Source organism: Talpa occidentalis, unplaced genomic scaffold (assembly GCF_014898055.3).
Source record: "Talpa occidentalis isolate TD23 unplaced genomic scaffold, MPIMG_talOcc4v2.1 talOcc4.13, whole genome shotgun sequence".
Classification (NCBI taxonomy): domain Eukaryota; kingdom Metazoa; phylum Chordata; class Mammalia; order Eulipotyphla; family Talpidae; genus Talpa; species Talpa occidentalis.
This window is the reverse complement of record NW_023601322.1, coordinates 57,965,230-58,037,318: the sequence shown is the minus strand read 5'-3', so window position 1 is coordinate 58,037,318 and position 72,089 is coordinate 57,965,230. Positions and strand designations below refer to the sequence as shown.

The 72,089-nt window shown below is 41.3% G+C and overlaps 1 protein-coding gene and 1 long non-coding RNA gene across 5 annotated transcripts in view; both read left to right on the top strand.

Moving 5' to 3' along the window:
* Positions 1-8,958, top strand: part of LOC119243253 (piggyBac transposable element-derived protein 2) — a 38,554-nt gene extending 29,596 nt beyond the window's left edge. Inside the window, exons 2-4 of one of the 3 annotated variants that reach the window (XM_037508913.2) lie at positions 2,521-2,712; positions 3,259-3,322; positions 6,283-8,958. In XM_037508913.2, coding sequence (XP_037364810.1) covers positions 3,306-3,322; positions 6,283-8,041 — 1,776 coding nt within the window. In that variant the 5' untranslated portion in view covers positions 2,521-2,712; positions 3,259-3,305 and the 3' untranslated portion in view covers positions 8,042-8,958. Of the gene's footprint in view, positions 1-2,520; positions 2,713-2,892; positions 2,905-3,258; positions 3,323-6,235 lie in introns of those variants that run through there. The other 2 variants (XM_037508911.2, XM_037508912.2) reach the window with 2 other exon arrangements.
* Positions 8,959-50,781: 41,823 nt separating this feature from the next.
* LOC119242696 (uncharacterized) lies at positions 50,782-66,244 on the top strand. Of its 2 annotated transcripts, XR_008551410.1 has the most exons (6): positions 50,782-50,851; positions 55,979-56,024; positions 56,711-56,876; positions 60,393-60,520; positions 63,306-63,365; positions 65,444-66,244. It is a non-coding gene; the product is annotated as an uncharacterized LOC119242696 (long non-coding RNA). The 2 variants fall into 2 exon arrangements; XR_005124543.2 differs by lacking the exons at positions 60,393-60,520; positions 63,306-63,365; positions 65,444-66,244 and adding an exon at positions 59,501-59,915.
* Positions 66,245-72,089: the final 5,845 nt, after the last annotated feature.

The window sequence follows — 72,089 nt, the reverse complement described above, 5'->3', positions numbered from 1 at the left end:
GAGCTGTAAGATTAGGTTGTTTCTTTGAGTTCTTTCTTGTTTCTTGATGTGAGCCTGTATTGCTATATATTTTCCTGTTATTGCTGTTTTTGCTGCGTCCCATACATTTAGGAAATTGGTGTCCTCCTTGTCGTTCAGCTCAAAGTATTTTTTAATTTCTTCTTTGATTGCCTATTAATCCAGTGGTCTTCCAGTAGTGTGGGTTTCAATCTCCATGAGGTAGGAAAGTCCCTTGCCTTCTTTTTATGGTTTATTCTAGTTTGATGCCTTCATGGTCAGAGAAGATGGTTGGTATGATTTCAGTCTTGGTGTATCTGTTGATATTTGTCTTGTGTCCTAGTATGTGATTGATCCTGGAAAATAATTCGTGTGTGCTTGAGAAAAATGTGTACTCATATTTTTTTCAGTTTAGTGTTCTACAGGTGTCTGTTAAGCCCATGAGCTCTAGATCCTTATTTAGAGCTTTAGTGTCTTTACTTATTTTTTGTCTCATTGCTCTATCCATTGTTGATAGTGGTGTGTTGAATTCTCTTACTACATATGTGTTTTCTCTAATGTCTGTTTTCAGAGATGATAATAGTTGTCTGATATATTTTGGTGCTCCTTCACTTGGTGAGTATATGTTAATGAGTATTATTTCTTCTTGAAGTATTGTCCCCTTGATCATAATATAGTGACTGCGACCGTTGGGGTCTCTTTTTTTTTTTTTTAAGATCTATTTTTATTTTTATTTTTATTTATTTATTTGTTTATTTATTTATTTATACAAGCACTGGGTATGGTCTGAAGCGCGGGAGGGTGAGAGAATTCACCAGAGCCAGAGCTGGGAGTAGAGCAGGCAGAAGGACCGAAGTACACTGCTGAGGGGAGCAGCGGGTGGCAGGAGAGGTCTGCGTGCCATGTGGGACCCTCCTCTGGTGGCCGGGGAGCTGCCGGGGATTGAACCGGCGCTGCAGAGGCTGCGGGCAGCTTCGCAACCCAGCGCTCAACCGCTGCGCCACCGGGGAGGCCCTGGGGTCTCTTTTTACCTTTTTGAGTTTGAATCTGTTTTATCTGATATAAGTATAGTTGTTCCTGCCTTCTTTTTTGGTCCATTTGCTTGTAGGATTGTTTCCATTCTTTTACTTTCAGTCTGTTTTTTCTTTTGTAGTTAAGTGAGTTTCCTGGAGACCCAAAAGTTTGGGTTTTGCTTTTTAATCCAGCCTGAGACTCTGTGTCTTTTATTGAAGAGTTTTTTTCCATTTACATTTAGGGTTAATATTGATATGTTAGCGTATGCATTTGCCATTGTGTTTGTCTTTTCTCTGGTTTTATTTATTTTTTTAGTTTTTTTTTTTTTTTTTTTGGTCTTGTTTCATTCTTATTTATCCCTCTGTTGGTTCTGGCTTTAGGTCTCCTTGTAGTATTTTTTGGAGTGGGGGTTTAGTCATAATGAAATTCCAGAGTTTCTGTTTGTCTGGAAAGGTCCTTATTTTTATTCTTTGAGGAAGGAAAGCTTTTTGGGCTAGAGTATTCTTGGTTGGCATTTGTTGTCTTGGAGTTTGTTGACTATGTCCCTCCACTCTCTCCTTGCCCTTAGTGTTTCTTCAGAAAAGCCTGATGTCAGCCTGATTGGTTTTCCTTTGTATGTTATCTGTTTCTTCCCTCTTGCCATCTTCATTATTTTTTCCTTGTCTTGGATTCTTGGGAGCTTTACTATTATATGTCTTGCTGTATTTTTTCTTTCATCATGGAAGTTTGGTGTTCTTGCTTCTTTTATGTCTATTTTCAGTGACTTCTTCATGTTTGGGAAGTTTTTCAATTATTTCCTTTAATATTTCTCTGTTCCTATGTCTCTTTCCTCTCCTTCTGAGATTCCTATAACTTATATTTCCTTTCCTCATGGAGTCAGATAGTTCCCGAAGTCTTTCTTCATTCTTTTTCATTCATACTTCTCTTTCCTTTTCTGTTTTGGTTCTTTTTATTTCTGTGTCTTTGAAAGTACTTACTCGTTCTTCCATTTCATCTATTCTGCTATCATTGATTTTCTCAGAGTTCTTTAGCTCTTCTATTTATCCTTTGGTCTCCTTCATTTCTTTCACTTCCCTCTTTAGAAACTCAATTTCATTCTTCTGATCGTTGATTATTTTTCCCTTATCATTGTTTTCCTTAATGACTTCTGTCAGTTTTTTAATCACGGCAATTTTAAATTCTCAGAAGTTCTTCTAAGTCACTGTTGTTGCAATCTGGTGGGTGATTTTCTTTTTGTGGTGTGTCTTTTCCCTGAGGACTTGCTTGGTTGCTTGTAGTTTTTCTTCTCCCTACTGCTTGTTTTCTAATTTGTCCAATGCATTCGGACACTGTGTTGTTGGTACTGGCTGGCATCTCTTCGGTGTGCTCTTTCTGAGATATCGGAATCTGGTAGTCCAATCGAGTCAAATACTGTTATGCCAGAAGTCCAGTAGGGCAGTGATACTATGAATATGTTAATGTTCACTTTCACAGAATATCTTCTCCTTTTGTATTTGTTTAATTCCAAAGGTGTGTCTTGAAGTCCCACAGACTGCCCTGGAGGTGGGGTGGCTGGATTGCTCCCTGGGCTCCAAATCGCTGGATCCCCCTCTGCACTCCAACTCCCTGCCTGGTGGGACCTGGCTTGTAGGGGCCTTCAGCTCACCTCTGGCTGTGGTGGCAGCCCTCTCCCAGTTCCAAGCAGCCTTGGTTGAAGCAAAGGTACCTATTCTGAAATGGCGAGTAGGAAGCGCACTTCCCTGCGCCCACAGTCTGCCCCAGTTTTGGCTGCAGAATCCCTTCTGGGCTCCAACTGCTGGTCAGACAGGGCCTGGTGTGAGGGTGCTTCACAGCTTACCTCTGGCTGCAGAGGCAACCCTCTTCCAGTTTCAAGCAGTCTTTGTTGAAGCAAAGGTCCCTATTCTAACATGACAAATTGGAAGCGCACTTTCCTGCGCTCACAGGCTGCTGGAGCCCCGACTGCTGGCCAGAGGGGGCCTGGTGTGAGAGGGCTTCCCAGCTCATCTCTGGCTGCGGGAGGCGGGGGCAGGAGTGAGGGGTGGGAGTTCAAGCAGTCTATGTTGAAGTGAAGGTCCCTATTCTAAAATGGCTCATCAGAAGCACTTTCCTGCACCCACAGTCTGCCCTGGCTGCGGTGGCTGCCCCAAACCTTTTCCTTTAAATTGCAAAGTAGAGAGGTATAAAAAATCCTATTGCCTTGTTTATTAAGATACAATATTTTAAATATGGACTTCTTTTGTTTTTCAGATTCTTAAGCTCTGTGAGTAAAAATAATCTTGTGTTTCCAGTTCACCATGGCTTCTGCCTCAAGGTAGGAGTGCTGTTTGATGAAAGACATCATGAAACCTGCATGGATAGGGCAAAAGGGCATTAAGTCAGGAAGCCTATTGGAAGGATGGAATGGCTACTCATCTGCCCAGACTCTGAGACCAGAGAGCCACCAAAAAGCCCAAAAGGCCAAAAACCAAAAAAAAGGGCCATAGCCTAACAAAAGACAGTGCCAGATAAAAGCACAGGTCACTGTCTGTGGTTTCTCACCTGCACACACAATTGCAGGAAACCTCAGGCTCCAGGAACAACAACCATGGGGTTTCTTTTACAGACAGGGGAAACAAAGAGCTTACTATACCCACAATTGGCTAGCACTCTCAACCACTCAGTGATGGTTGCCACCAGTGACCAGGAATGCTGGACAACACTAGCCAGTGGTGATGGCCACTACTGATCCCACAGAGGTGGTGTCAGAGACACCAAGTGTTAATAGCTCTTTGTGAGTTGTGGGGTTATACCAACGACAAACAGCTCTTTCAGACACCAGGCCCAGGGCCTTTGGTGCTCCTGTCAGGCAATGTTAGGGACAGGAGTGAAGGCCCAGTCTCTGACAGAGTCCTTCGCCTTCTCTTCCCTTCTCGAAGGTCAGCTCCTGGATCCTTCTTTTCTTCTTTCTTTGGAGGTCAGGAAAGGAGTCTTCCTCTTCTTTCTTCTTCCTTAGGAGGCTGGCGTTGTCTCTCCCCTCAGCTCCCTCCAACCCTGGCTTATATCCTGTTTCAGGGTGTCCTACCCACAAGTCTTATTGGACCAATTTTCAATCCTGTGGCTTATTGGGCCCTTTATCAATCAGCTCATAGCACCTGATCGGTCCATTTCATGATCCAGGAAGTATACTGTTAAAAGGTCTCTGAGGAGTAACTGCCACAGCAGACTTGTGGTAGAGCAGCAAGGTGAAAGAATACCACTGCTCCTGCAAGCTCCTGCTGCTGAGGAGGCTGGGTCCTGGTAACAAAAGTCTGATTGGACCATTTTTCAATCCTGTGGCTGATGGGACTAAGAACCAATTTAGAACCAATCAGCTCATAATTGCATTTGATTGGCCCATTCCATGATCCAGGAAGTATACTGTTACTTAAAAGGTCTCTGAGGAGTAAATGCCACAACTGACTTGTGTTGGAGCAGCAGGGTGAAAGAACAGCACTGCTCCTGCCGACTCCCAGCACTGAGGCAGCCGGGTTCTAGTAACAATTACATAAGCTTTTATTCTTCTAATTTTAAATGGCCAAGTCTATGACAATTTAGGCCTTTATTCCTCCTGGCTTCATTAACCACTTGATGTTTAAGAAGCAAAAATGAGAAGAAGTTAAGAGATAGGGACAAGATTACAGAAAAGATACCAGAATGTGTGTGGTAGTGGTCTGATGATATTGTACCAGTATCTATCTACACTTGATCTCAAAATATCATTTACATTGCTCATCTTTTAAGACTTAAAGACAGCTGGCCTCAGGGCTGCTACAGTCCCTGCAGGATTTCTTTCCTACACCAGGTTTTGAATGCCATGTGCAGAAGATGGTTAGGACCTGGGAGCCAACTGCAGCTCTGGTGGTGAGACTGTGTAGAAACCCCAGCTGGCCATGTCTGGATCTGCTGCTAGTAACCTGGTGAGGTCAGGGAAAGAGAGGTATGAAGATGGTTGCTGAGAACTTCGCTCAGTTTGACTACCATGGCTGATCTCTTTTTCTGGTCTACTAAGAGCTTGTTGAATTCCTCACTTCTTCAGAGGTCAGACCTGTACCTCATCCTCCAGCATGGAAGCTAGTGTAGTCAGTGCCTGGGAAGTGAGGTTAAAGTGAACCTTTAATGCATCTAAACTCCAAAGTCTTCAGAGAGGTAACATCTGTATCCCCCCTCCCCCAAGAGTGGGGCTGTTTTCACATAGAGGTCAAAGCCTGAAAAGGGCACAGGCCAGCAGCAGTACCCATCTTGGCAGACCATTCCATTCTCATAGACAGAGTGATGTTTCCAATTCCTCACTGCTCTGTTCCATCCCCTGTGATGGCTGTATATAGTCAGGCATTCTGACCAGAGTCTCTTAGCCACTAAATATGTTCTGGCCACCTGTTTTGCTCTCTTCTCCTCACCTCACTCTCTCTACCTGGAACACCCTGTTTCTATCTGTAGAACCCACTCCCTCATCTTTCCTAGACCATCGGCCCTGTGAACCTCACCATTTTCTGTCTACAATAGTACCCCTAGTCCTACTCCTTTACTGCCCTCTCCATCCCTTATCCAGAATAAAGGATGGCCTTCGTCCCCACCTAATAGCATCCTGCATAGCTGTTTGTTGTTGACTTGTGGTCTGTGTACACTTAGAGTAAGTGCTGTGCAAGTGTGGAATAGAGAAACCCCATGTCAATGCCTGGGAAGTGCCTGCTCATGGTCAGCACTCATTAAAAACAAGAACCTCTTACCACCCTTTTGGTTCCCATGGCCACCAATGATAGTTTGAGTAGCAGAAAGATGTCATATATCAAGAAAACCACCTGAACATCCATATAGGCCCTGAATTTGAAAAATGAGAGTTCAGATAGGGAGATTTCGAAACTTTGGGATGTGAGGAAATTTATATTGCCAAATGAATAAGAGAAAGAGAAGGAATGGGTAAAACAGAAGTATGAAGGCAGAGATGCTGGGGCCATTGAATGAGGGCCACTGAATGACTGTTGCCCTTAGATTCACTCTCTATCCTAAATACTTTATTTTAGAAGGACAAGAAATACCCAGTTTCTCTTTAGCATGCCTTCCCTCAAATATAAACTTCTGGAAAACTCACTTATCTGGCACTGTGCCTGATGGTGTCAGGTCTGAGATACCATTCAAGGTTAGATGCTATGCAGTGTTCTCCTCTGGAGTGATGCTTTAACCTTTTTTTTTTTTTTTTTTGCTGAAGCACTGGCTCTCCTGAATGGCTCCCTCTTCTGTTTCCTGTTGTTGCAGTGGACTTACTTCTGGGAGTGGTACCGGTTTAAAGTTGAAATCCAAGAAGCTGCTTGAGATTCTGAATGCTCTGGAGGAGGAATGTGGCTACAGCAAAGAGGAGATCTTCATTGCCCCACCTGATAATGCTTCAGGGGACTTCACTGACGAGGATTCAGGTGATGAAGATGGCTGGCAAGATGCCCACCTGCCTGGCAGTATGCTGCATGCCTCGGTTGTGCCTGAGGATCCCAGCCCTGGGAAAGATGAGGTTGACCTGCAGCTACAGCCAGCCACAAAGAGACTGAAGGCAATAGTTGAACCTCAGCGTGTCTGGACCAAAAGAGATATCCAGCCAGACTTCAGCAGTTGGACAGCATCAGATCCTCACATGGAGGATCTCAAAAGTCAGGAGCTGAGTCCTGTAGGCCTCTTTGAATTGTTTTTTGATGAAGGAACAATTAATTTCATCGTTAATGAAACCAATAGATATGCTTGGCAGAAAAATGTCAACCTGGGTCTCACCATCCAGGAACTGAAGTGTGTCTTGGGTATTTTGATTTTAAGTGGGTATATCTCTTATCCAAGAAGAAGGATGTTTTGGGAAACATCTCCTGATTCACATCATCATCTTGTGGCTGATGCAATTAGAAGGGACAGATTTGAACTGATCTTCTCATACCTGCATTTCGCAGATAACAATGAGCTGGATGAAAGTGATAGGTTTGCCAAGGTCAGGCCTCTCATTGTCCGAATGAACTGCAATTTCCAGAAGCACGCTCCCTTAGAAGAGTTCTACAGCTTTGGTGAGTCCATGTGTGAATACTTTGGCCATCGGGGTTCCAAGCAACTGCGTATGGGGAAGCCCATGTGCCTCGGCTACAAGATCTGGTGTGGGACCACCAGCACTGGCTATTTAGTGTGGTTTGAGCCTTCACAAGGCACATTGTTCACCAAACCAGACAAGGGCTTGGATCTAGGAGGCAGTATGGTGGTGAAGTTTGTTGATGCGCTTCAGGAGCGTGGCTGTCTGCCATACCACATATTTTTTGACAAGGTTTTTACAAGTTTCAAACTGATGTCCATTTTGAGGAAAAAGGGGATAAAGGCCACAGGAACTGTTCGTGAGTATAGGACTGAGCATTGCCCCCTTAAAGATCCCAAAGAACTGAAGAAAATGAAGAAGGGAACATTTGATTACAAAGTTGATGAGTGTGATGAGATTATTGTGTGTCGCTGGCATGATAGCAGTGTGGTCAACATCTGCTCTAATGCTGTGGGCATAGAGCCTGTGGGGCTGACCAGCCATCACTCAGGAGCAGCCAAAACACGGACCCAGGTCCATCAGCCATCTCTGGTGAGGTTGTACCAGGAGAAGGTAGGAGGTGTTGGTCGGATGGACCAGAATATCGCCAAGTACAAGGTGAAGATCCGGGGCATGAAGTGGTACTCAAGCTTCATTGGCTATGTCATTGATGCCGCCCTCAACAATGCATGGCAGCTGCATCGGATCTGTTCCCATGATGCCCAGGTGGACCTGCTGGCCTTCCGGAGATATGTCGCCTGTGTGTACCTGGAGAGCAATGCGGACACATCATCCCAAGGGAGGCGAAGCAGGCGCCTGGAAACTGAGAGCCGTTTTGATATGATTGGACACTGGATCATCCACCAGGAAAAGAGGACCCGGTGTGCCCTCTGCCACTCACAGACCAATACCCGCTGTGAGAAGTGCCAGAAGGGAGTCCATGCCAAATGCTTTAGAGAGTATCACATCAGGTGATGCCTGAATGTGCCTGTGGATGTTTGTTTTATGAATTGTAATACTTGTGTTATTTTTGTGTAGGGAAAAACACACCTGGGTACCTGATGATTTGGTTTTATATTTTCTCCCCACCTTCATTACCATTATATTTTCATTGTCCTTAATTATACTTCCTTGTCATTTAAATTAATATTTATTTTTAATATGTTAAATCTGTATTTTATACTTTATTTTAATTTATGGGCCCCTTTTTATTCAAATAGACAAACAGATATAACCAAAAACTTTAGAGAAACTTATGTGAACAATAAAAGACTTTTAAGCTTGTATGCTATTGATTACAATCTAAGATATAGGTAACAGTTTATTAATATTGTATAAATATGATGAAAGATAATCTGCATCATATTTACTTCTTTGTGTGTGTGTGTTAAAGTTTTCAACATTCTTGTTCATTTTTTCACATTATAGCTTTTTCCCTCCAGGTGTGGTCACCATAGATTTCCCACCACCAAAATGCCCACAATCCTGTACCACCCTGTACCAAGCTTTCTCTACTTTCTCCTTTTCCACCCCTACCCCTCCTGAGTGTCTCAGATCTGTATTCTCTTTTCGAGGATCAGTCTTACAACTTGTCTTTGTCTGATCTTTTGTTTGGCTTCTCTAGATTCCACATATAAGTGAGCCATCCAATATTACTTAGAATAATCCCTTCCAGCTCCATCCATGTTGTCACAAATGGCATGAGTTTATAATTTTTGATCACTGAGTAGTATTCCATTGTGTACATGTACCACATCTTCTAGACCTACTTATCTGTTCTGGGCATTTAGGTTGTTTTCATATCTTGGCTTTATAAATAGTGCTGCAATAAACATAAGCATGTAGGTTTCTTTGTGAATGAGTATTTTTGTGTCTTTGGGTAGATACCTAGGAGTGGAATTGCTGGGTCATATGATAAATCTATTTTTAGTACTTTGAGGAATTGCCACACTTCTTTCTAGAAGGGATGGACCTGTCTACATTCCCACTAATAATGCGAGAGGGTTCCTTTTTTGTCGCACCCTTGCCAGCACTTGTTTGCAGTTTTGTTGATATGGGCCATTCTCATAGGTGTGACATGATATCTTGTTTTGATATGCATTTCCATAACAGTAAGTGGTGATGAACATATTTTTTTCCATATGTATGTTGGTCAACTACAAGTCTTCATTGTAGAAATGCCTATTTAGCTTTTCTGCCCATTTTTTTTAATGGGTTTTCTTTTTGTTGAGTTGTGTAAGTGCTTTGTAGATCTTCAATAGCAATCCCTTATCAGATGTATGATGTGGAAATATTTTCTCCCATTCAGTAGTGTGTCTTTTAGTTTTGGTCACTGTCTTGCTGTACAGAAATTTTTTAGTTTGATATAGCCCTGTTTGCTTATTTGCCCCTTTATTTTCCCTGCTGCTGGAGATGAGTGTTTTGCCTATGTTTTCTTCTATGTATTTTATGGTCTCAGGTTTCACATCAAAGTTTTTTGCCCATTGACTTAATTTTTGTGTGTGATGTGAGTTAGTCACCTACCTCACATTCGTTTGCATGTGGCAGTCCAATTTCCCCAGCACCATTTATTGAAGAGACTTTCCTTGTTTCAGTGTGTATACTTTGCACCTCATATATTAGTTTTCCATAATGTGTGGATTTATTTCTGGGTTTTAAATTCTAGTCCACAGGTCTGTATGTCTGTTTTTGTTACAGTCCCATGCTATTTTGATTATTATAGCTTTATAGTATAGTTTGAATTCCAGAAATGTGAAACCTCCATTTTTCACTATTTTAATCAGGAGAGCTTTGCCTATTAGGATGTGTGTGTGTGTGTGTGTGTGTGTGTGTGTGTGTGTGTGTGTGAAGAAATGGTTGGGATTTTTGTGATTACATTGAATCTGTACATTGTTTTGGAAAAAATGGAATTGACAATGTTGATTCTTCCCATCCATGAGGAAGGTATCTTTCCATTTCTTTCTGTCTTATTTATTTTAACAGTGTTTCATTGTAATAGTCCTTCATGTCATTTGTTAGGTTTATGCCCAGGTATTTAATTTATTTTTGGTGAGATAGTAAATGTGATGGCTTTCTTAATTTCCTCTGCTAGTTTGTTATTTACACATAGGATGGCAACTGATTTTTGCTTGTTGATTTTGTATCCTGCCACTATGATGAACTGGTTTATTATTTCAAATAGTTTTTCCATTGGGTCTCTGAGTGTTATCTTTGTATATTGTATCACCTGCAAATAATGATAGCTTTACTTATTTTCCAATTTGTATTCCTTTTATTGCTCCTCTTGCCTAATTTTTCTAGCTAGTACTCTTAATACTATGTTGAATAGTATTAGTGAGAGTGGACATCCTTGTTTTGTACCCGATCTTAGTGAAAAGGCTTCCAGTTTTTCACTATTGAGATTGATACTAGCTCTGGATTTGTTATGTTAAGATATTCCATTTACCCCTAGTTTTTCAAGGGTTTTCATTATAGATAATGAATCTTATCAAATGCTTTCTCAGCATCTAATGATATGATCATGTGATTTTTTTCTTTTTGTTGATATGGTGTAATATATTGATTGATTTTCAGATATTGAACTATCCTTGTGTTCCTGGTATAAGTACCACTTAGTTATAATGTGTAATCTTTTTAATGCATTGTTGTATTCAGTTTGCTAAGGTTTTATTGAGTATTTTTGTGTATTCATTAGGGAGATCGGGCTGTAGTTTTCTTTCTTTGTGTTGTCTCTGTTTGGTTTTGGTATTAGTGTAATGTTGGCCTCATAAAATGTATTTGGAGGAATTGCTTCTCTCTTGATTTCTAGACTTTGAACAGGATAGATATTAGTTTGTCTTTGAAGGTTTGGTAGAACTCACTTGTGAAGTCTTCTGCTCCTGGACTTTTGGGGGCAGAGAGTTTTGATTACTGTTTCAGTTTCCTTGCTTGTGATTAGTTTGTTCAAGGTGGACACATGTGTAATTCTAAGAATCTGTCCATTTTGTTGTTGAATTTTTCTGCATATAAATGTTTAAAGTAATCCTTTGTTACTCTCTGAATGTCCAATGTCTGTTTTAATTTCTCCTCTTTCATTCTAGAGCGTATTTGAGTTTTCTCCCCCCTTAGTGAGCCTAGCTAAATGGTTATCTATTTTGTTTATTTTTCAAAGAACCAGTTTTTGGTTTCATTGATCTTTTGGACTATCTTTTTGATTTCTGTTTCATTTATTTCTGTTCTAATTTTATTATTTCCTTCCTTTTTTTTTTTTTTTAAAGAGGCATGTTTTATTTATTTATTTGTTTGTTTGTTTGTTTATACATGCACTGGGTACAGTCAGAAGTGCGGGAGGGTGAGAGAATTCACCAGAGCCAGAGCGGGGAGCAGAGCAGGCAGAAAGACCAAAGTACACTGCTGAGGGGAGCAGCGGGCGGCAGGAGAGGTCTGCGCGCCATGTGGGACCCTCCTCTGGTGGCCGGGGAGCAGCCGGGGATTGAACTGGCGCCGCGGAGGCTGCAGGCAGCTTCGCAACCCAGCGCTCAACTGCTGCGCCACTGAGGAGGCCCTATTTCCTTCCTTCTACTGGCCATTTTTTTTTCTTTTTTTTTTTTCCTCATTCCTTAAGATGAGAGACAAGGTTGTTTATTTAAGCTCCTTCTCGTTTCTTATTGGCATGTATTGCTTTTGCTGTGTGCCATACATTCTGAAAGGTTGTGTCCATATTTCCATTTGCCTCAAGGTATTTTTTTATTTCTTTTTTGATTTCCTTACTAACCCTTCCTTAATAGTGTATTGTGGTCTCTATGTATTAAAGTTTTTCCTTATTTTCTTTTTGTAGTTGATTACCTTTATGGTCAGAGAAGATACTTGGTATGATTTCTATATTCCTGAATTTGTGAATGTTTGTCTTGTGACCCAGTATTGGTCAATCATGGAGAATGACCCATGTACAATTCAAAAAATGTGTATTTTGCTTTTGGTGGGGGGCGGGGAGGAGTTTAGTGCCCTTTAAATCCCTTTAAATATCTGTTAAATCCATGTGTAGTTCTTTGTTTAGGGCAACTTTGTCTAATTTGCTTTCTCATTTATCTATTTGTGAGCATGGGCTATTGAAGTCTCCAACAGCATATTTGTTTTCAATGACTGTTTTCAAATTTGATAGTTTCCTGATGTATTTTGGTGCTCGCTCCTTTGTTTGGTGGGCATATACTGATGAGTGTTTTGTCTTCTGTGTATTGTTCTCTTGATCATTATGCAGTGCCCATCCCTGTCTCTTGTTTCTTTTTTAAACTAGAGTCTATTTTGTCTGAATAAGTATGACTGTTCCTATCTTCCTTTGGGTGACATTTGGCTATAGAATTGTTATCCATCCATGTACTTTCAGTCTGTTTTTATCCTTTGTACTTAGATGTGTTTCCGAGGCAGCAGAAGGTTGGATTCTGCTTCCTCATCCAATCATATGCTCTGTGTCTTTTTATTGGTGAGTTCAGGCCATTAACATTTAAAATGATTATTGACATGTAAATGTTATCACTGCCATTTTGTTCCTAGCTTTGTGGTTCTATTTAATTCCTTATTCATTTTTTTTTTGTCTGTTCCACTCTCAGCTTTAGAGCCTAAGACTGAATATTTCTTGGGGGAAGGGGGAGGGTTATTAGATGCTAACCCCCTAAGATTTTCTTTGTCTGAGAAGGTCCTTATCTTTTTATCACACATGAAAGAAAACCATGAAGGATAGCGTACTCTTGACTGGCTTCTTTTTTCTTGTATTATTTTGAATATGTTATTCCATTCCATATTTGCCCTTAGATTTTCTTTAGAGACGTTTAAATGTTAGTCTAATTGTGTTCCTTTATAGGTTATCTGTTTCTTCCCCCTTACCAGCTTCATTTTTTCTTTGTCTTGGACTCTTGGGAGTTTTATTATGTATCTTACTGTAGTTTTCCTTTCATCTAGGTAGCTTGGTGTTCTTTTTGTGTGTGTGTTTGTATTTTTATGTTTATTTCTTCAAGTTGGGAAGTTCTCCACTATTTCCCTAAATATATCCTCAATTTTCTTCTCTCTGTCGTCTTCTGGGATCCCTATGATTCTTATGTTTTCTTTCCTCATGGTGTCAGATAATTCTCAATATGTTTATTCATCCTTTTCCCTTTGTTTCTTTCTTTCCTATCTTACCTCTTTTTCATCTTTGAGATCATGGGTTTGTTCTTCCATTCGATTTATTCTACTTGTATGGCTTTCTCCTGATTTTTTTTCCCACCTGTGATCCTGTTATTCTCTTGTTTAAAGTTCAATCTTCTGTTTGTTGATTGTGTTTCTCATAGTATTCATTCCTTTCTCTGAGGTTTCTTTGTTGTTCCCATTCTTAAGATTTTTTTAACCATGGTCATCTTGAATTATATATCTGTTAGGTAAAGAAGCTCTTCCATGTCTTTGTGGTTTGGTTCTGAGATTTTGTTTCCTTTCTGTGGTGTTTTTTCCCCCTGAGAGTTCCTGGACCTTGTTCTTGTGGCTGGGATAGTTGGGGAGGAGCGCTGGATCATGAGGCTGAGTCACTGGGACCTCACCTTGCATGACTGGGGACCTGTGGTAAAAAGCTGGACCCTACAAAGTGCTGAAGGTGTTATAGGACAGGGAGAGGGGCAGCCCAAACCCCGCAAACCTGCCTATTCTAAATGGGTTCTGCCATCCGCCGCATCAACACAAAACATATGACACTTTAATGGGAAGGATCTTTAATAAAAACTAGGAAACAATACAGGTGAGGCAAAGAGTCTAGTTTCTAAATGAAGCACCCAAAGTTACCCATTCCCTCGTGGGTAAAACTCCATCCATATGGGGTCGGCCCAGAGCAATGCCCCAAAGCCTGCCACAAGTCTAAAACATCTTCCAGTGGGGACCCACAGAAAAGGGTCACAAACAACCGGACAAGCCCAGAAGGAAAAGAGCAAAATCAACATCAAGATAAAAGCTGCCATTGTCACCTCCCCACGGGTTTCACCCACATTTGTGTCACCCAGTCCAGGACCAAAAGACAAGCGCAGTTTCTTCACGTGTCTCTAGGCTCCATGCGCCTCTTCCAGGTCTCCTTTTGGCTCCATCCTGCTTCCTTTCTCAGTCTCTTCTTCTGCTTCTCCTCTTCCTGCTCCGCTCCACCCTTCCTTGGGTGGGGCAGGGAAGCTGGAACCTCCCCCTTTCCTGGGGACCACCCTGTTACAAAGGGTTTATGTCTGTCCCCAAAGAGCTGGTGGCTGGGCCTGGAGTCAAGAGTGTTTACTGGGAGGTTTCTAAGCAACCATGTTGTAATGTAGGGCCTTGTGAGGTCCAGGTTGGGGCACAGGTCTGCTGGAAGGCATAGCCACTTGGCAATAGTAGAATGTACTTCCTGGGTGCAACTGGGGGCCTATGGTGAAAAATAACGCTCTACAAGGCCACACTGGGGTTTGTGTCTGTGTTCTCATTTAATTTAATCCAGTCCCAGCAAACTGTCTATTGACTGATTATCTGCAGTATATTATGCAGAAAGCTATAATTGTGGAGTTTGTATTTTCTTGATAAGAATATTTTTCTAATTCATGTATATCTTAACCCCACCCTCAGGTCCCAGCCACCTTCCCTTTGGTGGTGATGGGATTTGGAGTTTCCCAGTGTCTTTGGCTTTGGCCTGGGGTGGGGGTGGAGTCCACAAAGCCTGTATGGAATTAGCTTTAGGCCATCCTTTTCCCCCCTAACAGAATCACTCTTTATAAATAGTGTGTGAAAGGTACTGTGCGGTAAAGAATAGCCAGGCCAAGCTTCCTCGGGGGAAGGGAAAGTTTATTGCTCCCGGGTGGACCTCACAGACCCAAGGCGGGGGTCTGTGGAGTCACTCACAAGATGTGGGGCAGGTAGAGGTTCTTTGTCTGAGAAGAGACTCCTAGGGGGAGGGGGAAGGCTCATTGAATCCTCCAGGCAGGTATCCGCATTCCTGCCCCCCAGGTGGGCTTCCTGGTTGGCTTTTGCATTCTGGCCTCCTGCATGGACCTTTCAGTGTGAAGTGGATCTGTTACTTTCCCCAAATGGGTGGTCAGCATCATTTAAAAAAAATTATATGTATGTATTTCCCCACTGATTTAATTCTACCTTTATAAATTCCTTAACTCTGGTGTGCCGTGATCCAGCCACAGCAGCTCAGGGGTGTCAGGGGTTCCTGAAGGATGGGACAGCATCAAAGCAATTGTAGAAAATGAGGGGGAGGGGGAGTGCGGAGATGCAGACACCTGATCAGGGTGCAGACATCATCCTGCTGAGGGTCTCAGCAGCCCTTTATTTATACATTTCAAGCAAACTGTGAGCTGCTCCATAACAAGAGTGCATAAACATATGTATTAAGGTAGGAGGATAGCAATCATCACATCTTCAAGAACAGCCAAGGGTCTATTTGCCCTCCTGCAGAGGTCCTGACATTTATTATTCTTTATTTTAAAGAAGGCACAGTTGCTAAACAAGTGTTCTTAGACTAGTCTTTTACCTTAAACAGTCACTTTATTACTAGCAAAAAACTTAATGTGACTGAAACTAACATTTCTGTTTGCCATAGTGAATGATTAACTAAGGGCTAGGGGAAACAAAGGACAGGAAGTTACCTGGGGGAAGGAAGATTCATTGACTTTTCCCTAGCCCCAAGCTTTCAATTAAGGGAGGAATTTTCCTAATCTACAAAAAGAGTTTTTTACCTATTACTCCTCTAATTATCTAGTCAGCCTAGTTTCTGTATCTAACTTTAAGATCATGGGAAAATTCCTTTTTCTGTAGGATTGCTGATTGTTGTTTTAAGGAACTACAAATATTTCATCAGAGGCAGGGCCAGAGATGGTTATAGCTTTTGGTTCCCGGAATGGTTAATACGTAACATACCGTTGTAATATTGACTATTTCCAAGTGCATTATTTGTGCTGCCATGGTTATTAACTCAAGCGGTCACAAAATTGTTGACTTATTCTTGAATGCATACTCTAACAGCTACCATACCAATTGTCACATCCAGGGGAATCAGCCCTAAACAAACAGGAAGAATTTTGCAGGAGCCAGCTATGGCGCCTCCTGGCTTATGTCTGCTACCCAACTGCTATCTTTAACTTTAAAGTAAAAGAATTTCCTTCTCCAATTAGTCCTTGCCTCAAAAGACCACATATCCATATTAAAGACTTGGCCAAGGGATGTTTACAGCCTTTTGTTTCCAGTAGTTTTTTCACTGGTTAATGTAAGGCCTATTGAATTAGTGCCTTTTGGCAGAGAATTACTAATTTTATAAAAAATGTAATATTTGTATCACGCAGTGCCATTTGCCATCAAATTGGTTATTCAGTAATTGATCAAAAAGCATTCACAGTTTTACTTTTAAATGCATACTTTAACAATGGTAGAAACTAGCCATAAACAAATGAGAATCTATCAGGAGTCAGCTAACGAGATTCCTGACTTTTCAGGGATCTGCCCCATGCCCAGACCTTTCTCAGACAGCATGATGAGCATGGCTCCCAGCACTGGTGGAAAGTATTGAAGCAACTACTGAGATCCTTTTTTATTTTTTTAAAATCAAATGTACTTGTTATTTGTAGATACTGTTGACTGTTGGGATGGATGTTGAAAGGTGGCCAATTCATCCAATACCTGAGGGAATGTAAATATGTACAAAGTTTCTGAAGGCAACTTGATAAGGGTTTTCCAAAATTTTACAAATAGTTGATACCCATTGAATAAAGCAAATGTTTTCTCCATATTAATCTAAATAAATAAAAGGGGAAAAAGGGACAGGTCCTCCCATTGTTACAGGGCAGGGAGAGGGGCAGCCCAAACCCCGTAAACCTGCCTTGTCTAAATGGGTTTGATACCGGACTTGTCAGGCCTAGTCTCCCAGCCAGGAACAGATCCCAGGCTGCAGGGCAGCACTGAGCCCCAGCAGCTAGACCCCCCATGGGTTGGTGTCTCACGAAGCCAAAGCAGGAACTTCGCAGACGCTCAGGCAAGCAAGCGAGAAGAGGCAGTTTGTTTAGAATAAGAAAAAGTTTATTGAGGAGAAAAAGAACAGAAATAAAGTGGGACTCCCAGGCCAGGGAACCAGGCCTGGGAGAGGCAAGGAAGCCAAAGTAGAGTCGTGTCTTAGGGAATATATACCTTTTTTCCCTCATTATTCTAAAGCTGCCCCAGTCTCTTGGTGATTGGTTAGTTCTCGACTGTCTCACTTAATTTGCTACTGAGTGGGGATCTTCACATTCCTTATCTAACAGCTTTCTCTTTTCTCACTTGTTGCATCTTTAAATTTATGGCCCAGTCTTCTGGATGGGCATCCCTGCATCGAAGTTAAACAGCTGCCCTTCTAATGTGACCATAAATTAAACCACTCTCCATTTCTCCAATCTCCGCCTCCCTTTACCACCTGAAGGAAACCAGGACCAGCATTAACAATGTTGTCCTTGGTCCTGGCATGTTTGTTTTTCCTAATGGAATTGGTTATATTTCTTTGGTTGTCCTTATCTCTGAAGCCTCCCTAAATTCTTCAGAGGTCCCCTCCTGCACTGTCCCTAAAACTGCCTAATAACCCTAGCTTGCCCTGTCTCAGGTTCTGCCATCTGCCGCATCAACACAAAACATATGAGGCTTTAATGGGAAAGAACTTTAATACAATTAGGAAACAATACAGAAAAGGCAAAGAATATAGTTTCTAAATCAAGCACCCAATGTTACCCGTTCCCTCGTGAGTAAAATCCACCTGTTAGGGGGAAAAGGATGTCCTAAAGCTAATTCCATACAGGCTTTGTGGACTCCGCCCCCACTCCAGACCAAAGCCAAAAGACTGGGAACTACAAATCCCATCACCCCCAAAGGGAAGGTTGCTGGAATCTGGGGTGGGGTTAAGCAGCGAGGTTTGGTCTAAAACCAGACACGTGGGCTTTGGGAGATTCCCCATTTTGGCCCCCTGCCAGCTCGAGTGCCTTTGGGTTTCCAGGTCGGCAGATCGAGTAGGACGCATTAAAGACTTTATTTCCCTATTTTCTCCCTGAGTTGTACATTTCCTCAATTCCTTTTCCCTTGTAAATAAACCTTTTATTAACCTTTTGTGTGTGCCTGTAGTGGAGTATTAATAAGTCCCTTTTTAAGCGTGCGGGTGAGGACCCACAGCCAGGCAACCCATTTTATATCGGTCTGCTCCATAACAATTTGGCGCCCAACGTGGTTTCCAAGCTACACCTGTGGTTGACCAGCCCAAAGTAACTTTCCTTGCATTGGTCACCATAAAGCGCACTAGGTCTGCAGCACTCACAGTGAAAATCTTTGTTTCACGTCTTGAAAAGTCTGGGTTTTTTTTCCCCGTGCATAAGGCTCTTGTGGGTGTGGTTTTGACCCACACGTGGCCTCAACCATGAGCTTAAGCGGTTTTATCCCTAACTTGAGTTCTTTCAGTTTTTTTCCAGCCTTGAATTTAAATAGCCTTTTTCCGTTAAATATTACCACCAGTTTTATAAGTGTAAATAATTGGATTAAACCTAGTGTATGGCACATAATTTTACTTCTGTATACGTATGTGGGTGGTTTACAAGCTGTCCCTTTACAGTCTGTACTTCTGGGTGTTTTTCTGGTAATGTGCATACGCGCCATTTGCTACATTCTTATTTCTAAGAGAGGTAGATGTTCTACTTCACATACTGAGAATGTGCTGCAACAAATTCAAGCTCTTAGCTATGCAACAACAAAATCAGGCTTTTGATTTAACTACTAAGAGTATGAGGGATGAAAACCACAATGTTTTTGAGTCAGCTTTTAAAAGTATGCAGGACCAGATACAGGCCACCCTCCATAAAATGGATATGGCAGAGGCTTGGCTGATGGCAGAGAGAAGAGAAACCTTTTCCTTCCCATGAGGACTGTAGGAGGGCGAGGTTAGAAGAGGAGGAGTATCATTTGCTAAATACCTTAAACACTTCAGGACAAAGGCCTTCACCACGTGATGAGGCCCCTCTGGAGGCCCCTCCCGAGGAGACTCCTGAGGCTTCACAGCCTCCATTGCCCTCCTGGGAGGAAACTAAAATGGCGTCTCCTCCCCACACTAGAAGTGGCACCCATTTTGGCAGGAAGGATCACCCTGAGGCAGGACAGTTTCCTCTTTGCCAGTTGCTGATGGGTGGCTTGAATGAACAGAGGCGACCTGCTGGGTACTTTTGGTCGCATCATCCTTTTTGCACTGGGGACCTCCTAAATTGGAGGAGCTCTGTTCCCCTGTACCGGCAGGCTCCTAAGAGGATGGTGAACTTGTTTGCCTCCATCTTCATCTCCCACCGCCCTAACTGGGCATATATACAGTCAATGTTACATACTTTACTAGGTCTAGATGAGCGGAGGATGGTTGTCAGGAAAGCCAGGGAGGAGGCTGACCATCTCTGCCACAGGATAGCCAATCCCCAGAGCCAGAGATTGCTGTCCCAGAGGTAGATCCTGGATGGGACCCCAACAGTGGAGGAATGGCGATGTTGGACCTGTATAAAAAATTTTTATTGGTAGGACTGGAGCAGGGAATCCCCAAACAAAAAAAATCTTAACAAAATGTTAGAACTTGCACAAGGGGCTAATGAGGATCCATCAGAGTTCCTTGAGAGGATTATTCAGACGTATACAAACCACATGGATATAAATCCAGATGCCCCAGAATATGCTCATTTGATCACTATGGCGTTCATCACATATAGTGCTCCAGACATAAGGAAAAAGTTAACAAAGGTAGATGGCGTCACAGACATGAGTCCCTCCCAGGTAGTGGACTTAGCATTTAAGGTTTATAATAATAGAGAGGACAGGAGAGAGGACAGGAGACCGAAACCTGTGACTGTTTTCGTACAAAGAGAGCACAAGACAGGGTTTCAGGGAAATAGTAATGGACAGAGACGTGAACCCCTAGGAAGAAATCAGTGTGCTTTCTGTAGGGAAGAGGGACATTGGAAGTACAGTTGTTCCAGGTTACAGGGAAGTGGCAGACGCATTAATTACAGAAGGTAGGATAGAAGACTGAGGAACCATGGCAGTATGATTCTTGCAGGGGTTACAGGAAGGAACATAGAAGGAGTACACAGAACCAGGAACCAAGGAGAGAGGAAGGAAGACAAATGTTAGCACAGAGTAGAGGCTCAGATGATGATAGAAAATACGGACAGAGAAGGAATTGAGAGCCCAGCACAGAGGACAGGAGACAAGTGATAGCACAGAGTAGAGCCTCAGGTGAAGATAGGAGGGAATATAGACAGAGAAGAAGGAATCTGGAGCCAAGTGCGGAGGAAAGGAGACAAATGATAGTTCATAGAGAAGGTTTAGATGAAGAATAGGGGTGCCTGGGGGCTCCACTAGCTCTTAAGCTCATTAAAATAACCCCCTCAGAGCCCTGGGTAACCCTCGCTGTGGGGGATCGTCTGATTGATTTCTTGGTGGACACTGGAGCGACATACTCAGTTTTGAATTCGAAATTAACTAAAATGAGCAAAAAGACTGCAGCAGTCATAGGGGTTACAGGGAAGTCACAACAGACACCCTTCCTGCAACCTTTGGAGTGCCGGCTAGGCACCACACAGCTCCAGCACAGCTTCCTGTACATGGAAGAGTGTCCAATCCCTCTACTTGGTCATGACCTTTTAAGTAAGCTCAATGCACAAATTATATTCTCACCCAAAAATCAGAGGCTTCACCTACAGGTTCCTCCAGAGCATGCTCTGCGGTTCCAGATGTTGCTTACTCAAGATGCTCCACCAAAAAGTGAAATTTTACCTCCAGAAATTGTTGAAAGAGTAAGTAAAGGGGTATGGGCTGATGGTACCCCCAGGACTTGCGAAAAATGCAGAGCCTGTAAAGATAGAAGTGATAGAGGGGAGCAAAACTCTGAGGAGGAAACAATACCCCTGAAAGGAGGAGGCCTTGAGGGGAATTGAGCCAGTATTGAAAAGGTTCCTTCAGTCTGGACTCATTCGGCCCTGCCGCTCACCGTACAACACTCCGATTCTGCCAGTGAAGAAACCCCATACAGGCGAGTACTGTTTTGTCCAAGATTTAAGGGCTATTAATGACATTGTTCAGGATTTATATCCCACTGTGCCTAATCTGTACACCCTATTAACTGCCATACCTGGTGACTTTGGGTGTTTTTCGGTATTAGACCTGAAGGATGCCTTTTTCTGTATCCCAATAAATGTCCAGAATCAACTGCTTTTTGCCTTTGAGTGGCAGGACTCTAAGTCCAAGAGCAATCTCCAGTAGTGCTGGACTGTGCTTCCACAGGGATTTAAGAACTCCCCAAATATTTTTGGGGAAATACTGGCCAGGGATCTCAGGAAGGTTCAATTAAACTGGGGTGTCTTATTGCAATATGTAGATGATTTATTGATTGCAAGTCCAGACTACGAATCTTGTCTGGAAAATACCATAGTGTTACTGAACCACCTGGCAGAATGTGGCTACAAGATGTCACCTCAAAAGGCAAGATCTGTAAACAAAGTGACGTATTTGGGGTTTGAAATTAAGAAAGGCAGATGGAGCCTTATGACGGGAAAGAAAACAGGGAATTTCAGCCCTTAGAGTCCCCAGCAACCAGCGACAGTTGCGCAGATTTTTGGGTATGGCTGGGTTTTGTAGGATTTGGATTCCTAATTTTGGACTAATAGCAAAACCCTTATATGATGCTCTCAAAAGCCTGGACTCTAAACCTTTGTCTTGGACTCCAGAATGTCAAAAGGCCTTTGATGAAATAAAAATAAAGTTGATCTCAGCACCAGCATTAGGGCTTCCAGATCTTCGGAAGCCATTCAGACTTTATGTACATGAGAGAAAATATGAAACAACCCAAGTTTAGGGATATTCTGCAAATCTTTGATATTGTCAAGAGTTAAAAGAATGAAGAATTATTCAAGATTAATTGAGACCAAGGAAGTATGATAATTTGGAATTAATGATCTCATTGTGTTAATTTAAAAAAAAACTTGGGAAGTGTTTGACTATCATTTTTTTTAAATATTCTTTCTGCCATCTTCTAGGACTCCCAATATGCATATGTCAGTACATTAGATGGTGTCTCACAGGTCTCTTCTTGTCTCTTTTTCTCTCATCTGAGTCTATAATCCATTGAACTTGTTTTCAAGTTTTCTTGCTCTTTTCCCTCACCAACTGCTATTAAATCACTGTAGTAAATTTTTCATTTATTATTTTCATGTTACTTATTTAGAATTTTTTAATTTTTTTATATAATTCTGTTTCTACTGATAACTTCTCATTGACCATACTGTTATGTATTTTCTAGACATGATTTCCATTAGCTTGAACATAATTTGAATAATAGCTTATTTAAATCCTTTATATAGTAAGTCCAATGTCTGGGGCCGCAGTGAGCTGTGGCACAGTAAGAATTCATATCATTAAGCAGGCAGCCAATGGGACAAAGCAGCCAATGGGATGAACGCATGTGTACAGCACGATATGTGCACGAGCCAGGCATGCAGGGAAAGTACCAACCAAAAAGAAGCACGCAGCCTGAACATGAGACACAGGCAAAGTGCAGGCGCAGCACAGGATATAAAAGGCATGTGCTAGAGGAAATAAAGGTCCCCCATTTTGCAGCTTCTCATCCAGTGTGTAAGCCTCTCATTTCATTCCCAGCCCCTCTTCCGTGCCTCTCGAATCCAGCGGGTCGGGACAGGTGGCATCCAATGTGGGGCATGGACACGAGGGTCTCGCTGAGGGACCAGTCTCCGGATAAGACAACCGTGCATTTACAGTAAGTAGGGGGAGACTGGGAATCATGGGCACCAGTGTGTCCAAGGGGCAACTGGTGCGTGCCTTACAAATATTACTTGAAAATTATAGCACCCCAGTTAAGGTTCGGGCTGTGCAACTCTTGGTGGACACCTTAAGTCAGATGAGCCTTTGGTTCCTGAAACAGGATTGCGTGACATTAGATGGGTGGATCAAGGTGGGGGAGACCTACAGTTACACAGGGATTTGTATGGTCGGGATGCTGTTCCCCCAACAGTTGGTAGTCTATGGCGGCTAGTTAGGGATGCCTTGCAGACGGGCGGCAGGGAGGCTTGCGTCATGGCTACCGCTGCCCTTTGCTCTGCCCAGGAGTCAGAAAGCAACACCGGTGGGGTGCAGCCAAGATGGGCTCTTGAGTAGACAGGGCTGCCAGAAAGAGGGAAGTGGAAGGCCCGGCCGCCGATCCCATCCGATGACTCCTCCTCCGAATCCAGTTCGGAGAAGGAATCGGATGAGGAAGAGACGCGGCCAACGCCCAAGTTAGAGCCTAGGCAGCCGCCGCCATCTTATGACCCGCAGCTGCCGCCATTTGCAATGCCTACGGCACCTGGCAGTAGACACTCCCTGAACAGCGTTTTTCATGAAGGACTGGGGACCACTGGCATTGCCGACCTTTTGAGAGCAATGAAGGACATGTTTATGTCCTCCTCGCTTTTTTACCTGTACATGAAGTGGACATTCAAGGCATCTGCCAGCGGGTCCATCAGCCTACAGATTTCAAGGACGCAAAGATGCTGAAGGAAAGTGTGTCACAGTATGGCCTGCAGAGCCCTTTCACTCAGTCCCTGTTAGATTCGTACACAAACATCCGACACCTGATGACTGGAAAAACTTATGCTGAGCAGTTATGACTCCTGGATACTATCTTATTTGTAAGGGGCTTTTCTTTGAGAATTGCGAGCACACCACTCACCAAAATGCTGCAGCGGGTTTTCCCATCCGAAATAAACACATGCTGTCCGGAGAGGGTCAGCATTCAGGAAATGATGTGCAAAAGGACTACGATCCTGCTGTTATCGCTCAGGTAGCGGTGGCAGCAAAGGCAGCTTGGCGAGCCATAGGCGATCGGGGAGGGGCTGACATCAACCTAACTCGTATAGTGCAGGGAGCCTCGGAGCCATTTGCCAATTTCGTGGCTCGATTGATGACGGCCACGGGCCATATATTGGGCAATACTGAGGCGTCTCTTCCCCTTGTTAAACAATTGGCCTTTGTTTTACGGCGATTCATCAGCTCATTATGGTAGCTTTAGATCTCAGCGCCTCAATCTATGGCACCCTGCCAGACAAGATTGTTGTCCCTTACACCAAATGGCAATTAGAATGGCTCATCCGCCATGACACTGATTGGACTATCCTGCACTGTACATTCTCAGGATCTTTTGACAGTCATTACCCTCGTCATCCCCTTATTCCATTCTTTCAAGCTCATCCCGTCTGCTTCCCGAAGGCTATTTCCACCACTCCTATTGCGGAGGCATACACAGTCTTTACGGATGGTTTGTCCACAGGGATGGCCGCCATGTTCTCACGGACTTATCGCACCCAAATCCCGACACCATTATCCACGCGCTGTGGCATTTTTCAGACACACCTATGAACCTTTATACTGACAGTAAATATTTGGCCGTGTCAGTCCTGTTTTTAGAGACCATGGCATGCATTTCCTCACAGAGCCCCATTCAATCTCTACTCCACGAAATTCAGCTTCTCATACGGGAGAGAGCACACCTCCTTTTCATTGGGCACATTCGTAGCCATTTGACCATCCCTGGTCCGCTCACGGAAGGTAACCGTGTTGCGGACTCTCTCACTCATTTCCACTGCCCTGCATTGCAGAGCGCTCTTGAAGAGCACAAGTTCTTACATACCAATGCCCGCTCACTAGCTGTTCGTTACGGTCTTACCAGGGCATAGGCGCGGGATATCGTCCGCGCCTGTGAGCAGTGTGCTCCTTATACTCCTGCCCCCCAGAGTCAAAGAGGGGCAAACCCTCATGCGCTCTCGCCAAATGATTTGTGGCAGATGGATGTAACGCATTTTTCCGCTTTCGGACGTTTAGCTTTCATCCATGTATCTGTTGACACCTTCTCCGGATTCATTTTTGCCACGCTCCATGCCAGCAAGGCCACCAAGGATGTTATATCTCACTTGCTCTCTGCCTTTGCAGCCCTCAGCCGCCCTAGGGCTCTGAAGACCGACAATGGCCCTGGTTATACCAGCAAGGCTTTTGCTACCTTTTGCAGTCAGCATGCTATACAACATCGCACTGGCATTCCTTACAATCCCCAGGGTCAGGCTATCATGGAGCGCATGCACGCCACCCTAAAGTCCATGCTTGAAAAACTAAAGGGGAGTACCGATCCCCTAAGGACAGATTAACCTTAGCATTATTTACCTTAAATTTTTTAATGCTGGATTCTTCTTCCCGCTCGGCAGCAGATCGTCATTGGACGCCGGATGGCCTGCCTCCCTTACATACTGCCAGGTGAAAAGACCCGTCTTCAGGGGATTGGCAACCGCCCATGCTGGTGTTAACCCAAATACCAGGCAGTGTTTGTCTTTTCCCTAGGTCGGCTGACCGTCCCATCTGGTTACCGTCACGTTTGGTCTGGTTTCTCCCCATCCCCCGGTGAATCATGAAGATGCAACCTATGTACCCACTGATCCTGATGTTGCTCTTGATGACCCTGACCGTGACAGTGTCGGGGGAGATCCGCGGGGCAGTGACGCACCATCCGCCGTTCCTGCTTCCGATTCACCGACATGATGGCTTACTCCCTCAAGTCTCTGCCACAAATCTATCTACTGGTCTTCCCTCTATTCCTTTCGAGGATTCAGTCACCGACATCACTGTGAGTTGGAATTTCACGGATGCTCTTTGCTTTCAATATGTTCCCCAGGTTAACTGGACAGAGGGCATGCTTGACAACCTTTCATGTATTGCTCTGACTAATGTGTCAATAGGGAATTTCAAGGGGAGCTGCTCTGGGGGTACTATGATAGGTTTGTCCGGGGTCCTGTCCCCTTTCAAGGCAAAGAATCACACGGTGTATGGCTGGAGTGTCCCTCCGGCTGGACCATGTTGGGATTCTGATACTGATAATACCTGGTTAGACAGGAGTAACATGCGTTGGCATCATTATATTCCCCGAGGCAATCAGTTCCTCACCCGTGATGGCTTGGTGTTCTGGGGTCCTAGACCTCCCCCAGACAACACGTCCCAGGTCCCTTTCCCCTGGGTCTTCCGTGCCCCAAACCAATAGGCTCTGGATGCGTTCACCGGATGGTATCACTGCAACAACAGATCTTGCCTTGATTGGAAGCCATTCCTTTTTGCAGGGGAAAGCGCTCAAGCCCTCAACAGCACCTTTGCCTGCAACTGCTGTTCTCACGGTTTTGAGAGTACTGTCAATATCACAAGCAACCAGACAGTCCCTATTCAGAGCGGACTCTGTGTGAAACCCCCTTACTTCCTTCTGGTAGCCAATACTACCCCTTTGATACTTCTAGGACCCTTAATTGTTCTGCCTTCCCTTGTCAGCTTTGATCATGATTGGAACGTGTCACAAGGACACACGCTGGTTTTCATGCGTTCTCCCGATACCTTGCTGTTGCCAGTCAACCCAGCCACAGCCATCGTTATCCGTCATAAGCACGATTTTGGGGTTACCACAGCCTTGATAGCCGTTGCTACGTTGCTGCAGCAGCTGCGGCAGGAGCCGTGGTGGCCTTGTCCAATACTGTGGCCATAGGCAGACACTCAACACCTTATTCTCATAGGTTGCGGCCGCTCTGTCTACCCAAAATGCCATTAACAATCATATCCATGTAGGAATGTTGAATTTAAATTAGCAGATAGAATTGCTTCAAGAAGAGATAGACATGCTTATGTTAATTTCCCATATTGCTTGTATGCCTACCTACCAGTATACTTGTGTTATGCCAGTTATTCTACATACTCATTTGCACGTTGTGCAAACCCTTAATGCTGCCCTGCGTGGCCCCTGGAGTCAGCAATTTCTCAACTATACCCTACACCTTGCTAAGCAGATAGTCACCGTGAACTCCACCAAAGTGGAGGTCATTCATCCTGGCAAGTTCACCAACTGGCTCTCCAGAGCCTTCTCTTTCATGAAGGTTTGGAGTGGATTGGGCCTAATGGCTGCAGTCCTTCTTGTCAGCTTGTCTGTGGCATTGTACTTGTTGATTCGCCACGTCCAACGCCATAGTGTGTTAAGAGTGGCTCTACAACAGGCACAATGGGCCCCGGCACAACCAGATAATGTCTGGATAAACATTGCTTTCCACGCCCTGTGAGCCAATGACGGGTAAGAAGGCATTGCGGGCATACCAACCTAAGACAGCACCGTTGTGCAGACACAGCGGCTGCTATGATGGGTAAGGATGATACTGTGAATGCCTCGACCTAAGACAGGCCAGGTTCACACTTAAACAAAGAAGGGGGAGATGTCCGGGGCCACGGCGAGCTGCGGTGCAGTAAGTGTCCGGGCCAGCCGGGCAGATAAACGCGGTACCCGGGGGAGGAAGCAGGGGCTTGGTATGGGACAGGGGTACGCGAGGAGTGGAGACAAAGCCAGGATCATCGCCAGTCTCATTTATTCAGGAATGTGTACAATGTTATATAGGGTTCAGAGGAGGAGGTCTCTCGTTATGTCGAACAAGGAGAGACCACCAATGGAAACAAGCCACAAGGAGCAAGCAGGGGGAAGGGGTCAGTCGTCACAATAGGAAACTTGAAACCTTCCCTGGAGCTAACATTCAGTTCCTGCTTCAGGCAAGAACCCGGATGTTCAGGTCTGGGCCCCAGGTCTGGGCCCCGACAGATCCTCCTTTTCTATTATTTCTAATGAGAGAGCGAAAAGACAGAACCCCTCGGGGACTGCGCCTGTCTTAGGTCGTCAGGGGTCACAGACGTGTGGCGATTTAGCACCTCAAGCCATTTTGAGTCTGCCCCCGATCTTACCCGTCATTGGCTGACCAATCCATCGCACAGGGGAAGGGGGTCTTATTTCTTCAGACTGAGCATAAGTCTGAGTAAGAGCCTCCCTTATCTCGCATCTCCGATTTATGGTAATGTACCTGAATGGGTTTTGCCTGAAGGGCCTGAATCTGTTGTCTTACAAAGGTGATTGTTAAAAATGTAAGGACCCATGACAACCAATATCAAAAGGGTTAATAGGGGACCCATGAGGGGAAGAAGGTAGGGTAGGAGTCCATTGAGACCGGTCCAGAGTGGATTTTCAGCTAGTTCCTGGCATCTTCTTTCCAGGTCATCTTGTAACTGTCGGATTTTATTGTGGACGATTCCTGATTTGTTGGCGTAGAAACAGCATTTCTCCGTACAGTGCTTTAGTCAAGGACATCAGTTGGCCTGTGTCTCCAAAGCCGGCGAAGGCCGAGGAGAAAAGTAGCACCTCAGCACAGAGGATGAGCCAGGAAGCGGTCACCATACTGTAACAAATCAAAAGTAAAAGATACCTCAGGGAGGTTGAGTGTCCCTGGGTTGGTGCTTGTGATCAATTTGTCTGACAAGCCGTTCAGGCAACCATCGGGCTGCATCATGAGTCTGTGAGAAGACACATACAGATCCCCTTCCCCAGATCAGAACTGGGTCAGGGCCGTACCAAGTATTGTCCAAAGGGTCCTTCCATTTTACCATTGCTAATTGATTTTGCGTTTCCGTATGCCAGAAACGATCGGCCGCACTTTTCGCCTGAGTGTCAAGCCTCAAGAAATTGAGGATGAACAGAGCATGGTTTAGCGTATTGCGGGGGTTACCTTTAGAGGGGTACCAGGAACCATGTAAAATCTTTTGGATGGTGGTTTTTAATGAAAGATGGGCACGCTCAACTATGCCTTGTCCTTGAGGATTATAAGGGATGCCTGTGGTGTGGTGAATGGACAGGGTAGAGCAAAAATTTTTGAAGGCCTTTGCAGTGTAGCATGGGCCATTATCAGTTTTAATATGTTTTGGGATCCCCAAAATGGAGAAACAGTGGAGCAGGTGTGCAATAACATGTCTAGAGGTTTCACCTGTTTGAAGGGTGGCAAGGAGAAACCCACTAAAGGTATCCACAGTAACGTGAATATACTTAAAATTACCGAATTGAGAATTATGGGTTACATCCATTTGCCAGAGGGCGTTGGGGACGAGGCCCCTGGGATTAACACCAAGATGGGGCACAGGAAGGCCTGTCGCGCAGGTGGAGCTGGCTTTTACAATTTGTCTGGCTTGGTCACGAGTAATTTTAAATAAAAGCCGTAATGAGCGAGAGTTGAGATGGTGAAGGTCATGAGCAGCCTGGGCTTGCTGAACATTACAAGTCAGGACCGTAGCCACCGTCTGTGTGGCTTCATCTGCCAACAGGTTTCCTTTTGACAGGGGACCAGGCAGGCCCGAGTGAGCGCGGATATGGCCCAGAAAAAAAGGAACCGACCTTTTTTGAATAAGTTGTTGGCAGGTCAAGAACAGTTGTGCAGCTGAAGAAACTGGTTTGATATAGGAAACCGTTTCAAGCAGGGGAATAGAGTTTGCCAAATAGGCGCTGTCAGTGTAAATATTAAGTAATTTATCTGGAAAAGTGGACAACACCGTGATAATGGCTTGCAATTCCACCAGTTGGGCGGAAGAGAAGGGGGTGCTTAAACGTGTGACCTTACCCTCACAGACATAGGCAGCTTGGCCTGTAGAAGATCCATCAGTGAAGATGAGTAACGCATCACTGAGGGGTTCATTATGAACTAGGCGGGGAAATATGAAATCATGCAACCTGCAAAATTGCAGGAGCTTATTGGGAGGGTAATGATTGTCAATTTCGCCTGAAAAGGAAGTGCATGCGATGAGCCAGGAGTCTGAGTTTTGTAAAAGCCAATTCACCTGAGCACGGGAGTATGGCTGAACAATCAAGGAAGGCTCCCTCCCAAAGTACCTGCGGCTGCTCTCTCTAGCTTGAATGATGAGATCTGCCACGGCATCAAAATATGGAAGGAGAACCTTTTTAGGGGAGGAAGGTAGATGAACCCAGAGAATTGGGTTATCTTGCCAAAAAAGTCCAGTGGGCGAAAAGGTACTGTTGAATATCAGCAACACAAAAGGCTGGGAATAATCAATGCTTGAGACAAAATGATCAGCTATGGCCTGTTCCACCAATTGTAATGCCCCATCTGCTGCAGGGGTGAGGGCCCTACAGGATTTTGGGTCAGAATCTCCTTGTAAAACATCAAATAAGGGCTTGAGATCACCCGTAGTAAGTTTTAGATATGGCCGCAGCCAATTGATGTCACCCAAAAGTTTCTGAAAATCATTAAGAGTCTTAAGGTGATCTTTGCGGATAACCGCCTTGCGGACAGTAATCGTGGGCCCGGAAAGTTGGAAACCTAGATAGGTATACAGGTCCTGAAGCTGGACCTTATGAGGAGAGATTTGTAGTCCTGCAGCTGTCAAATGATCCTGCAATTGGGTTATGCATTGCAGAACCGACTGGCCATCAGCACCAGCCACAAGGATGTCGTCCATGTAATGGACTATGTACATTTGGGTCCAAGAATCACGAATAGGCTGAAGGGCCTGTGCCACAAACTTTTGACATAGAGTAGGGCTGTTAGCCATGCCCTGGGGCAAAACTGTCCAATGGAACCGTTGCAAGGGTTCTCTGAAATTAATTGAAGGAAGACTAAATGCAAACCTTTTTTGGTCCTCAGGATGGAGAGGGATGGTGAAGAAACAATCTTTGAGGTCGATCACCGCCCTGTAGAAACCCTTTGGGATGGCTACCGGGGAAGGGAGGCCCGGTTGAAGGGCCCCCATGCGAACCATGGTTGCATTGACAGCTCTTAAGTCTTGGAGGAGTCGCCATGCCCCTGATTGTTTTTTAATAACAAAAATAGGTGTATTCCAGGGAGAAGAACTGGGCACAACATGACCCGCTGCCACTTGTTCCTGCACTAACCGGCGGGCTGCAAGCAACTTTTCATAAGACAGAGGCCACTGATCAACCCAGAGAGTGTCTTCCAACTTCCAAACAATGGGATCGGCATGTCTAAGGGGTGCAGGCTTGTCTGTGGCCCCCACTAAAAATTTCCTAGTCCCTTCCTCTCTTGTTGTCCAGTGGCAGGGAGGGGCTGTTGAATACCTTGGCCCGTTTTCCCTAATCCATGTCCTGGGACAAAACCTTGATTGAGCATTTGGGCAGTGACAGTGTCGTTAGGGCTGCACATAACCATCCCCAACTGAGAAAGCAAGTTCCTTCCCCACAAGTTGACCGGTAAATGTGGAAGAACAAAAGGCTTTATAAGACCAGAATTGCCCTCTGGATCCTTCCAAGAAAGATATTTTGAGCTTTGGCAAGGGTTATGACTTTGGCCTATACCCCGAAGGTTGGTTATGGTGGCAACAGTTGGCCAGGTAGATGGCCAGGCTTCCTGCCTAATGATGGTGACATCTGCTCCTGTGTCAATTATTCCTGTAAAAGGCTTATTATCTAACATAAGGGTAAGTGAGGGTTTGTTAGTAGTAATGGGCTGAACCCAAAAAGCGTCTAAGGAGCCGAAATTTTTATTCCCTCTAAAGGGGGAGAGGCTGACATGATCTGTGGGCACCGAGGGGAACAGCACTAGCTGAGCAATATTTTGACCTTTAGCGATAGAAAGAACATTTTTTGACTCAGCGATAACTCCTATTTCACCTTTAAAGTCATTATCAACAACACCCGGGAAAATCTTAAGTCCGTGTAAAGCCACACTGCCTCTGCCGATGATAAGGCCAAACATACCCTGTGGTAGAGGGCCATGGTCCCCTGTCCTTAAGACCTGGGGCCCCATATCAGGGGTCAATATTACATTGGAGGAGGCACAGAGGTCCAATCCTGCACTTCCTGGTGTTGCTCTGTGGAGTTTTGAAAAGGATTTGTGGGTGTCGCTGGAACAAAGGGGATTGCCCCAAGAGGTTGTTTCGGGGCCTGGGGCTGGCCCCTCTTCTCGTTTCCCGACTGGGACGGGAATTGTTGTCCCTGAGTGTCTGTTTTTGACCTACAGTCTCGTGCCCAGTGTTTGTCGCGCTTACAGTGGGGACACAGACCAGGGACCTTTTGCTGGGCTTGTGGGGTTCAAAAGACAAGCCTTTGAAAAATGGCCAGGTTTGCCACACTTATAACAATTCTGCAAGGGATCTGTTTTTGACTTAATATAATTAGCCACAGTCTGACCGCTAAATGCTGCCGCCATGGCCAAACCCTGCTGATATGAAGGGTCAATGTCAGCACAAATGCGGATGTAGTCAGAAACATCCGAGGTCTGTCTTTTAATGGGCCTGATAGCCTCTTGGCAAGCCGGAATGGCATTTTCAAAAGCCAACTGCTTCACCAGGTCAGCAGTGGCAGCGGTGGAGCCTAGGGAGCGCTCTGCTGCAATCTGTAGAGGGTCAACTAAATCAGATTAGGACTCCCCAGTACCCTGTCTTATTTTAATCAGTGGGATTCCAGTATTGTTTTTGGCAGGAAGTTTGCGCCATGCTCTGGTGGCTGCAGGAGAGATTTGAGCAAAAAGGCCGGGATCAGCCACAAGTTGAGCTTCCGACGTAGCAAAATCCCCAGAGCCTGTGAGCATTTCAAAAGTCCATGAGTTTCCAGCCCGCTTATTTTCTTGGGCCAGGTCCCTACAGAGATCCTGAAATTCAGTTCTCCAAAGTAAATGATCTCCGCCGTCAAGGGCAGCCTTTACTAAAGTTTGCCAATCTAGGGGAGTGAGCCACCCTTCTGCGATAGAATCAAGAATTGTGAGAGTGAAAGGGGCACTAGCACCATACTGGGTAACAGCGGTTTTTAATTCCTTTAAATGTTGGAAATTATGTGGTTGGTGATAGCGGCGGAGGTGGCCTTGAACATCTGGAGCTTCGATAACAGGAAAGACTGAAGCCTCAGAAAAGAGTTTTTTGGGAGGCGGAAAAGCAGACAAAGCGGGGGAGCCGTAGGGGGAGGAGATAAAATGCTGTTCCCCTCAACTCTGCCCCGTAAAGGCGGCTTTAAGGTGGTATTGGCCTCACCCCTCCCCCGTAATGGCGGAGCGGGATCTGAGTTGGATGAAGAAGTTAACTGGATCTGTTGAAGTTGAAGGGAAAGTTTATGATAATGAACCTGTAGGCGGATGCGCTCCTCAAGGTGGGCGATTTTGGTTTTAAGGTCGAGATTAGGGTCAGTGAGTTGTGAGGGCGCAGAGGCAACAGCGGCCATGTAATAAGGAGGAGAGTGGGGATCTTAACGTGCAGCCTCCTCCTAGAGGTTGCTCCAATCTACCTCACCCGCCTCAGGATCCTCCCCTTTTGCGATAGTGGGGGGAGGTTGCGAAGCAACTTTGATTTCGCTTTTGGAGGTAAGCAGTGGAAAAACTTCGCCCTCTTCTTCAGAAGAGCAAGGAGGGTTTGTAGCCACAGAAGTAAACTTGCTCAAAGAGGGATAAATTCTGTTTTTCTTTTCTATTTTGGGCTGGTCGGGAGAGGCCCTTTCATTTTTCTCTAAGGGTTCTTTTTGTTCTTCTTTGGATGGATTGTCCTCTGCATCACTGTGAAACGGAATTAAGTCCTCACAGTGATCATTGGGGGATGGGGCCCCTGCCTTGCTGGGGGAAGCACTTCTAAGCAGTTGTTCTGTTTGGCAAATGGTATCTTTAATATCAGGGTAGGCTTCCTTTTTTGAAATTAAATCATTAATTAGATTCCAGTATGAGAATGTCATCACTGGAATTTTTTCGGGGCCAAAGGCTTCATAGAAGTCATTTAAAGCATCTCCTACCCGTTTCCACCTTTTTTGATCTATTGTGCCCTCTTGAGGGAACCAAGGACACAGGTCTTGAACAAAATCAAAAAAGTGGAGTAGATCCTTTTTTGTGACCCTGACTCCTCGCGTCCTGAGTGCCTCTTTTAATTGCTTCACATATATCTCATGCTGGCTTATTGCCTGTCCCATGATTCAGACGCTGTACCTGAGCTTACCTTATCCACGACGCGGCAGGGTCCCACGTCGGTAAGGCTTCCTCCTGAGCTAGCTAGCTTCCTTTTCGGGCGTCTTCTCCCTCTGTAAGTTCTTCCTCGTACCCGGGCCCCACGCTGGGCGCCAAATGTCCGGGCCTGCCGGGCAGATCAACGCGGTACCCGGGGGAGGAAGCAGGGGCTTGGTATGGGACAGGGGTATGCGAGGAGTGAAGACAAAGCCAGGATCATCGCCAGTCTCATTTATTCAGGAATGTGTACAATGTTATATAGGGTTCAGAGGAGGAGGTCTCTCGTTATGTCGAACAAGGAGAGACCACCAATGGAAACAAGCCACAAGGAGCAAGCAGGGAGAAGGGGTCAGTTGTCTCAACAGGAAACTTGAAACCTTCCCTGGAGCTAACATACAGTACCTGCTTCAGGCAAGAACCTGGATGTTCAGGTCTAGGCCCCAGGTCTGGGCCCCGACAAGTAAGAATGCATATCATTAAGCAGGCAGCCAATGGGACAAAGCAGCCAATGGGATGAACACATGTGTACAGCATGATATGTGCACGAGCCAGGCATGCAGGGAAAGTACCAACCAAAAAGAAGCACGCAGCCTGAACATGAGACACAGGAAAAGCGCAGGCACAGCACAGGGTATACAAGGCATGTGTTAGAGGAAATAAAAGTCCCCCGTTTTGCAGCTTCTCATCCAGTGTGTAAGCCTCTCATTTCATTCCCAGCCCCTCTTCCGTGCCTCTCGAATCCCGCGGGTTGAGACAGTCCAATACGAGGACTTACTCAAAGATAGTAATATAGATATTTCCCCCTCTCTTTGTGAGTGAGTCACTTAATAATTCTGATTAAATATTGTATATTTTAAATAACACAGAAGGGCATATTTGGAAATCAGATCTGTCCCTGTCGCCAGAGTTTGTTGTTGCAGTTGTTATTTTCTGCTTTTTAGTGATTTTCTTGCAATGATTTTTTTATGAAGTACTTTTTTTGTTACATCATTGCTAAATTTCAGATAGTATATGATTCCCAGGTGTGCTCATCATAATTATCCTACCACCAACGTACGCATAGTCCATCACCATAGTCTCTTGTGTTCTTACGCCCCTCTGTTTTCACCTCTTCCCTCCATCTTCCCTCCTGGATGCCTCAGATCTAGGGTCAGCTTTTAATGTTTGTCTTTTTCTGACCCTTTGCTTTGTTTCTCTATATTTAACATGTAAGTGAAACCATCTGGTATTTATTTTTGTCCTTCTGACATTTCATTTAGCATAACCCTTCCAGCTCCATCCATGTTGCTGCAAATGGCATGAGTTTATTTTTTCATCACTGAGTAGTGTTCCATTATCTACTTATACCACATCTTTATCAATTAATCAGTTTTGGGTCATGTAGGTTGTTTGCATATCTTGGCTATTGCAATAAACAGGAATGCAGTTTTCAAATTAGTGTTTTTTGCATTCTTTGCATTCTAGGAATGGAATAGCATCTGGGTCATATGGCAGATCTATTTTTATTTATTGTTTATTATTATTTTAAGGAAACTCCATGCAGCTTTCCATGATGGATGGACCAGTTTAAATTTTAAATTCCCACTAGCAGTGTAAGAGTGTTCCTTTATTCCCACATTCTCCACCCCCCCCCCCACCTTAGGTTGTTTGTTTTTTAATACAGGCCATTTTCATTGTGATTTTGATTTGCATTTCTTTGAAAAATGATGAACAATTTTTCAAATGCCTGTTGGCCATTTGCATTTCTTAGGAAATATGTCTATTTAGCTACTCTGTCTGTATTTTGATTGGGTGGTTTGGTTTGTTTTTGTTGAGTTGTATGAGCTCTTTGAAATATTAGTCTATTATTAGATACATGGTGTGCCAATATTCTCCAACCCCCGCTGCCCCCCATGCACTAGGATGTCTCTTTGTTTTGTTTTGGTTACTGTCTCTTATGCTGTACAGATACTTTTTAGTTTGATGTAATTCCAGCTGTTTACATTCTGCTTTATTTTCTTTGCTTTTAGAGACAAGTCCTCAAAGATGACTTTCCTGTTTTCTATACATTTCATCATGTCAGGTCTTACCTCCAAGTCTTTTATCAATTTTGAGTTATTTTTGTGTATGGTGTGAGATAGCAGTCTAATTTCATTCTTTTGCATGTGGCAATCTAATTTTTCCCAGCACCATTTATTGAAGAGAATTTTCTTGTTTCAATGTATATTCTTTGTTCCTTTTCCTTTGTTCCTTAATTGACAGTATATATGTGGTTTTATTTCTGAGCTTTCAATTGGACTAATTTTGTAAAGTCCATTCTGTCATATGTGGCCACTGAAGTGTGTTCAATTATCTTATTTGTCAGCTAAATGTTTCATAGTTTTTTTAAGTTCCTGCAATCAATTAGTTTCCTAGTTTTTCTTGTGTGCCTCAACTGGAACATGCCTTCCAACACTCACTCTGGCAGTACACAATCCCACTTCAACCCTCCCTTTCTTGTGCTCTGTTTCAATGTCAGGGGAAACACACAGCTCTGGGAATGTGCAAAGTTATATGAATGCATGTGACTTTCAGTGAAATTCCTAGGAATATGGTAGAACTTTTCAAATTCTACTACAGACCATGTTTTCTTTTTAGTATTTTGTTTAATCAAGTATCCTCCAACTGTTACCAGTTGGCAGTCATGATGTTCAACTATTGCTTTGAGTGTTTTTTTTAAATACCCTGGGACTGGGCCTCCCTGGTGGCACAGCGGTTGAGTGCTGGGCTGCAAAACTGCGCCGCAGCCTTAGCAGCGCTGGTTTGATCCCTGGCCATGGCGCGCAGACCTCTTCTGCTGCCCGCTGCTCCCCTCAGCAGTGTACTTCGCACTCTGCCTGTTCTGCTCTTCACTCTGGCTCTAGTGAATTCTCTCACCCTCCCACGCTTCTGACTGTACCCAGTGCTTGTATGAATAAAGAAATCTTTAAAAAAAAAAAAAAAAGAAAGAAAAGATTAACATGTAAGAAAATAAAAGTTTAAAAAATAAATAAATACCCTGGGACTGGGCCTCCCCTGGTGGCGCAGCAGTTGAGCGCTAGGCTGCGAGGCTGCCTGCAGCCTCTGCAGTGCTGGTTTGTTCCCCGTCCGCTGGCGAGGATCCCAGAAATAAATAAATAAATAAATAAAATAAATACCCTGGGACTTATTTTGTAGTGGGTGAGCACTACATTGATCAAATAATGACAATGTTCCGGGGAATCAAAAAAAAAAAGAAAAAAGGATTAAAACACCATAATTCTCTAGGGATAAGGGTTTGGAAGGGATCTAGTCCTCTCTTGCCCGCCCCATGACTGCCCAGCTCCTCTTTTTCACCGTCATTGTTGATTATTGTTTTTTAAGGTTAGAACAGAATAGGAGAAAGGATAGGAATAAACAAATTGAAGCATCATAAAGTTCACTTATATTACTAAGATTAATTTATTTTTTGCTTGAATAAGTACTCCCTGGATTGTTGAAATATTTTCTTCAATTTCTAGAATTCTGAAAAAGTTTATCCTGGATTTTTTTCAATGTGTTTCTTGCAAAACTTTATAGAAGTAAAATTTATTTTCAGAGTTCTTAACTCTGCTATTTTTTTTTTTGTGAAGACTTTTGAAAAGGATATATTTTGGTGCATACATGGTTCTGTACAAGAATCTTTTTCTTTTTGCCTATCAGTGATTTTTTTTAAAGATTTATTGTTTATTTATACAAGCACTGGGTACAGTCAGAAGCGCAGGAGGATGAGAGAATTCACCAGAGCGGGGAGCAGAACAGGCAGACTGATGAAGAAGTACACTGCTGAGGGGAGCAGCGGGCACAGCAGGAGAGGTCTGTGCACCATGTGGGACCCTCGCCGGTGGCGGGGGATAGAACCGGCACTGCAGATGCTGCAGGCAGCTTTGCAACCCAGCGCTCAACTGCTGTGCCACTGGGGAGGTTCTTATTACTGATTTTAAGCAATTTTATATGATGTACCTTGATATAGTTTTCTTCGTCTGTCTTCCTGTTGGTTTTGGCTATTTTAACTTCATGGGTATGTGAGTTTGTAACCAGATCTCCATGGTGACCCGAGGTCACAGGGCAAGGCAATTTTGTTGGGGCTGAGAGATCAGCCCACCTCCTGCAGGCGTTTCCCCTCCCTTGGCCCCAGGGAAGCCATCTCTGGCCATGCCTCTCTGGAGTCCACTGACCCACAGCCTGCCCTGACATGATTGCAGGTGTAGACATGATTGCAGGTGTAGACATGATTGCAGGTACAGACATGATTGCAGGGGCAAGGATTTTTTCCCTTTCATATCTAAATGGGCCAAACATGTTTGAGCTAAATGGATCAATGAGGTTCAGCTTCTCCAGCTGTCACTCAACCTTTAATTAATATATTCAGATTGAAAATGGAAAATGAGCTGATTGGTGTTAAGTGTCCAATAAGATGCTTAGGATTGAAAATGATCCAGTCAGTCTTGCAGGGTGGCGGGAGCCTGAAAAGAATATAGTGTAGATCAAGAGTCAGCTGGAATTAATCAGCTGCTAGCCTTCAAAGAGGAAGCATTCATCAGATCCTTCAAAGAAGAAGTAATTCTGCTTCCTGTCTCCACAGAGAGGTCAGTCCACAGCCAGTTCCTAAAGAGAGAAGACGGAGTAGGCAGCCAGCCTTCAAAGAGGAAGTATTTATTGTTTCCTCTTCAACGAAGGATTCTGGTCCCAGCCTTTGAAGAGAGAAGAGCTTTAAGAATTGGTCCTCTGTGGGATTCAGTGGACCTCTAGATCTCCAGACCTCCATAGACTTCCAGAGATTCAGCCAGTGCTCTTGCCTCTGGCCCTGCTCTGACATCACCTGCAATGAGCATGGTGGGGCTCAGCCCAGTGTCTCATAGAGCTGTCCACAGCCAGTGGTTCTCTGGCACTGTAACCAGGGTTGAAGCCAATGACTGTTACAGGGGGCGCCCCCCTGGATGGGGGCACAGGTGAGGAGAAATAGCCCCAGGAGAAATATAAACAAAGAATTGGTGGGGGTGGAGACTTTGATAGGAAATATAAGGGACCGCAGAAGCAGCCCCCAGGAATAAGCAGTTTTGGAGATTCAGCATTTTTGAGGACCTTCAGCCATTCCAGGGTCAGCTATTACTGCCCCCATTATGCTGATCTTCTAGAAGGCTGTTGCCTGCCTCTGAAGGATGTGGAGAGGTCTCCAGCAGCTAACCTCAGAGGAGAAAAGTTGAGAGGTTTTGAAGGTAGCTGAATGACTGAAACTCTTTCCAGCTTTGCTGCTGTTAAAATGCAGAGGGGAAGGGGAAGACCTGGAACTAGGCATCTCACTGGGCTATTTGAGTATGGGCATTTGTCAAGTCATTCAGCTGATGCAACTACTATTTCCAGTGTTGCTTATCTGATACTGTGCTGGCACATCTTGGCAGCAATGTGTGCATGTCCTTTTGTGTCTTCTGCTGTCACTGTGAGTTGGATCCCAGCCTACTGTCTGGCTGCCACATGCTCCAGGCAATCTTGACCCTTCTGTTTGGAATAGGGGTTCCAGTTCTTCAGTGGCAGAAAGATGCCATTTTGGGAGCATGGCCTTTTGTTTGAGATAGGTGTTCCATGTATTCAGTGGCAGGAAGACACCATGTTTGATGCCTTTTATTTAAGACTTCAAAACACTGAACACTACTTGGGGTGATATAACTGGCTGCTTGTGGCCTCAGTGATCTTTGTTTCCTTGTTGGTTCAATAAATCCCATTATTGTTCCCTGAACTTGAGTGGTTTTGCAATTGTGCAGGTGGGTGACAGTGACCAGTAAACTCTTTGGGCACTGTCCTTGGCCAGTTTTAGTGCCCCTTATTGTCTGGTATCAGCACCATCTCCTGGTGCTGTTGAATCTGTAACTCTCTTGTCCTTTGTCTGGCTCAGCCCTCAGACTGCTGCTGTGGGCTGCTACAACATCTTCTACAAGTGAACTTTGCTTGGGACTTTTGGATACTATAGATACTATCTGGGATGAGAAATCCAGCCACTTGTGGCCTTAGAAACTCTTTCCATTTCTCTAATCTCCTATTTGTTAAATAAACCCTGTTGTTGTTGGACCCTGAGTCTGAGTGCACCCACTGAAAGATACCTGTTTCTGCACCCTTAGCACTGTTTAAGCTCTCTTTTGTACTGTTTCAAGTTCATAATTTTCATAAAAAGTTTTGTTTAAATATGTTGTTTAATACTCTCTTCACAACTGTCAGTAGCTCCTTTTTTTTGGACGGTACATGAAGGATATTGGCATATGGGTGCTATCAGGAAAAAAAGATGTCTTTACCTCTGGAGACGTGTGTTTTCTATGGTTGGGGATTTAACAGTGGCTGGTCAAGAGTAGAGGCTCAGCACACTGGAGGGTGAGGAAAGGTCATATACGATATTGTTCTGCACTTGGGGGAAGTTCTTTTGGGGATGGGAGAAATATAAGATACAAAAATGACAAAGCCTGAAACCCAAAAGCTTTCTGGAAGGTATATCTTTCTCTTTTTTTAATAATAAATTTTATTTTTAAATTCCCCATACAATTGCAACCCCCTTATTTTGACCCCAATCCCTCCCCTCCCCCCGCCCCACCTCCCATAGAGTGTCTGGTTCATAGTTGTTTGTTGATTTTGATATTTTCTTTCTTTTAGTTATTCTTTTTTCTGGTCCCTTATTTAAGTTTTCTAGATTCCTGCTATGAGTGAGACCATCCGGTATTTTTCTTTTTCTTTCTGGCTTATTTCCCTGAGCATGATCCCTTCCAGCTCCATCCATGTTGCTGCAAATTGCATGTGTTTATCTTTATTGAATGCTGAGTAATATTTCGTGGTGTATGTGTACCACATCTTCTTGATCCACTCATATATTTTGGGGCATTTGGGTTGTTTCCAAAGCTTAGCTATTGTAAATAGTGCTGCTATAGACTTAGGGGTGCAGGTGCTCTTTGGAATGGATGTTTCTGTGTCCTTTGGGTAAATCCCTAGGAGTGGAATTGCTGGATCATATGGAAGCTCTCTGTTTAGTAGGTCCAGAAATCTCCACACAGCTCTCCATAGTGGTTGGACCAGTTTGCACTCCCACCAACAGTGCAGGAGAGTTCCTTTTTCTCCACATCCTTGCCAACATTTGTTGTTGCTAGTTTTTTTAATATGTGCCATTCTCACTGGTGTAGGATGGTATCTCATGGTAGTTTTGATTTGCATTTCCCTGATTACAAGAGATGTTGAACGTTTTTTCATATGCCTGTTGGCCATTTGCATTTCCTCTTCAGAGAAGTTTCTTTTTAGCGCTTCTGCCCATTTTTTGACAGGATTATTTTCTTTGTTGTTGTTAAGTCTCATCAACTCTTTGCAGATTTTTGTGATCAGTCCTTTATCATTAGTGTTGTGTGCAAAAATGTTCTCCCAGTTGGTGGGGTTTCTCTTTGTTTTTGTTATTGTCTCTTTTGCTGTGCAGAAGCTCTTTAATTTGATGTAGCCCCAGCTGTTGATCTTTCCCTTCACTATCACTGCTTTGGGTTTGTGTCTGTAAAGATGTCTTTGATGTGCATATCATGTAGTGTTTTGCCTATATTTCCTTCTATGTATTTTATGGTTTCAGGTCTTATGTCTAGTTCTTTAATCCATTTTGAGTTGGTTTTTGTGTATGGTGTGAGGTAGTGGTCAAGCTTCATTCTTTTGCATGTAGCCACCCAGTTTTCTCAGCACCATTTATTGAACAAACTTTCTTTGCTCCAATGCGTAGTCTTTGCTACTTTGTCAAAGATTAGTTGACCGTAAATCTGTGGGTTTATTTCAGGGTTTTCTATTTCATTCCATTGGTCTGTGTGTCTGTTCTTGTTCCAATACCATGCAGTTTTGATGATTGTGGCTTTATAGTATAGTTTGAAGTCTGGGAGTGTGATGCCTCCATTCCCTTCTCTTTTTTGTCAGGAGAGCTTTTGTCAGGAGGCTATTCGGGATTTTTGGTGGTTCCATATGAACTTCATCAATAATTGTTCTATTTCTTTGAAGAATGACATTGAAATTTTTATTGGAATAGCATTGACTCTGTATATTGCTTTTGGTAGGATGGCCATTTTGATAATGTTTATTCTTCCAATCCATGAGCAGCGGATGTCTTTCCATTTCTTTATGTCTTCTTCTATTTCTTTTAACAGTGTTTTGTAGTTTTCTTTGTATAGGTCCTTTACCTCTGTTGTTAGATTTATTCCCAAGTATTTTATTTTTTTTTGTTTTGATAATAAAAGGGATTTTTTTTTTATTTCTTCTTCTTCAGATTTATTGTTTGTGTTTAGGAAGGCTACTGACTTTTGCGTGTTGATTTTATATCCTGCCACTTTACTGAATTGATTGATGAGTTGAATTAGTTTTTCTGTGGCGTTTTTGGGGTCTCTATGTATATTATCATATCATCTGCAAATAGTGATAGTTTGACTTCTTCTTTTCCTATTTGGATTCCTTGTATGTCTTTCTCTTGTCTTATTGCTCTGGCTAGGACTAACAGTATTATATTGAAAAGCATTGGTAAGAGTGGAAATCGTTGTCTTGTTCCAGATCTTAATGGAAATGCTTTCAGCTTTTTGCCATTGAGAATGATACTGGCGGGACTCCCCGGTGGTGCAGCGGTTAAGCGCAGGGTTGCGAAGCTGCCCACAGCGTCTGCAGCACCTGTTCGATGCCTGGCTGCTCCCCGGCCACCAGAGGAGGGTCCCACATGGCACGCAGACCACTTCTGCTGCTCGCTGCTCCCCTCAGCAGTGTATTTCGGTCCTTCTGCCTGCTCTGCTCCCCACTCTGGCTCTGGTGAATTCTCTCACCCTCCCGAGTTTCTGACTGTACCCAGTGCTTGTATGTCTAAATAAATAAATAAATAAATCTTCAAAAACAAACCAAAAAAAAAGAGAATGATACTGGCTGTTGGCTTGTGTTATGGCCTTTATGATGTTGAGGTATGTTCCTTGTATCCCAAGAATTTCAAGGGCTTTTATCATGAATGGGTGTTGCACTTTGTTGAAAGCTTTCTCAGCATCGATTGATATTATCATATGGTTTTTATATTTCTTTTTGTTGATGTGTTGGATAATGTTGATTGATTTTCAGATGTTGAACCATCCTTGTGTTCCTGGTATGAATCCTACTTGGTCGTGGTGAATTATCTTATGGATACATTGTTGGATTCTGATAGCTAAAATTTTATTGAGGATTTTTGCATCAGTGTTTATTAGGGAGATTGGCCTGTAGTTTTCTTTTTTTGTGTTGTCCTTGTTCTGTTTTGGTATTAGTGTAATGTTGGCTTCATAGAAGGCTTCTTTCATAGAAGGAATGTATTATCCCTTCCTTCTCAATTTTTTGGAAGAGTTTGTGAAGGATAGGCACTAATTCGTTTCTGAATGTTTGGTAGAATTCTATTGTAAATCCATCAGGTCCTGGGTTTTTGTTTTTGGGGAGGTTTTTGATTACCATTTCAATTTCGCTGCTTGTAATTGGTCTGTTTAGGTGTTCTATTTTTTCTTTGTCTAGCTTTGGGTGATTGTAGAGTTGTAGGAATTTGTCCATCTCCTCTAGATTGTTGAACTTGTTTCCATATAACTGTTCATAATAGTTACTGATTATTCTTTTGATTTCTGCTGTGTCCGTTGTGATTTCTCCTCTTTCATTTATGATCCTGTTTATTTGTACTATCTCCCTTTTTTCCTTTGTGAGCCTGGCTAGGGGTTTGTCTATTTTATTTATTTTTGAAAAGAACCAGCTCTTGGTTTCATTGATCTTTTGGATAATTTTTTAGTTTCAATTTCATTTATTTCTGCTTTGGTTTTTATTATTTCTTTTCTTCTACTGGTTTTGGGGTTTTTTTGTTGTTCTTTTTCTAGATCTTTGAGCTTCGAGATTAGGTTGTTTGTTTGAGTTCTTTCTTGTTTCTTGATGTGAGCCTCTATTGCTATATATCCTCTTATTACTGCTTTTGCTGCATCCCATACATTTAGGAAATTGGTGTCCTCCTTGTCATTCAATTCAAAGAATTTTTTAATTTCTTCTTTGATCTCCTCATTAGTCCAGTGGACTTCCAGTAGTGTGGTTTTCAATCTCCATGAGGTAGGATAGTTCCTTGCCTTCTTTTTATGGTTTATTTAGTTTGATGCCTTCATGATCAGAGAAGATGGTCAGTATGATTTCTATCTTGGTGTGTCTGTTGATGTTTGCCTTGTGTCCCAGTATGTGATCGATCCTGGAGAATGATCCATGTGCGCTTGAGAAAAATATGTACTCAGATTTTTTTGGGTTTAGTGTTCTATATTGATGTCTGTTAAGCCCAAGTGCTCTAGATCCTTATTTAGAGCTTTAGTGTCTTTACTTATTTTTTGTCTTGTTGATCTATCCATTGTTGATAGTGGTCTGTTGAAGTCTCCCACTATGTATGTGTTTTCTCTGATGTCTGTTTTCAAAGATGACAATAGTTTTCTGATATATTTTGGTGCTCCTTCATTTGGTGAATATATGTTTTTGAGTGTTATTTCTTCTTGAAGTATTGTCCCTTTGATCATAACGTAGTGACTTTTGAGGTCTCTTTTTATCTTTTTGAGTTTGAAGTCTGTTTTATCTGATATAAGTATAGCTGTTCCTGCTTTCTTTTTTGGTACATTTGCTTGTGGGATTGTTTTCCATCCTTTATCTTTGAGTCTATTTTTATCTTTTGTAGCTAAATATGTTTCCTGGAGACAGCAAAAGGTTGGGTTTTGTTTCTTAATCCAGCCTGCGACTCTGTGTCTTTTTATTGAAGAGTTTAGTCCATTTACATTTAGAGTTAATATTGAAATGTTAGCATCTGTATTTGCCATTGTGTTTGTCTTTCCTTTGATTTTATTTATTTATTGTTTTAATAACTTTTTTTGGGCCATCTTTTGTTGTTATTCGTCCCTCTAAGGTTCTGGCTTTAGGATTCCTTGTAGTATTTTTTGGAGTGGGGGTTTAGTCATAATGAAATTCCAGAGTTTCTGTTTTTGTGGGAAGGTCCTTATTCTTTCTACATATAGGAAGGAGAGCTTTGAGGGATAGAGTATTCTTGGTTGGCATCTGTTTTCTTGGAGTCTGCTGACTATGTCCCTCCACTCTCTCCTTGCCTGTAGTGTTTCTTTGGAGAAGTCTGATGTCAGTTTGATTGGTTTTCCTTTGAATGTTATCTGTTTCTTCCCTCTGGTCAGATTCATTATTTTTTTCCTTGTCCTGGATTCTTGGGAGCTTTACTATTATGTGTCTTGCTGTATTTTTCCTTTCGTCATGGAAGTTTGGTGTTCTTCTTGCTTCTTGTGTATCAATTTTCAGCTCCTTCTTCACATTTGGGAAGTTCTCTTCAATTATCTCCTGGAATATTTTCTCTGTTCCTACATATCTCTCCTCTCCTTCTGGGATTCCTATAACTCTTATATTTCCTTTCCTCATGGAGTCAGATAGTTCCCAAAGTCTTTCTTTGGTCTTTTTCCTTCGTACTTCTCTTTCCTTTTCTGTTTTGGTTCTTTTTCTTTCTGTGTCTTCGAGAGTACTTATTTGTTCTTCCATTTCATCTATTCTGCTTTCATTGCTTTTCCCAGAGTTCTTTAGCTCCTCCATCAATTCTTTGATCTCCTGCATTTATTTTACTTCCCTCTTTAGGGACTCAATTTCATTCTTCTGATTGTTGATTATTTTCTCCTTATTATTATTTTCCTTTATGACTTCTGTCAGTTTTTAATCATGGCAATTTTAAATTCTCTTTCTGGAAGGCTCAGAAGTTCTTCCAAGTTACTGTCATTGCATTCTTGTGGGTGGTTTTCTTTTTGTGGTATGCCTTTTTCCTGAGGAGTTTCTGGGTTGCATGTAGTTCTTCTACTTCCTACTGCCTGTTTTCTAATTTGCCATATGCCTTGGGACAGTGTGATGCTGGTACGGGCTGGCATCTTTTTGGTGTGCTCTTTGTGGGGTTCAGGAACTGGCTATCTAACAAGTCAAATACTGTTATGCAAGAAGTCTAATGAGGCAGTGGTACTTTGAGTATATTAATTGTCGCTGTCCCAGAATATTTCCTCCTTCTGTGTTTAATTACAAAGGTGTGTCTTGAAGTCCCACATACTTCCCTAGAGGTGGGGCAGCTGGTTTGCACTCTGGGTTCCAAATCACTGGAACCCTCTCTGGTTTCCAACTTCCTGCCAGGCAGGACCAGGCTTGTGGGGTCTTTCAACTCACCTCTGACCTCACAGGGAACCTTTCCCTCTGGTTCCACAGGGAGCCTTCTGCCAGTTTTAAGCAGTCTTTATTGAAGAAAGATCCCTGTTCCAAAGTGGCTATGCGGAGACGCACTCTCCTGCATGCCCAGTCTTCCCCGGTAGTGGGTGTTGGCTCCTCTCTGGGCTCGGACTGCTGGCCAGAAGGGGCCTGACTTGGGCAAACTTCCCAACTCACCTCTGACTCTTCCAGGAGCCTTCTGCCAGTTTCAAGCAGTCTTTACTGAAGAAAGGTCCCTATTCTAAAATGGCGATTCGGATACAGGCATACTCTTCAGAGCGCCTTGTCTGCCTTGGCCCTGGGTGCCCACTCCCCCTCTGGGTTCGGGCTGCTGGCCAGAAGGGGCCTGGCGTGGGCGAACTTCCCAGCTCACCTCTGGCTCCTCCGGGAGCCTTCTGCTGGTTTCAAGCAGTCTTTATTGAAGAAAGGTCCCTGTTCTAAAAAGGCGATGCGGTCTGCACTCCCCTGCGCTCCTGGTCTGCCCCGGCCTTGGGTGCCCGCTCCCCTTCTGAGCTTGGACTGCTGGCCAGAAGGGGCCTGGTGCGGGCGAACTTCCCAGCTCAACTCTGGCTCCTCCAGGAGCCTTCTGCAGGTTTCAAGCAGTCTTTACTGAAGAAAGGTCCCTTCTCTAGGGGTTATTGGTGATTTCTATTCTGGTCACTAGATGGCACCAGAGATCTCTCCTAGTGTCTGGAAAGTATATCTTTCAAAGTTAGTTTTAGAAAGGCAGTGTTCACAGAAGAGATGATAAAACTCCTTTAAGATACAGACAGAGACAATGATATGCTGGTAAATTAGCTCTCCCAGTCCCCAAACAATCCAAAACCAAATGGGCAATCAAAACCCTTATTAGTAGTAGTCACCTTTTCTCATACTCTAAAATACTTCCACCATGGCCAATTGTAAGTTACCAGTAGCTTCACAACCAACTTGTGAAATTATTGAAACTTTAACAATTGGCTATCATCAGTCAGTATGTGCCAGCTCCAGATGTGGCAAAAATCATGAACTTTAGGGAAAACAAGCCCTTTTTGACCTACCATTCAGCAGCATTTCACCTAGACCCTTGAAAGGGTGACAGCCATAAATTGTCAGAAAGCATAGGAGTCTAGAGAAAACATTCTGCAGTAACATATCAACAAAAAGAAATATAAAAACCATATGATAATTGAAAGGTCCATGCAGGAGGCCAGAATGCAAAAGCCTACCAGGAAGCCCACCTGGGGGGCAGGAATGGGGATAACTGCCTGGACTATTCAGACAATGAGCCTTACCCCTCCCCCTAGGAGTCTTTTCTCAGACAAAGAACCTCAACCTGTCCCACGAACCTTTTCACGCCCTACAAACGTTTCCCGCCTTATGAACCCAACTTTCCACCTGACCTCTCCTTACCCTATCAAGCCCTGCTTCCCCCTAACAATGTGCGCGACTCCACTGACCCCCGCCTTGGGTCCATGAGGTCAGCCTGGGAGCAATAAACTTTCCCTTCCCCCGAGGAAGCTTGGCCTGGCTATTCTTTACCGCACTGAACCTTTCAATAATATGAATAGCTGCTGAGAAAGCTTTCAACAAAGTACAACACCCATTTATGATTAAGGCCCTTGAAATTCTCAGGATACAAGGAACATACCTCAACATCGTAAAGGCCATATATGACAAGCCCATAGCCAGTATCATTCTCAATGGCGAAAAGCTGAAAGCATTTCCATTAAGATCTGGAACAAGACAAGGATGTCCACTCTCACCACTGCTTTTCAATACGATACTGGAAGTCCTAGCCAGAGCAATAAGAAAAAAGAAAGACATACAAGGAATCCAAATAGGGAAGGAAGAAGTTAAACTATCACTATTTGCAGATGATATGATAATATACATAGAGAACCCCAAAAACTCCACAGAAAAACAAATTCAACTGATCAATCTGTTTAGTAAAGTGGCAGGATACAAAATCAACACGCAAAAATCAGTAGCCTTCCTATACACAATAATTCTGAGGAAAAAGAAATTAAAAAAAACATCCCTTTTATTACTGAAACAAAAAAATCAAATACTTGGGAATAAACCTAACAACAGAGGTAAAGGACCATACAAAGAAAACTATAAAACACTGTTAAAAGAAATAGAAGCAGACACAAAGAAATGGAAAGACATCCCCTGCTCATGGATTGGAAGAATTAACATTATCAAAATGGCCATCCTACCAAAAGCAATTTACAGATTCAATGCTATTCCAATAAAAATTTCAATGCCATTCTTCAAAGAAATAGAACAATTATTGATGAAATGCATATGGATTTGTTAGGGGGAAAAGGGTATCCTAAAGCTAATTCTATATAGGCTTTGTGGACTCCACCCCCACCCTAGGCCAAAGCCAAAGACACTGGGAACTCCAAATCCCATCACCACCAAAGGGAAGGTGGCTGGGACCTGAGGGTGGGGTTAAGCAGCCAGGTTGGTATAAAGCCAGACACGTGGGCTTTGGAGGGGTTCCCCCATTTTGGCTCTCCACCAGCTCGCAGGGTCCAGCCAGCTCTGAGAGTGCTTTTTGGGTTTCCAAGGTGGCGGATCGGGTAGGACGCATTAAAAACTTTATTTCCCTATTTTCTCCCTGAGTTGTATATTTTCCTTATTTCCTTTTCCCTTATAAATAAACCTTTTATTAACCTTTTGTGTATGCCTGTAGTGGAGTATTAATAAGTCCCTTTTAAGCACACAGGTGAGGACCCACAGCGAGGCAACCCGTTCAATATCGGGGCTGCCCTATAACAGAATCACCAAAAACCCCAAATAGCCAAAGCTCTCCTGAAAAAAAGAGAAGGGAATGGAGGCATCACACTGCCAGACTTCAAACTATACTACAAAGCCATAATCATCAAAACTGCATGGTATTGGAACAGAACAGACACACAGCCCAATGGAACCAAATAGAAAATCCAGAAATAAACCCACAGATTTATGGTCAACTAATCTTTGACAAAGGAGCAAAGAATTTACACTGGAGCAAAGAAAGTTTGTTCAATAAATGCTGCTGGGAAAAGTGGGTGGCTACATGCAAAAGAATGAAGCTTGACTACAACCTCACACCATGCACAAAAACCAACTCAAAATGGATTAAAGAACTAGACCTAAGACCTGAAACCATAAAATACATAGAAGAAAATATAGGCGAAACACTACATGACATACACCTCAAAAACATCTTTATAACAATTCACCCAAAACAGTGATAATGAAGGCAAAGATAAACAGCTGGGACTACATCAAATTAAAGAGCTTCTGCACAGCATAGGAGACAATAACAAAAACAAAGAGAAGCCCCACCAACTGGGAGAACATTTTTGCACACAACACTAATGATAAAGGACTGATCACAAAAATCTACAAAGAGCTGAAGAGACTCAACAAAAACAAAGAAAATAATCCAGTCAAAAACTGGGCAGAAGAGCTAAAAAGAAACTTCTCCAAAGAGGAAACGCAGGGCCTCCCCTGGTGGCGCAGCAGTTGAGCACTGGGCTGGGAAGCTGCCTGCAGCCTCTGCAGCACTAATTCGATCCCCGGCCACCAGCAGACCTCTCCTGATGCACCCGCTGCTCCCCTCAGCAGTGTATTTCATCAGTCTGCCTGTTGTGTTCCCCGCTCTGGCTCTGGTGAATTCTCTCACCCTCCTGCGCTTCTGACTGTACCCAGCACTTATATAAATAAATAAATAAATCTTAAAAAAAAAAGAAAACCCAGGCTTTTTTTTTTAAAAAGAGGAAATGTAAATGGCCAACAGGCATATGAAAAATGTTCACCATCACTTGTAATCAGGGAAATGCAAATCAAAACTACAATGAGATACCATCTTACACCAGTGAGAATGGCACATATTAAAAAACTAACAACAACATATGTTGGCGAGGTTGTGGAGAAAAAGGAACTCTCCTTCACTGGTGGTGGGAGTGCAAACTGGTCCAACCACTATGGAGAGTTGTGTAGAGATTCCTCAACCTATTAAAGATGGAGCTTCCATATGATCCAGCAATTCCACTCCTAGCTATTTACCCAAATGACACAGAAACATTAATTCCAAAGGGCACCTGCACCCCTATGTTTATAGCAGCACTATTTACAATAGCTAAGCTATGGAAACAACCCACATGCCCAAATATAGATGACTGGATCAAGAAAATGTGGTATATATACACAATGGAATATTACTCAGCAATCAAAAAAGATAAACACATGCAGTTTGTAGCAACATGAATGGAGCTAGAAGGGCTCATGCTCAGTGAAATAAGTCAGAAAGAAAAAGAAAAACACCGGATGATCTCACTCATAGCAGGAATTTAGAAAACCTAAGTGAGGGACCAGGAAAAAGACTAATTAATACAAATTAAAAATCAAAATCAACAAGCAACTATAAATCAGAGACACACTGACGGGGAAGAGGATGGACTAGGGTTAAAATAAGGGGCGGGGGTGCAATTGTATGGGGAATATAACCAAAATGAAAATGTATGCATTGTGCAAAAATGAAAAATGATGTAAGAATTATATAAAATAAAAAAAAAAAACAGTAAGAGTTCCTTACAAAAAAAAAAAAAAAGGCAGTTGCTGGGCTCTGAGGAGCAACTGCCATAACTGACTTGTGGTGGAGCAGCAGGGTAAGAGAACACCACTGGTGCTGCTGCTGGCTTCCACTGCTGAGGTGGATCCTACCAATGAGGTGCTTGGGTTGTGGTAACAAAAGTGATTGAGTCTTACATTTCTCACCCTGTGTGTTTTTTATTTATTTATTTATTTATTTTTTAAAGATTTATTTATTTATTTATTTATACAAGCGGTTGGTACAGTCAGAAGTGCGGGAGGGTGAGAGAATTCACCAGAGTCAGAGCGGAGAGCAGAGCAGGCAGCCTGACGAAGTACACTGCTGAGAGGAGCAGCGGGCGGCAGGAGAGGTCTGCGTGCCATGTGGGACCCTCATCTGGTGGCCAGGGATCAAGCCAGTGCTGCATTGGCTGCGGGCAGCTTCGCAAGCCAGCGCTGAACCGCTGCGCCACCAGGGAGGCCCTGGACATCCTTGTCTTGTATTAGATCTTGTTGGAAAAGTTTCAACTATTTCACCATTGAGCATTATGTTAGCTATGGATTCGTCATATACAGCCCTTTTTATGTTAAGATGTGTTCCATCTATTCCCACCTTTAAGGTCTTTTAATCATAAATGTATGGTGATTCTTATCAAATATTTTCTCTTCACTTATTGATAAGATCTCACTCTTTTTGTCTTTCCTCTTATTTTGGTGGTGAATTACATTGATTGGAATTTGGATGGTGAAATATACTTGTGACCCTGGAATAAATCCCTCTTATGATATATGATCCATTTTATGCATTGCTGAATTCACTTTGTTCAGATTTTGTCTAGGCCTTTGCAATTGTATTTGTCAGGAATATTGGTCCTTAGTTTTCTTTTTGTGATGCTTTTGGAAGCAGGGTAATGTTGACCTCATAAAATGTGTTTGGAATTATTCCATCTTTCTCCATTTTCTCTATGCATTTAGACATATAGGTATTAGTTTGTCTCAGTAGTTTTGGTAAAACTCATTAATGAAATCTACTTTTGGATTTTTTAAAAATATTTATTTATTTATACAAGAACTGGGGTACAGGTCAGAGGGGTGGGAGGGTGAGAGAATTCACCAGAGACGGAGCGGAGAGCGAACAGGCAGACAGACCGAAGACACTGCTGAGGGGATCAGTGGGCAAGGCAGGAGAGGTCAGCCACGCCATGTGGGTTTCTCCCTGGCCAGCTGGGAATCAAACCTGCACTGCAGAAGCTGCAACTTCACAGTGCAGCGTTCAACTCTCTGCGCCACCAGGGAGGCCCTACTTTTGGATTTTTGATTTTGGGGGAGAATTTTGGTTAGTATTTCAATGTCCTTGGTAGTGATTTTTTTTGTTGTTATCCAAGATTTTCATTTGTTCCCTTTTCCATCTAGCTATTGAATTTGTTAGTGTATAAATAGTAATTTGTTATCATTTTCTGAATTTCTGCAGTGTCCCTTACAACTTTTCTTTCATTTTTAATACTATTTATTTGAATTTTCTCCCCTTTTCACTTAGTAAACCTAGCTAGAGGTTTGTCTATTTTGTTTATTTTTTCAGAGTGAGATTTGCTTCTTTGTTTTTTTTTCCCCAAAGAACATATTGATATGCTAGACTCTCTTTTTATTTCTATTTCATTTTTATATTCTCTGTTTGTTTTTTTTTTTATTTCCTTCCTTCTACTAGCTTTTGCATTTTTTTGGTTCTTTTTCTAGTTCCTTGATATGAGAGGCAAAATTGTTTATTTGGACTCTTTCTGGTTTCTTAATGTGTGCTCATATTGCTGTATATTTCCTACTTAATACTCCTTTTGTGCGTCACTTAAGTTTTGGAAAGTTGTATCCTCATTTGCCTGTCTAGAGGCATTTTCTGTTTTATTCTTTGATTTCTTTATTATTGCAATAGTCTTTTTTTCATTTTTTAAAATAAATTTTATTTTTATATTCCCCATATAATTGCAACCCCCTTATTTTGATCCCAATTCCTCCCCTCCCCGCACCCCACCCCCAATAGAGTGTCTCTGGTTCAGAGATTTTTGTTGATTTTGATTTTAACTTTCTTATAGTTATTCATTTTCCTGGTCCTTTATTTAAGTTTTCTAGATTCCTGCTATGAGTGAGACCATCCGGTATTTTTCTTTTTCTTTCTGACTTATTTCCCTGAGCATGATCCCTTCCAGCGCCATCCATGTTGCTGAAAATTGCATGTGTTTATCTTTTTTGAATGCTGAGTAATACTCCATGGTGTATATGTACCACATCTTCTTGATCCACTCATCTATTTTTGGGCATTTGGGTTGTTTCCAAAGCTTAGCTATTGTAAACAGTGCTGCTATAAACATAGGGGTGCAGGTGCTCTTTGGAATGGATGTTTCTGTGTCCTTTGGGTAAATCCCTAGGAGTGGAATTGCTGGATCATATGGAAGCTCTATGTTTAGTAGGTCCAGAAATCTCCACACAGCTCTCCATAGTGGTTGGACCAGTTTGCACTCCCACCAACAGTGTAGGAGAGTTCCTTTTTCTCCACATCCTCGCCAATATATGTTGTTGCTAGTTTTTTTTTAATATGTGCCATTCTCACTGGTGTAAGATGGTATCTCATTGAAGTTTTGATTTGCATTTCCCTGATTACAGGTGATGTTGAACATTTTTTCATATGCCTGTTGGCCATTTGCATTTCCTCTTCAGAGAAGTTTCTTTTTAGCTCTTCTGCCCAGTTTTTGACTGAATTATTTTCTTTGTTGTTGAGTCTCATCAGCTCTTTGCAGATTTTTGTGATCAGTCCTTTATCATTAGTGTTGGGTGCAAAAATGTTCTCCCAGTCGGTGGGGTTTCTCTTTGTTTTTGTTATTGTCTCTTTTGCTGTGCAGAAGCTCTTTAATTTGATGTAGCCCCAGCTGTTTATCTTTGCCTTCACACATCACTGCTTTGGGTGATGTGTCTGTAAAGATGTCTTTGATGTGCATATCATGTAGTGTTTCGCCTATATTTCCTTCTATGTATTTTATGGTTTCAGGTCTTATGTCTAGTTCTTTAATCCATTTTGAGTTGGTTTTTGTGCATGGTGTGAGGTAGTGGTCGAGTTTCATTCTTTTGCATGTAGCCACCCAGTTTTCTCAGCACCATTTATTGAATAAACTTTCTTTGCTCCATTGTATATTCTTTGTTCCTTTGTCAAAGATTAGTTGACCATAAATCTGTGGGTTTATTTCTGGATTTTCTATTTGATTCCATTGGTCCGTGTGTCTGTTCTTGTTCCAATACCATGCAGTTTTGATGATTATGGCTTTGTAGTATAGTTTGAAGTCTGGGAGTGTGATGCCTCCATTCCCTTCTTTTTTTTCAGGAGAGCTTTGACTATACAGGTTTTTTGGTGATTCCATATGAATTTCATCAATAATTGTTCTATTTCTTTGAAGAATGGCATTGAAATTTTGATTGGAATAGCATTGAATCTGTATATTGCTTTTGGTAGGATGGCTATTTTAATAATGTTTATTCTTCCAATCCATGAGCAGGGGATGTCTTTCCATTTCTTTGAGTCTGCTTCTATTTCTTTTAACAGTGTTTTGTAGTTTTCTTTGTATAGGTCCTTTACCTCTTTTGTTAGATTTATTCCCAAGTATTTGATTTTTTTGGTTTCAGTAATAAAAGCGATGGTTTTTTGATTTCTTCTTCAGATTTATTGTTTGTGTTTAGGAAGGCTACTGACTTTTGCATGTTGATTTTGTATCCTGCCACTTTACTGAACTGATTGATGAGTTGAATTAGTTTTTCTGTGGAGTTTTTGGGGTTCTCTATGTATATTATCATATCATCTGCAAATAGTGATAGTTTGACTTCTTCTTTTCCTATCTGGATTCCTTGTATGTCTTTCTCTTGTCTTATGCAATAGTCTTTTAATAGTGCTATTCAGTTACTATGTATTAGCTGATTCTCCTGCTTTCTTTTGATAGTTGATATCTAATTTGATACCTTAGAAAACATGCTAAGTATGATTTCAATATTTGTGTATGTGCTGATATTTGTTGTGTGATATGCATTGTGGCATATCACTCTTCTGAAGGATAGTTTATGGTCACTTGAAAAAAAAATATGTATTCTATATTTTTGTAGCTCAGTACCCTGTAAAAATCTTTGAGGTTTATATGGGCTAATTATCTGTTTAAGGTTATTATGTCCATGTTATTTGTCTATTGTGAAAGCATGTTGTTGAGGTCCCCTGACACAAATGTTTTTTTTTTCCAATGGCTGTTTTCAGAGTTAATATTGGTTGCCTAATGTATTTTGGTGCTCCTTTAATGGCTGTATATATGTTAATGAGTGTTATGTCTTCCTGAAGTATCATTCCCTTAATCATTAGATAGTGTTCTTCCCTGTCTCTCATTACCTGTTTTAGCTGAAAATCTATTTTTTTCTGATATATGTGTGACTATCTCTGCCTTCCTTTGGGTACCATTCACTTGTAGGATTGTTTTCCTACCAAAAGCAATTCACAGATTCAATGCAATTCCAATAAAGGAAAATCAGAGGTAATCTTCAAAGAAACAAATATTGTTGAAGTTCACATGGAATCATACAAAACCTCAAATAGCCAAAGCTGTCCTTACTAAAAAGAGGAAGAATGGAGGTGTTACACTCCCATACTTCAATATATACTACAAAGCCTTATAATAATTAAAACAGCATAGTGCTGGAACACATACAGACACACAGACCAAAAGAATCTAATTGATATTCAGATAAAGCCATATGCATATGGTCAACTAATCTATGACAAAAGAGCAAAGAATATGCACTGGAATAAGGATAGTCTCTTTAACAAATATTACTGGGAAAGCTGAAATGTCACATGCAAAAGAATGAAACTAAACTACTTATAGAACTGAGACATATAGTAGGGGAAAGGTAGACAGGGAATCAAACAGGGGAAGGAAGAGCACAAGGGTCTAAGGTGATGACTCATGGGTAATGTTGTGGTGGGAAATTTATGGGAATTACATCTTATGGGAAAAAAGTAAATATTGTTCAAAAATGAACAATGAGGTATGAAAATTAAAATAAATAAATAAAATATATATCATTGATCTTTTTCCTTAAGGAATGCCATTGTGATTTTGATATAAATTGTATTGAATCTGCAAGCCATTTTTGGTAACATGCCCATTTTAATAATGTTTATACTTCAAACCCTTGAACATAGGGCATCATTCCATTTATTTTTATCTTCTTCTATTTCCTTTGACAGTGTCTTATAGTTCTCAGCATGGAGGTCCTACGCCAACTTTATTAAGGTAATTCTCAGGACCCATCATTTTTGGTGTGAATACAAGTGGGATTTTGTAAAAAAAAAAATCTGTTATCTAATTGACTGTTTACATATAGATATAAAACATATTTTTGTATACTTATATTTTCATAATTTATTTATTTCTATATATTTTGCATCACTGTTTCTATATATTTTGCATTTCTATATATTTTGCATCATTTTTGTACAATGTTTGCTTTCTTTTCTCAGTTGTAGGCCCCATAGAATTCCCACAACCAATTCACCCATACATCATCATACAGTCCCTTGTGCCTTTCCCACCCTGGTTTTGATCCCTTTCCTTCTCCTACTCCCACAGAATATCTGATTCATAATTGCCTGTTAATTTTTTTTATTCTTATGTTTTCCTTTATTTGGTTCCCCTGTGTTCCTCCTATAAGTGAAATCATACAATGTTTTTCTTTTTCCTTCTGACTTATTTCACTTAGTAAAATATCTTCTAGTTCAGTCCACATTGCGGTGAATGGCATTAGTTTATCTTTTTTTAATTACTATTTTATTTTATATAATTCTTACATCATTTTTCATTTTTGCACAATATATGCATTATCATTTTGGTTTTATTCCCAATACAATTGCACCCCCCCCCTTATTTTGACCCTAATCCTTCCTCTCCTCTAACCCTCGGGGTGTGTCTCTGATTTATAGTTGCACTGCTGAGGGGAGCAGCGGGCGGCAGGAGAGGTCTGTGCGCCATGTGGGATCCTCCTCCAGTGGCCGGGGAGCAGCCGGGGATTGAACCGGTGCTGCAGAGGCTGCAGGCAGCTTCGCAACCCAGCGCTCAACCGCTGCACCACCGGGGAGGCCCCTGCCAGTAAGTTATTTGAATGTCTAATTTAGAAAAATATCTATTTAGATTCTTTGCCTATTTTTTTAATTGGGTTGTCTGTTTTTGTTTTTGTTTTTTGTTTTTTGTTTAAGTGTGGAAATTAGCCCATAGAAGATGTATGACATCTTTTTTTTTTCATCCTTTTTGCTTTTGTGATGGTTTCTTCTGAGATACAAAAACTTTTAGTTTGATGTAGTCCCACTTTTTTATATTTGCTTTTGCTTCCCTTTCCATAGCAGTTGAGTCCCCAAATACATATTTGTGGTAGATGTCCTATTATGTATGTCCTGTTTTCTTTCAAGTCTTTTTTTTTTTTTTAGTGTTTTTTTTTTTTTAAGATTTATTTATTTATTTATACAAGCACTGGGTACAGTCAGAAGCGCGGGAGGGTGAGAGAATTCACCAGAGCCAGAGCGGGGAGCAGAGCAGGCAGAAGGACCGAAGTATGCTGCTGAGGGGAGCAGCGGGTGGCAGGAGAGGTCTGTGCGCCATGTGGGGCCCTCCTCTGGTGGCCGGGGAGCAGCCGGGGATTGAACCTGTGCCGCAGAGGCTGCGGGCAGCTTCGCAACCCAGTGCTCAACTGCTGCATCACCAGGGAGGCTCTCTTTCAAGTCTTTTATGGTTTTGGTTTTTATATCCACTTCCTTAATCCATGTTGAATAAATTTTTATTTTGTTAAGTAAAGTATGGATCTAGTTTTATTTGTTTGCATGAAACTATCTGTTCCTTTCTAACATCATTTGTTAAAAAGAATTTCTTTTCTCCATTGTTTGGTCTAATTGGGGTCTTTTATGGTTCCATATAAGTTTTATAATTATTTGTTCATTTTCTTTGAAAAAAGTCATTGGGATTTTGAAAAGTATTGCACTGAACCTATAAATTGCTTTAGGTAGCATAGCTATTTTCATGATTTTTTATTTTATTTTATTTATATATTTTTACATCATCTTTTCATTTTTGCACAATGTATGCATTTTCATCTGGTTATATAATTTCTATACAATTCCCACCCCCCTTATTTTGACCATAATCCATCCTCTCCTACTCCCCCCACCTCGTAATATGTCTCTGGTTTATAGTTGCTTGTTGCTTTTGATTTTTACTTTACTATAATTTGTCTTTCCTGGTCTCTTATTTAGGTTTTCTAAATTTCTGCTATGAGTGAGACCATCCAGTATTTTTCTTTTTCTTTGTCTTATTTCACTGAACATAATCCCTTCCAGCTCCATCCATATTGCCCAACCACTATGGAAAGCTGTGTGGAGATTCCTCAACCTGCTAAAGATGGAGCTTCCATATGATCCAACAATTCTAGTCCTAGGTATTTACCCAAAGGACACAAAATCATTAATTCAAATAGGGGCACATGCACCCCTATGTTTATAGCAGCACTATTTGCAGTAGCCAAGCTATGGAAACAACCCAAATGCCCAAAAATAGATGACTGGATCAAGAAGATGTGGTACATATACACAAAGGAATATTACTCAGCAATCAAAAAAGATATATATTTTTGCAATCTGTGAGGACAGGTTATCTTTCCATTTATTTCTTCTAATTTTCCTTTATAGTGTTTTACAGTTTTCAATATATAGATTCTTCACCTCCTTTATTAAGTTTTCATCCTCCTTTGTAAGAATTTCATTCCTTTTGGTATGATTGTTAGTGGGATTGTTTTCCTTATTTTTCCTTTCTTCTAATATATTGTTTGCTTACAGAAATGCAGCAGATTTTTGTGCATTGATTTTGCATTCTACCACTTTACTCTATTTATTTATTTATAGTTTTTTTAAGATTTATTTATTTATACAAGCACTGGGTACAGTTAGAAGCGCAGGAGGGTGAGAGGATTCACCAGAGCCAGGGCGGGAACAGAACAGGCACACTGATGAAATTCACTGCTGAGGGGAGCAGTGGTGCAGCAGGAGAGGTCTGTTGTGCCATGCGGTACCCTTGCCAGTGACTGGGGATCGAACCGGCGCTGCAGAGTTTGTGGGCAGCTTCGCAGCCCAGTGCTCAACCACTGCACCACCAGGAAAAGCCCAGTTTTTGGTCTTTTTTAATAGTCTTTGGGTTTCTAAATATTGAGATGTCATGAGTAAATTGTGATTTTAGCTTTCTGTTTTCCAATTTGGATTCCTAATATATATCTTTTTCTTGCCTAATTGCTTCAGTTAGGATTTCCAAAATGATTTTTAGTGATGATATCCTTCACTTGTTCCTAATCTTAGATAAGTTCCATTTGTTCCTGTTTTATCATAAATGGATATTGTATCTTGTCAAACACTTTTTCAAGCATCTATTGAACTGATCATATGATTTTTAACTGTTTGTTGATCTTGTGATTGATTTGCATTTGTTGAACTATCATTGTATCTCTGGGATGAAGCCTACTTGATCATGATGAAAAAAAAAAGATCTTGAAGAACTGAGTTCTCTGTTCTTCATTGAGTACTTAAGACATTGTCTCACCTTCAGACATATGGATCTATATAATATAGCACTCCCTTTCTGTATGTATTGTTCTGAGTAATTTACATATGCTAACTCAGTTAATTCTTTCAACAATGTCAAGAGATAGGTACCTCTATTTTATTACCATTTTTCAGGTTGTCAGGAAGAGGTTCTGTCGCTGTTTGCATTGGATATTGATTATGAATTCAGAAGAACGAGGGCAAAGTAAAAGGAAAGTTTGCTGGATGCAAGTGAAAAGATTCAGGTGTACCTATTGTTCCTTATAAGAAATGCTGACTATTGAGTTCCCAGTGTGCAACTCAGTTAAAATCTGCTTTTGGTAATTCAAGGTAGATTCAGACAATCTTAATGCCATGTCAATAAAAAGTTATGCTTTTTCTGACAACCCTGAATTGTGATTCTCTCATTGTTCTGAGTAACAGACCATACATTCTTCACAGGTATGTTTGGGAAAATGAGTACATTGGTGACTTTGGTGTATGTGAGCAACAAATCAATGTTATTTTAAAAAGCAGGGTGCTTCAAGACTTTTGATGAGAGAAAATGACTTTTTTGATGGTCCTTTAAGGCCATGGAGTGATTTTTTATATGCTACTTTTATTTCCACACATAAATAACATTGACTTGTAGCATTTATAGGTCTTAATAACAAATGACTTCTAACATTTCTATAATTCTTATGAAAGAATTTGTTAAGTATTATGTCTCCTTGAGCAATTCAAATAAATATGCTAACATGAGCTTATAATCAGCTATAGTAACCCAGGTGACTTTTAATCTTTTGCAGGGAACATCTACTGATGATCATACTCTTCACAGCTGCTATTACATCCTTGTTTCTCAAGCTATAGATAAGGGGGTTAAGCATAGGGGTAAGGATTGCATTAAACATAAAGAGAGACTGGTTTAATTTGGGTGTCTTAGAAGATTCAGGTCTCATGTAGACCAATATGGCAGGGCCAAAGTAGAGACCGACCACACAGAGGTGGGAGGAGCAGGTGGCCAGAGCCTTGTTCTTGCCTTCAGGTGAGTTCATGTGGATGACAGCAAAGAAGATGAAGGTGTAGGAGGTTATGATAAGACCCAGGGGAATGAGGACCACCAGAAAACTTGAGACCACCACTGATTTCACATAGGTTGAAATGTCATCACAGGTGAGTTTTAGAAGGGCCATGACCTCACACAAAAAGTGTGGGATCTCTCGGGGATGACAGATGGGGAAGTGCATGGCATAAGCTGTGTGACCCAGGGAAGTTATCGCCCCTCCCGCCCATGATACAATGACCATCTTTTTACAGGTGTTATGGCTCATGATGACTAAATAACGCAATGGGTTACAGATGGCAATGTATCGGTCATAGGACATGAGTGTAAGCAGAAGGCATTCAGCAATCCCCAGGGTTAAGCTGAAGAAGATCTGGGTTCCACAGCCAACTTGTGATATGGTTCTTTTCCCTGAGAAGAAGTTCACAACCATTTTGGGAACAGTAGTTGAGATCAAGGCCAAGTCAATGAGGGAGAGCTGACTGAGTAGAAAGTACATGGGAGAATGTAGTCGGGTATCCAACCATATAAGGAGAATGAGAATACCATTGCCCAGGACAGCTATAAAGTAGACCAGAATAATGAGGCAGATAAGAAACACAAGGTGACTGAGCTCAGGCCAAAGACCCAGGAGAATAAAATCCATGGTAGCAGTCTTATTGTTTCCCTCCATGACTGAATATCATTGTTCAGAAAAAAATGGTAAGAACATTGCTCCATCTAGTGATGAATTCATATCACATCTTCTGCCACCCCTACTCCCAGAACTCTTCTGAATATATTTATATGATTTCTTTCCTTGTTGCTACTTCTCCATAATTATGGATAGCTTCAAAGTATACAAAATTTTCATTATTTCCCATGTGTTTCTTCATAAAATACTATTTACAATCTTTATATACTATTATAAACTGTAACCTCTGATATTAACTGCATAAAAATACAAGCACATTTTAATATTCTGTCAACAAAAAGACAGTAAATTCTATGTCAATTTATCATGTGTATTTCTTAAAGAATTAGTTTAAGCATCTGCTTTTAGTCAACAAACTATTATACTTCAACAAGAGTTAAAATCACTTTAGATGTTGGAAAGCAACAGATTCACTCAGTATTATAAGGCTTTTTGGAAAATGAAGATTGTCTTGAAGATGGGATTTGAAGGCCTTGATTACCTGAGAATATAAAATCATATTCAAAACTTAGTGTGGTCTGTCCTCTCCTTTTTGCTAACACTTTTTTTCCTAGAGAGTATTTTCTCATTTGTCCACAAGTCATCCTTACTCTGATCCCAACTCAAGTATCTTAAGTCAGCTGAACAGCAGTAGAATAACTAATCATACCACCCATACATAAGGAGGGACCTCACAAATATTCTTGTCAGTTTCACACAAATGCCCTTATTATGCATGAAGTCTGAATCTTCCATTAAAGTAATTAGGGTGCTTGCTGATGCTGCACAAAAAAAGGACAGAAGACCATGTTGGAGAAAATTGTTAGGATTCAGCTTGCAAGAGGTAACTTATTTTAAGGTAGAAGGTATTCTGTTTAGCAAAGGTTTGTTTATGCTTATAAACTGTAAAAACAGACAGCATTGTGGATTAGTTAAAAACATAGCCTCTAGAGGATTATTACCAGGCTTTGAAAATCCCTTTATCAAATGACCACATTTACTAGTCTGATGACCTTGGTCTAATGGATCATCCTACTGAACCTCTCTTCCTTCCTTTATATAATAGGACTAAGCCATATTCACTGCACAGGGGTAAGTGAAGATTAAAATAATAAGTGTAGAGATTTTAGAACATTGTCTGGTCAGCAGTGTCAAATGCCTATATTCAGTATAATTGGAAGATTTCTTAAAATAGTGGCCGAACCAGTGCCTTCAGGTCTCTTACTACTCACAGAGCTGTATTTGGATGTACAATGTATTTACATTTGCAACTGCATAAGTAAATATAGATATGAAGAGTCACAGAGACTCTGCTATGTTTCTCGCAGATTCACACATATCTGTAAAACTATGTTAAGTATAATAATTTATAACAAACGTGAGTGGGTAGGTGGATGAGGTGAGTTGTGAATAATCCATTGGTTTGAGGCATGGTTTAAATAACAGTGAAAAAGTAAAATAAAAACAAATGAAATATAAACCACACATAAAAATTTTTGAAAGGAACAGTGAATAAAAGAGCAGTCCAGTTTTACTTTAATTGTTAAAGCATATTACTTATTTCAAAATTTCCAGCTCAATGTTCCTCCATGGTTGCCCCATTGACTTTCACCTTTCCTGTCTTCTTTCATGTACATTAAGGTATACGTTATAATCTACTTTATACCCAGTGACTTCTAGAGAAATTTCCTATTTCTTACCCCTGTAGATGGTTATTGTTCCCACAGGTAATATTTTTTCTTAAATACTTTGAACTCTCAGAATTATCTTGCCTTGTATCTTGAAGAGGTAGGTAATAAACAATTGTGTGAAAAGGTGAATTTTGTCCACATTTTTTTTTTCTGATTTGTAGCTTCTGAGAGGTTAGGAATACAAAATTTAATTCTCAGTTTTATGGAATTCATGAAATCAAACGTTCAGTAGTTACTTAAAGTTGCTTGATAAAACATAGATGGGATGCTTATGGAATGTTAAAAATACATATTTCTCCAGAACAATTAAATTGTTTTTAATTCTTATAATCAGGCATCGTAGAGTAACATTAATGTAGTACTTGGCCAATTTGATGCAGTGTTATGCAGTAAGTGATAGCTCACAGGGAAAGTCAGTAAGACTCAAAATCTATGTGTCTTTCAGCTACATGAGTGCTTTAGTGTAAGTTATTTCCAGAAAAATAAAAAAAAAATCTTACTTTTCCCATCATTTTTGTCTTTTTTTCACAGGACACATCCTCATATGACTATGTGGTCACTTGTTGGGCTTAACTAATATTTATGAAATAGGTAAATTCAAGATTTATATATTAACAGATTTGGAAATTAATTCCTCATGTTTCTCCATGGCTCATTCAGTCATTTTTTCACTATACACATGTCTGTTGAATTCAATATCTCCTGGAGAAACTTTATTCTAGACTATAAGAATTTATGGATGAATAGGATTTCACTTCTGGCCTTAAACTTTAGGGGAACAGATGCTTTACCATTATAGTAAAATGAGAAGTTTTTTTTTTTTAAAAAAAAAAATGGTTCAAAAGCTGCAAGTAAATAATGGAAGTTTTGGGGGTGGGGGTGATATTTTAGCTGCATATTAAAGGATGATTAATAGCTTTCCAGCTTGAGAGAGGCATTCCAACTGTCAGGAACATTTTGAGAAGTGAAGCAAACAAGCACCAGAAAATAGTATTATGGGAAGTATTTGTGGTTAGGACTCAAATTTCCTTCAGAAAAGTGGGAGGAAGTAAGATGTAAAGTTAGAAGTGGTTTATTATTAGTAAATGGAAAGACAACTGATCATCCCTATGTGATCATTCTAGTCAGGAAATACAGTGGACAGTGAAGAAGGCTGATGACTTTAATAATGATTTTCTGAAGTCAAACTTAAGCCAAATTCTGAAACATTGCAGATATTCAATGCATTTTTTTCTGATTGCTGGTTATTTTCTAACTGTAAGTGTCAGGTACCCTCATGATATGTTAAGCTGCTGATGAGCATTTATAGTGCCCTCTGTAAGGTTGTTACCTTAGACAGGAAGCTACTTGGCTTATCACAGAGTCATACTAACAATGGCTCATACAACATTCAAACAAATACATTTAGTTGATATCTGGCTCTTAGAACTATTGTAGTCCATGGAAGTAGCTGTGCCACTTTCGCTATTTGTACCATACAGAATGATTTGAGGGATCCCAGGGGAAAGGAAACAATCTAAGTTCACTGATGATGACATGCACACATATGAACCATGAGAAAAATACAAAATTTTGGTCATATCTTCAGGTGGTTTCCCTGGCCCATCTCAGATGCCCAACACTTTAAAATTTTCTGATACTTTCGATGTAACTCCAATAATTGACCTAGTAAATATATCACTCTACTACTAAATCTGATGCTTAAATGTGGAGTTGTGGGGATATCACATTTTTATCAGCAGAAAAAGTCTTCAAAAAAAGAAAGGTTTTAATACCAGAATGTAAAGCATTAAAGTCAGACAAATGGGGAACTTGGGGTCTTCTGAGTCCTGCTAAGTTGCGCTAGATATAAGGAGCTATTCACCCCCATTAATATGAGTGCACATAACACACTTTTATTTGTAGTTTTCTTATATTGCAGTCTTATTTCCTACATATTCCTTTACCCACTTAACTTTCTGCCATCATTTTTAATCCCTGTATCATCTTTTCTTCTCATCTAGAAATTGGCTCTTCACATAGTTTCACTTCTGCCTTATTATTCTTCCCTTTCTTCCAAGGTCTAGTATAGGTTAAGAGTCAAACAAGGAGCCTGACTATGATTTTTTCTGAGATTGCCTTTAATCAAGCAATCATAACCAACTTAGAAATACACTCTTTCACTCAGAAATGCATAATACAATATATGTATACAGGGGACACAGTGTTTCTGCTGATCAATTTATTTCTACTCATTTCATGTAAGACTTGATATTTGAGTTTACCTTTGGCCATTCTAAATATTTTAATCAATTTGCATTGAGACAAAGACATCTTGGGAATATTTAGTTTAAAAAATGGAATGATGGAAATTAGATTGATGAATTTAAATGCATTTTGGCATTATTCAAAGGCATCTAGTACAACTCATCATCTTAGCAACAATGGTAGCAATAAAAATAGTAACAATAATAATAATAGTAATGATTGTTCTTGATCTCAGTAAATGGTAGCATTTGCATGCATTGCTATATAGTTGAATTTTCTAACAATCCCTGCTATAAAAGTTAATTTATGTAAATTAGTAATTTTACACCAATTTTAACAATAAGAAAATTAGAACTCATAGGGACAGGGTAATTTTCTAAAGAGCAGAGGACCATACAGTAACCCTGGCATTTTGATTTTAGAGCCCACATTCAACCTAACCAGCATTTCCTAAACTTACCTGATCATCAGAATCAAAGAAGAGTCCTGTAAAAATGAAGAGTTTTGAACCACAACCTAAATCTGCTGGCATGGGACCTGGGATATTAACCAAGCCTCAGTTAAGTCTTAAGATCTTATGATTAAAAAATCTTCAGGGAACCACAGTGCTTCAATGTCATACAATACATACGTGGTTGCAAATAATATATCTGCATATTTAATCCCATTTCCTGAATTGAATCTTTCCATTTTCTCAGTGCTTTCTTTTAGGCATTTATCTATTTTCTTGAGAATGCCAGGTCAAAAAGTCAGATTTGGAGGAAGTACAGCCCTATTGTATTGTCTTGGAATGAACAATGGACATGTTCTGGAAACTTTTGATTAACTTGTTTATGAAATGCTATTTGTGAAGGTGTCCTGAGACCCTCATGAGACATCTCCATCTACTGTGTCCTCTCCTTCAGGGACCCAGAAGAATGGAGAATGAATGGAAATTCCATACACTGTTTTGGCTGGGTCCAGTTCTTACCTCCTTAGCTTTGCCTGTGCTCAACTTCAAAGCAATCCTGATAACTCTGATACACAGGAGGTATCAATAAACATCACTACATGGCATTCCTTGATGTCCAAAACAACTTGCTGACAGGGGGCATGCCTGTCTTTCTTCTCTCCTCATGTTGGCAGGGACAGAAAGAAAAATCAAATCAAGCCTATCTCACCCATAGTGACTTAGGATTCAGCATGACTTGCCAAACACTTTGTGTAAGAAAAGAACTATTGCACTGGATGGTGTGGTGATTCACACATATATATGTTTTTATAAATAAATTTTTAAAAACATTTTGGATTATCTTTTGATTTCTGTTTTGATGTTTATTTGTTTGATAGATTTAAATAAGTTATATTTTTAATGTTTTCACATAACTGCAAACCAGTCAAAATAAACATCTTGGGGAAAAACTAGAAGGAAGTTATATAGATTCCATTGTTTCAATACATATTTCATTGACTAGAGAAAAAATAATGATCCTTTATTACCTCATTTTGCTAAGCAGTGTGCTCAGTTCTTCAGACACATTGAGTCTCAATGACAACACCGACAGATGGGTAATCTTGATAGACCAGTATCAAATGTCGAAGTCAAATTGTAGAAGGTTTGCTCTTTGCCCTATGTTGCAGAGTATGTAGGTGATGAGGCTGAATCTTTAACTCAGTGTTATTGGATTCTGGAACTCATGGCTGTAACAACCATCATTTATATAAGACTTTTGTTACCCAGGATATCCCTAACACTCTCTATTATCTAGCTTATGAAGATAAAATTTTCTGGAGATAAAAAATTAAAATCAAACCTACCATTTTTAAACCACTAAATAAAAGTCTTTACATATAATCTGAAAAGCATGGGTATCCACTCATACAATCATGCTCTGTTTACTAAGTATACTTCACTATTTTTCCTGTGTGGTCATCAGAATTAATACCCATTAGACAATTAAAAAATTAGATAGCACTTGATTATCATCATTAATGCAAAACAACCATCAAAATATTAATATGACTGTATTTTCAGAAATATAGGAAAACTTCCAGCAACTGTTAGCTTTTCCTTGAGTAAATTTTAAATTTGACTACCTCATAATTCTGCCATTTCTTTTCTTTGTTGCCACCTGGAAACCTAGGTGTCTGCAGTGCTGTAACCTGGGTGAGAAGTGTTAGGTTTTTCTTTCTTCTCTCAGAACTGAAACGAAGAATTTGTTGACGGGCTGAGAATATAGAGGCTCATTTTTCTTCCAGATTGGGTTTCACAAAAGCTTATCATTAATATATAAATTGATTATAGTTTTAATGTTATTACCATAAGTTGCTGGTCAGAGGCAGGGCACATCTGACTGACATAACACAGACCCTTTGTTAATTAAGGACCTCAAGGGGGAATGTCCCGGAAGCTTTTTATCCCTAGACTTTAATTAACATGACTTTGTACCATCAAATATAAATCTTTACAGTTATTCCCCAAAGAAAAATAGCCACTGTACATGAGATCACTGTCATTTTTCTCAGGTTACCACAAATCTACTTATCATTTTTGTTTAGCTGAAGCTCTCTACTAACCCATTCTTAGACTCATAATTGTAACAAATAAAGGAGAGAGGTTAAATGGAATTCCTGGTGGTCATGTTTCCAATGTATTTAGCATAAAACTGAGATTCTCACTATCCAAACCTATAGGGGGAGGTAAATGTCTAATGGAAATTATGGAAAGAAGATACAAGAAGATACAAGTCAGTGCATTTTGTGGTTTGTCTTTATTGATCACTGAGTAGTATTCCATTGTGTATATTCCACAACTTTTTGATCCATTCATCTGTTTAGGGGCATTATTTCCATTTCTTAGCTATTTAAACAGTGCTACAATAAATACACACACACACACACACACATATCCATTGTTTACAGTGGCCAGGATCAGCCAACTCTAAAGGAACATCTCACAATCATAAAAGTATTCTTCTTCTATATCAATGCATGTAATAAAAAATGAGCCTACATTGGGCCTCCCCGGTGGTGCAGCAATTAAGCGCTGGGTTGCGAAGCTGCCCACAGCCTCTGCAGCGCCGGTTCGATCCCTGGCGGCCGGCTGAGGGTCCCAAATGGCTCATAGACCTCTCCTGCCACCGACTGCTCCCCTTAGCAGTGTATTTCGTCAGTCTGCCTGCTCTGCTCTCCCCTCTGGCTCTGGTGAATTCTCTCACCCTCCCGCACTTCTGACTGTACCCAGTGCTGGTATAAATAAATCTTAAAAAAAAAAAAAATGAGCCTATTTTGTTTATGAAATGTGAGTAAAGACTAACTTCTGGGCTGGGTAAACCCTTCAGAAATGAGGTCATGGGGAGGAGATTGAGTTTATACAGGGCAATAAACAATAAAGGAGCCCCTCCTTTGGCAGATTCCAGCTGCACTCTCCCTAAACTCTCACCCAAAGAGTTTGATCTGTGACAGGATGGGATCAGGTTGGACTACGGAAACAAGGCCAGCCCTGGATGAACACTACCACTCAGAAGCACAGAGAGCGGGGGAGAGATTATTTGGAACAACTAGCATTAATAGAATCATCTAAGTCTGAAAATATAGGGTTTTTCCCAGTAACCAACTGGCCATATTACCTTTCAACTTCCCTTGCTTCAGTTTTTCTACTCAAAAACTTAAATATTGGCTGGATCTGAATAGTCCTTATAGCCTGGGGTAGACACAGAAATATACATGTGCCTCTGTAATAAGAAGCTATGGCTGGAAGCAGAATTTTCTGAAATAAGTTCCAGAGAAGACTCATTCTATGTGAAGCCACTGAAAAAGGTTAAATCACCTGGAGACACATTGCCTGCTGAGCTCCCTGTGCAGATAGAGGTATAATGCACATCATTATATTCACTATTCTGAGAAGTCTTTTTTTTAAAGATTTATTTATGCATACAAGAGCTAGGGTACAAGCCAGAGTTGTGGGGGGTGAGAGGATTCACCAGAGACAGAGTGAGGAACAGAACAGTGTATTCAGATTGACTGAAATACACTACTGAGGGGAGCAGCAGGCGAGTCAGGAGAGGTCTGCTGTACCATGTGGATAGCTCCCTGGCCGGGAATGGAACTCGTGTTGCAGTGGCTGCGGATAGCTTCATAAGTTGCATCTTAACCCCTTGCACCACCAGGGAGGCCCCTGTTTCTTAAATATAGCTTCTCCTTTCTCATTCTCTTCCCACTCTGATATTCCTATTATTATTATTTCTACAATTTATTTTCTTACATTGTTTATTTTTGTTCAGTAATTGGTTTCTCCCCTTAAGTGTAATTGCCATAGATATCCCCCCTCCATGTCACCTGTGAATGATCAGCATATTCCCTTGTGCTCTTTCCTCCCCTGTTTTAAATCCATTCTTCCTCCTCCTTTTCTGTGCACCTCAGATCTATGGTCAGTTTGCAAGTTTTGTCATTTTGTATCTGTATTTCACATATAAGTGAAACCATCCAATATTTATCTAATCTCCTCCAGCTCCATCCACGTTGCCATAATGCCATGTTTGTCTTTATTGATCACTGAGTAATATTCCATTGTGTATTTGGTGGCATTTGGTTTGTTTCCATATCTTAGCTATTTAAACAGTTCTACAATAAACATAGTGGTGCAGGTTTTTCCTTTTCTCTGATTTAGCATTTTTGTTTTCTTCAGGTAGATTTTTAGGAATGGAATCACTGGATCATACTGTAGATCCACTTTTAGTGTTTTGAGAAAACTCCACATAGCTTTCCATAGTGGTTGGATCAGTTTGCATTCCCACCATCAATATAAGCGGGGTACTTTCCCCCCCACATCTTTGTTAGCATTTGTTGTATTCAGATTTTTTTTTTGAAAAAATAAAAAATATTTATTAGTTTTAGTAAGAAATGGTTAAAAAAGATATACAAAAAGTCAAATTTCTTATTAAATTCACTAGACATAAAATTGTATGTCAGTAAATATAACCAGTTCTAACATTACATTAAGTAACAGAAATAAAATTTAAATCCATCTTTTCTTTTCTTACTATATTACACTCTCTAGAATTTCATTTAAAATGTTCTATAAAAAACAGTGAAAGATGACTTCTTTGACTTGATTCTTTTTTTTTTTTGTAGTGTAGGTTATTTTATTATTCTGCCAGAGTCATAGAGTATAATTATACAAATCTAGGTACAGTCAGACTCCTACCTGCTCATGTTAGATGGTACAGCATATTGGTCCATCATTGACCAAAACATCCTTAAGTGATGCCTGATTGAATATACCACATTTCTATTCAATCACCCATTGTTGAACACCTAGACTTTTTCCAGCTCTTTGCTATTGAGAATAATGCCACTGAGAATATAGTGCATAACTTGAAATGTCTTCTCAAATTAGTGTTTTTGTGTTCTTTTTTTAATTTTTAATTAATAAATTTTATTTTTATATTCCCCCATACAATTGCAAACCCCCCATTCTGAACCCAATCCCTCCCCTCCCGCCCCCACCCCCAAAAAAGTGTCTCTGGTTCATAGTTTTTTGTTGATTTTGATTTTCACTTTCTTATAGTTATTCATTTTCCTGGTCCCTTATTTAGGTTTTCTAGATTCCTGCTATGAGTGAGACCATCTGGTATTTTTCTTTTTCTTTCTGGCTTATTTTGCTGAGCATGATCCCTTCCAGCGCCATCTATGTTGCTGAAAATTGCATGTGTTCATCTTTTTTGAATGCTGAGTAATATTCCATGGTGTATATGTACCACATCTTCTTGATCCAGTCATCTATTTTTGGGCATTTGGGCTGTTTCCAAAGCTTAGCTATTGTAAATAGTGCTGCTATAAACATAGGGGTGCAGGTGTTCTTTGGAATTGATGTTTCTGTGTCCTTTGGGTAAATCCCTAGGAGTGGAATTGCTGGATTATATGGAAGCTCTATGTTTAGTAGGTCCAGAATCTCCACACAGCTCTCCATAGTGGTTGGACCAGTTTGCACTCCCACCAACACTGTAGAAGAGTTCCTTTTTCTCCACAACCTCGCCAACATTTGCTGTTGCTAGATTTTTTAATATGTGTCAATCTCACTGGTGTAAGATGGTATCTCATGGTAATTTTTTTTTAAATAATAAATTTTATTTTTATATTCCCCCATACAATTGCAAACGCCCCATTCTGACCCCAATCCTTCCCCTCCCGCCCTCCACCCCCCAAAAGGTGTCTCTGGTTCATAGTTTTTTGTTGATTTTGATTTTCACTTTCTTATATTCATTTTCCTGGTCCCTATTTAAGTTTTCTAGATTCCTGCTATGAGTGAGACCATCTGGTATTTTTCTTTTTCTTTTTGGCTTAATTCGCTGAGCATGATCCCTTCCAGCGCCATCCATGTTGCTGCAAATTGCATGTGTTTATCTTTTTTGAATGCTGAGTAATATTCCATGGTATATATGTACCACATCTTCTTGATCCAGTCATCTATTTTTGGGCATTTGGGTTGTTTCCAAAGCTTAGGTATTGTAAACAGTGCTGCTATAAACATAGGGGTACAGGTGCTTTTTGGAATTGATGTTTTCTGTGTCCTTTGGGTAAATCCCTAGGAGTGGAATTGCTGGATCATATGGAAGCTCTATGTTTAGTAGGTCCAGAAATCTCCACACAGCTCTCCATAGTGGTTGGACCAGCTTGCACTCCCACCAACAGTGCAGAAGAGTTCCTTTTTCTCCACACCCTCGCCAACATTTGTTGTTGCTAGTTTTTTTAATATGTGCCATTCTCACTGGTGTGAGATGGTATCTCATGGTAGTTTTGATTAGCATTTCCCTGATTACAAGTGATGTTGAACATTTTTTCATATGTCTGTTGGCCATTTTGCATTTCCTCTTCAGAGAAGTTTCTTTTTAGCTCTTCGCCCATTTTTGACTGGATTATTTCTTTGTTGTTGTTGAGTCTCATCAGCTCTTTGCAGATTTTGTGATCAGTCCTTTATCATTAGTGTTGGGTGCAAAATGTTCTCCCAGTTGGTGGGGTTTCTCTTTGTTTTTGTTATTGTCTCTTTTGCTGTGCAGAAGCTCTTTAATTTGATGTAGTCCCAGCTGT